The sequence below is a fragment of the Drosophila serrata genome, unplaced genomic scaffold, assembly GCF_035046125.1.
Source record: "Drosophila serrata isolate PLE 108 unplaced genomic scaffold, ASM3504612v1 contig_334, whole genome shotgun sequence".
NCBI lineage: Eukaryota > Metazoa > Arthropoda > Insecta > Diptera > Drosophilidae > Drosophila > Drosophila serrata.
This window is the reverse complement of record NW_028257232.1, coordinates 1282700-1340608: the sequence shown is the minus strand read 5'-3', so window position 1 is coordinate 1340608 and position 57909 is coordinate 1282700. Positions and strand designations below refer to the sequence as shown.

Here is a 57909-nt window from a genome sequence, read left to right as displayed (position 1 = left end):
TGTAGATACTTTATGGCATCCGCTTTTCTTTCAATCCCTTTAGTGACTCACCTGTGTGGAAAAGCGTGGGCCATAATGATGGGTTTTTCCACCATTAGTGTTTCCTATCGATCCGGGATCGTACATAAATTCAGTTTGTGAGATGCTGTTTGGTCTGATGTTTAGCATATTTCTTCTGGGGGGACTTCAGAACAAACAAACATGGACCCAAACAACAAGTGGCTATCCCCACACACAGCTTTGTGTGTGGCACCCAAAAAACTCTTTCCATATTTTCCTCTATATATTCAGGGTTCTTTATTGTTGATTCACTTCATTTGTTTATGCAGACGGAGTGAGAGTTTCGTGGGAAATATCGCGCCAGGGCGCAGGCAATGAACTAATTAAAAAATATATAACAGAGAGAAGTTATAGAGGGATCTAAGGGGGTTCTTTCTCTGCTGAGCCACTTGAAGAGTGGATATTTTTGGCCTAGTCATTTCCTATCCGAAATTCAATTACACTGAAGCCGGAAAAGCAGAGTAGAAAATCTGAAAAACGGAAGAGCAGCATTTCAACAAATTGGCAAAGAGAACTACTCCCAACTCCGACTTCAACTCCAACTCCAACTTCGATCCCGAAGCCCGGTAGCTGGAATTACTGTGCGGTCTTTGTGGCATTGTGTCGGTTTTCGGATTGGATTGGACTATCCGTCGTCCGGCTTCCGTTTGCTGTGTCCACTTCCGTCCGTTTTTATTGTTTTCGCACCTCGCCTTCCGTTCGCTCGTCCGCCTTTGCGCCAAGCGGATATTCTACTTTACATAAGCGGCATTTCCTCAATTTTCCCGGTCTTTGTAGCGATTTATTATTAGTTGTATTTTTGTTTTGATCAGTGCATTCGCAACGCTTGGATATAGTAAAGCTGATCGAATGGAAACTCTACCTATCAGAGTAAATATACTACAGGTTAATGGGAATTTCTAACTATATTATAATGGTATATCAAAAGGATATCAAAGACTATAAAAAGCACCATCTTTTGGTAGAAAACTCCAAGCATTTACTACAGAGTTTAAAGGTTATTTTATAATATATCTCAAATTCAAGGAATTCCCCTCAGTTCAAGACTCCCTTTTAGTTTTTTGAAAACTGCAGAGGCGTCAGCTGTTGGACACGAACATGGAATGTGGATGTGCATCTTCTCTGGACTGCCGTGTGCCCCTTGTCGTGGCATGTGTCAGGTTGCGACATCTGTTTTGTGCCCGATCTGGTTCTGTTTGGGTTTTGAGTTCGGCTTTTCGAGTGTTTTACAAGGTAAGCGGGTCTCTCTGGCTCATTTGTCTCGCTTCCTTTGTGCCACAGTCACAGTCACATCCGTGGGCACATCCCCCGGATGCTTCCCTGGAAAGTGAACTGAACTGAAAACTGAACCCAAAATGCAAACTTACAGATACGCAGCGAAATGCAGAGCGAAGCATCAAGCGCCAATGTATCGCAGTATCTGTATCTGTATCTGTATCCGTGTATCTAGGCAGCTGCTCTGGCTCTGTTCATTCATAGAAGATACAAATAAAGAGAGAGAATAAAACTACAAACCCAAAACCCAGACCCATACCCATTCCGAAAACTGAAATGAAATGAGCGGATGCACGGGCGGATGGAGCGCTTTGAATTTGTATATTTTCCATCGCCATCCCACTCACGGATGTATCTTTGTATCTTTGTATCTATCCGGGTTCTATTTGACTACCGATGCTGATTATCGTTATCCGTTATTGTTATTGCTATTGTTATTGCCATTGTCATAATTGTTCCGTTTTTTGCAATGCAATGGGGAACTTTTTTCGGATCCAACACGAATAGATTGGAGGTACTCCCCCGAATTTGGTTGTTCTTTTTTATATAATAAAAAATTAAGGAAATAGGAAAACATAACTTCCTGCACAGTAGTTGGAATTTTCTTTTATTTCTTTAACTTGGTTTGCTCTTATTTATTTTCCTCATAACACATATGGAAATTATAGAAACTCTTCCCTAATTACCAAGAAGTAACTCTCGGCTTCCCCCCAAAAAACGAATGTTTACAAATATTTAATTTAATTTGTTTACTAGTAAGTGTATTCAGTTTTGGTCCCCCCAAAAATGTAAACTGGGTTAGGAATTTCTCTCCCCTTTTACCCTAAATTTACTATAAAGTAACTCCAGTTTAACCAAAAATTGTTCAAGGTTTTCTTCTATGATTTCTCCCCCAATTTTTAGATATATTTACTGTAAACTTCAGTTTTCCCCCATTAATCACACAGACGAGAAAAGTCTTTGGAAAATAAACACTTTTGGGCTGATCTATGTATGGCCAGGGCCTAAACAAATGTTAGCATTAACTTCTGGCCAAGAATAACAAAGAGTTTATTGCACTTGTCTAGGTGTGTGTGTGTGTCGGGTACATATATATTTATATATATCTAGTTTTTTTCAGAGTTGGAGGCATTTGTTGGGACTTAATGATGTGCTAATTGGGCAAGCGTATTTCACTTGTCAATGCCAGAGTTTGTTGGGGAGAATTGTGAAAGACATAAACAGAACATTAAGTCCAAAAAAAAGAGAGCGGAATTGCTCAAGACCCGTGCGGTGCCTTCTTATGGGATTACCTTAAAAGTTGTTTCACAAATCGGAGGAAAAATGGTTGAGTAATGAGAGTGTAGAGTTTGGAGTGTGTTAAGCCGTATTACTGTAGATATAAGAGCCTATTTTCTATTTATTTTAAATCACAAATATTCCTAAAGTAAGAAAGGAATATATATACCGCTTCAATTTTCAATTGAATTATCGAATTGAATATAAAATCGAACTTAACTAGGCTTACAATGTTCGCATTCTTTGAATCGATATTTAACATTTTTATATGGAAAATCACATTTTTAAAAACTCATAACTAAGCCAAAAATCCATTAATTTTAATTCGGATATTTTTTCTGTGCTAGTTCTTATAGGATTAACAAATCTGCATATTCAGTTTTAACATTTTTTAAATTTCAATTTTTGTCAAATTTTAAAAATTTTATTTAAGTAAAATTTTGCCTAAAAAAATTTTAAAATTTTGAAAAAATTAAATTTCTTCCGGACATAGCTAGATCGATTCGGCTGTTCATTATGATCAAGAATATATATGACATATAGGTTCGGAAATGGTCCCTTCACTGTTTTTGAAGCTGCTGACTTAAATTACAATACCATTTTTTAGCCTATATTTGCCAATATTTTTATATGACAATTTTTTCAACAAATCAAAGTTAAAAAAAACTCAAAACTAAGTCAAAAATGCATTAATTTTAATTCGGAAAGTTGTTCTGTTCTAGTTTTTATAGGGCTAACAAATCTGCATATTCAGTTTAAACATTTTTTGAATTTCAATTTTTGTCAAATTTTAAAAAGCTGATTAATGAAAAATTTTGCCTAAAAAAATGATAGAAATATGGAAAAAAATAAATTTCTTTCGGATATAGCTAGATCGAATCTCCTGTTCATGCTGATCAAGAATATATATGATTTATAGGGTCGGAAACGACTCCTTCACAGTGTAACAAGCTTCTGACTAAAGTGATAATACCTCTAAAAGGGTTTAATTACTGTAACATTTCCCATTAAAAAAACACACTTTCATTCAGTTATAAAATTTCATTTTATATATTTTCCATCAGATGCATACTTAAACAACTAATAGGACAGCATTTTAACTTCACTCTTGGTTATTCTCATTATATAATATGCCAGTTTCTCCTTTGTTCCAAAATTCATATTCAAAGGGAGAAAATATTCTTGAGAGCTAATCTTTGACAACATTAGAAATGCAGGATACTATGGCTAGGACTTAACCGACGAGAGCTCTAAGGACTAGGCTTTACAACTACACAGAACTAAGCTAATATTAACCTACAATCCTAGAGATATGTACAACCAGTGAGGGATGAATCAGGATCCATTATCCCTGCGAGAGCAGGGCCATAGCCCGGGCCAATCGCACACGAAAGTCCCGGTAGAGCATCTTGCCGCCGACGGGGACGCGGCACAGGTACATGTCCAGGCTCATCAGGCACAGAGCCTTGCCGTTCATGGGGAACTTCTGGGGCAGCTCGGCGGTGACCTCCAGTCCCTCGGAGACAGCCATGTTTATCAGCCACTTCCACACATCCGCTCGCGTCCAATCTCGGGGATCCAAGGGCAGGCCATCGGATCCCATGGGATGATGCAGCAAGGTGCTGCCATCCTCCAGGAGTCGGTTGTTGTTGTCATCGGAGGAGGAGGAGGCGGAGGTGGCAGAGGTGACAGCGGAGGCGGAATTGGCACTTATCAAGGTCATGCCGCCACGACACTTGTCCAGCATTTGATAGGGATGATGGAGGTGTCGCTTGGACGAAGGAGTGTTCCCGCCACTCCACAGATCCTGGCCAGCATTCACCTGGGACAAATCCAGGGGCGGCACACGTCCGGCGTATTTCGGGTAGCTCGATTCCACTTGCATTGCGATACTGAAAAGCACTGATAGAGAGAGGGAATCGCTGATTAATAAACAAGTACTATATACGTGACTCATGGCGGAGAGGTTAGTGCAACGGAAGTGCTTTCACAAGCCAGCAATTGTTTTAATCGCAAAAACAGCAACGCGAAACAAAAGCAACTGTATAAATACAAATAATAATAATAATACGCATACGCCGCGTTGTACGGCATCATAAGTGTGTTGACCTGATCTCTATAATGGGTATAGAGTATCTACGATTAGTAACAAGGTGTGCCTAGACTTTGGTTGTGGAAAATAATAAATATTTAAGCCTTGTCCGTTCGTGTCCGTTAATGAGAATATGCCTCTACTGCTCAGAGACCATAAGAGCTAAGCCCACCAAATTTGACATCAGCATTGTCTTAAGTTTCCCGAATAATAAATAATAATCATTCCAATTAATGCTGAATTATTTTTCCCTTCGTTTAAAACATAAATTTGCCTTAAAAAGAGCATCAAAAATTCTTGAAATATTTCCAGAAAACATATATATTTTGAATTGATATTTTGTTATTAAATCTGACCTTGTTTGCCGGCGGAATGGGCGGTATCGTTAGCGGATCGAGGCGGGGCACACGCGAAAGGAAGCGCTGAATAATCATTACTCGCGGCTGTCATATCGATCGCCGGTCACATTCCGGTGCAGATTGGAGGGAGGGGAAGCGGCAGATCGGGGTGGAGGGGAGATCGGTGGAAATCGGCATGTGGCTGACATAGAAACACTGGCCAGGCTGCCGCGATTACGATTACAAACAAAGCGGGGAACAGGTCAAAAGCAGAGCGGAGCGGAAATAATTACCAGCCCAATTGGCAGCTGCGAATGTGCCGAGCAAAACAAAGAGCCCACCAAATGGGAACCGGGGTTAAAAAATAAAAAACACAACAAGCGAAACATCCGCCGACGGATCATAAAAGGTGTCAATGCGAAATGTGGGTAAGAATGGAAATGGGAATGGAAATGGGAATGGGAATGGGAATGACAGCGGAAGCCCCGGGCTGCGATTTCAAGCCTCGCCAAAAGGGAACCTTTAATAGTTTTCCGGAATGAAACTTCACCGGGGAACCCCATCGGAGCTTCCGCTCAAGGAAATGCGTAAGGAGTCAGCGTCTCCGTCTTGGGTATAATTTTAATTACACAGTTCGTTGGCATTAAATAGCTTTCAAACAAGTTCCCACGAAATATGCTCAAGTTCAGAAAATATAAACAACAAATCGGGGGTAGTCTTTCCTACATTGTATCAAGGAAACGAGATCTTTATATCAAAGATATTACAAATTTAAGGATCGTTGCCTGGGGAAGTGAGCCTTGGACAGATTGCCTCTTCTGAAGTGATTCTTCTTGAAGGAAATAATGTTTTTTAAATCAATTTATACTTTTGAGATCTTAAAACTACATTTTTTTGTAATAAGTTTTTTTCTTTAATAAGTTTCTTAAGAAGATATAGAATATCTTAAGGTTTTACTATGGTTTCTGCTCTTAAGTGCTTTGATTAAACCCTCTTAGAACTCTCTTATATCTCTATTTATATCCAAAATAGAGTGCAGTTGCATATAAAAACTATTTCCATATCATATCTTTGACTAAACCCACTCCTTTGTAGTCTTAAAACCAAAGGGTGAGAGTGACTCATGCCAGCGGATGCCATAAACTTAAACGAAGACCCAGTAAAGCGACATTTTAGACACCATTAGAAGGGAAATAACAAAGCCCTCGAAATCGGAAAAGTCTCCCCCCTGATGGGAGAATGACCCATTAAGAATCTCCACTAAGTTCTAAGCAATCTTCAGGCGGTCCTCAGCAGGCGAACTACATAATTGTGGCTGTGCCCTGTGAATTCAATTATTTCATTTCAATTTTTAAATGAAAAATAAGGCAAGCCACCCATGGGGGCAAGTACACCGAGAGAAAGTGTATGAAATTCCAAAATGATCAATTATTATTAAACAAAGTAAAATTTGATCAAGTATTAAATCAATAAACTTTCCCTATTAAATGACACTTCATTACTTTATAAAGAAAATCATTTAATAAGATTTAAAATTAAATAAAACCCCTCATTTAAATTTAAAATAAAAGCCACATCTTTTTTGTAGTAATATTTCTCTCTGTGTAGAACAACTTCCGCCTGTCTTAGAAGCCAATGAAAACACTTGAAGTACATTTTGGGTTTCCCACTCCCACGCTCTGAGAGGGAGGAAAAGCGTGTGAAAAGCAAAATGGTTTGCCAAATGGAATTCCATCTGCGGGGTTTCCGTTTTGATCAGTGATCGCTCTGGCTTTAAGTCTGATTAATACAGAATAATGTTCTATTAATATATAAAAATTAATGTATAGAATATAGAATATCCGAGTTGAGGGAAATAGTTAACTCGTGCTCAGCACGCGTCGCTTAAGAAAAAGGAAACGAGCAAAAGGAAAAGGGAAATGGAAATGGAAGTGGGAAAATGCGCTTCATGGTTTTCAGTTACTATTCGGTGGACAAAAGTCAATGGCAGGAAGTGCAACGTCCGCCTGCGCACAAACACACACTCACACTCACTCACACACACAGAAACAGGATGCGCATCCCCCGTTCGTAATTCCTTCTTTTTTTTGTGCGTTTCAAGGAAATGCCCCTGTAGAAAATAAATGAGGAAATGCGCCACAGCCACAGTTTTAATTACATTCACGAAAAATATATACATATGCGACTTCTTCGTGCTACTTAGTAGCTGCCACTAAGCCAAAAGAGAACTTTAAGTGTGCAAAAGACAAGGCAATGCGAACGTAAAAAATCGTAATTTGAAGTTCGTAAAAATGACGCGTTTCCTGTCATTTGGCGAGCACTTTAAGTGCGTAATTTGCTATCCGCCAAATATATGTGTGATTCTCCAGTCTTGAGTCTTGAGTGTCGAGTGTGGTGTGTGGTGTGTGGTGTGCGGGGTGTAGTGTGTGTATCTTGTCTGTTTTTGTCGGCCGTCATTCGTCCGTCCGTTTGCCGGGTGTTTATGCCCCACAATTTCCTCTTTCTCCAGGCGACGACCCACCGCGTTTCATCTTTCTGAGCGGCTTCCGTTTTTGCCGAAACGGATTCGTTTTGGGTTTTGGTTTCGGTTCGGAATTGGAATTGGGATTCTTCTGCGAGATCTGTGGCCAAGGTTGACATGATGACAGCTCCCCATAAATAGGGATTTATTAAACAAACAACAAATTATATATAATTTTCGAGATATTTCTGGAAGATGAGCTGAGCAAAAGGTCTGGACAATTATTGGTCAACAGATATAGAGGAAGTATAGGTATCTCTATTATAAATTTACTACAATACTTTAAATTATTTTGAATATTATGTATACAAAATATTATTATAAAGTATCAAGAATTTATAAAGAATTCTTATACCTTTTTAAACCTATTATGACCAGTAAATATGAATAAGTTTTGTCTCTTGTATCCCCAAGGTATTTCTTTAAAGAAATTGAAGTTGAATATTAAAGAAATTACTTTTATGTATGTAAATATAAATATATTTAACAAAATTAACCTAGTTTCTCCTATTAACAAATTGAAATATATCGATATATTACCCCTTACAATCAGAGCATAGAAAACTAAGGCCTTAAGCAATTTAAGCCCATATCTAGTGTAATTTTTTCTTGACTTTAATTATCATTGTTTGTTAATTTGTATGTGTCTTTTGATTTTTATTTTCTTGGCCATCTTTCAAGGCAATAAACTCGTTCGTTCGTTCGTTCATTCATTGGAGGCTGCATCAGGCGACAGATGATAATCTGCTGAATATTGTTAAAAATAAACATAGACGGGCAGCAACCGAACCGGATTCCATTTATGCACATGCTGCTCTTGTAGTTGATTTTTATTTCTCTTTTTTTAGTGATTTTGCTGTTGTTGTTGTGACGTATGTTTGCTGATATTACAAATCATGTAACGCCATCGAGGCAGCAAAATGCGAAAATGCATCGTCTGCCTGACGTCTGCTATCGCTGTCTCTGTTACGCTGTCGCGCCATCTCTGTCTGTCCATTGAAGAGAAAAAAAAAACATCAGTCCCATTCATCATTTCCCCCCAGTGGCACTGAGAGAAATAACTAGGTGAGTTGTAATAATAAAGAAATTGATTGGAATGTTAAACACATGGATATCCTGCTTTATACATTTATATTTTAATTTATACGTTAATTTAGACATCAACTTTAATAAAATATAGTTAATAAAATAAATTTCAAATACATTTATTAATGTGCAAGTAAATACCAAATAATTCTTTTTTAGAAAACTTTGTGAGTTCAGGTCTTTAAAAATTCAAATATTTATTATAAAAATTTGTTAAAAATTGTTCTTAAAATTTTTAAAAATTATTTGAGTATTTCTTTTGAATTTATTGTACTTGCTCTACCCTGATATTTTCTCTCAGCGCCCCTCAGTGGCCCCCAATGTGTGATGGACGGATGTGTGACGACTTTCGGTCTTGTTGTCGCTGATGCGTTTAAAAATATAAGTACGGCGTCGGCCAAATGGCGCCAAATGCATTTCGAATCGGTCTTTTGGGTCTTGTTCTTGTCAAATGTAAATTAAAATGAAAGCAACTACAAATGGAGGAAATATATACTGCATTTGCCTCTCGCACGTGTCTATCAGAAGCTCCCCGCTCCCCACCCTTGGGTCAGCAGCAGGAAGTGCCTTCTTTCTTCGGAACTCCAAAGTGCTTATCAAAGTTTTGCCACAGTCAGAGGTTTGTCATTTCCTTCCTCCGCCAGAGAGCTGCAAAGCTGAGTCAGCTGGGAAAATTAATTAAGCGGGCGAGGCCAGGTGCAGCTGCTGTTCGATCCTGCAGCTGCAAAGATTGCACAGAGAAAAGAACCCCCCGACCACATCCTTTGCGCATGCGCGCGCATTTACTCAGGAGCAATAAGGAGCACAGGCAGAACGCCAGAATAACCGAGAAACAGGGCAATAACAACCACATAACACACATTGCCAGGGAAGCCACCATGAAATCCAACAGAATGCATCTTTATCGAACTTGGCCACAAAATTTCAGTTCGGTTTCCATTTGCAGCTGCCGTCTTGGCATTTTAAGTGTGGCTTTTGTAAGGACACACAGAGAAAGGAGAGGGTTCTAAGGAAGGATCTTCGAAGTGAACAATACAATAATATATTCTCAAATCTTTGGGATATATAATATAACTTACTTTTCATTATGTAAATATCCTAGATCCTATCCTACATTTGATCATATTTCAGATATTTCACATATAAGATAAACGTTCAATTATGAGTTCAATCTCTCAACAAACTAGAATTTATTTCAGTGCTTAAACCTTTGTGGTTGCCTTTGTTTTATATTTTGTAACAAAAGAGGTACATTTAACCAGTTTCCTTGACTACTACATTTTCCCTGGGCTAAGACAAGCTTAACAACCAACTCAGTTGGAAAAACTCTTCATTAACTTTCAATTTGCTGCCCATTTTCGTTTCAAGAATGGGATTTAAAAAAGGAAAAACTAAAGTTTTGGAGGTCAATTAGCCAGAGTCACATCAAAACAGACAGACTATAAAAGCCAAGTTAACTCGAAAAACCTTCGGCATGTTTTCGACTCTGCGAGTGTTAATGAGGGCCATAATGAAAATATATGTATATACAGTATGTAAACCGACTTACCTTGATCGAAAATATGGTAATCCAACACTTGTATTTGTGTCTTGCGAATCTTCCGTCGAGGCTTTCCAAATTTTATATTCGTTCGCGATTTGTTTGGATTTTTGTGGTTTGGTTTTATTTATAGGTTTGAATTTGCTTTTGCAAATGCACTTTTCTCGGTAGTTTTTATTCTCTCTAGCTCTCTCTATAGGGGGGGCTTGTATCTGTATCTCTCGGATACGTTTCACAATGTTTCGCAGCAAGTAACGTATTTTTCACGCTCTGAACTACTTTTCTACTATTTCGCTGCGGCGTTCGAGTTTTGAAAGTTTCGCTGCAATTGGCTACGTTTTTCACTTAACGCGGGAATTGTTTGGGTTTCTGTTTTATTTATTTGTATTTTTCTTTTGGGTGGCAAATCCAGTTTGCCAGTTGCACTGCGAAATGTATCTTCGTGGCCTGGCGGATGAGTGAGTAATGCGGCGACGACGACGCACACTGCAAGAGTATCTGTATCTGTATCTGACGGCGGACTGGAAGTATCTGTATCTGTTCGCGCGCTCTGTTCAACTGATTTCGATCGTGCTCGTGCAGCGGGTTTTGTTGAAACGCTCTCTCTCTCTCTCTATCTATCCCTCTCTCTGCGCGCATGCTCTTTGCAGTTGTTTCTCTCGGGTCTCTCTCTACCATATCTCTCAGCTGTTTTCTGTCGACAGCTGTGGACATGTTCGTAGAGATCGTAAATATATATGTTATATGTACTGAAAAAAAATTAAAGAAATTTTAACCAGTTGAAATATTAAATATAAATATTTAAGGTATTAAAATTTATAAAAAAAATTTATTAATATAGAATTAGAGGGAAACCATTTTTAAACAATTGTTTCAGGCCTAATTTGCCAAGTAATAATCCCTACAATTTGTGCAGCTATAAAGTGGCTTCTCACTAAATTCCCACTTGATAATTTTATACATTATATTATTTTAATTTAAATTATAAATACAATTATAAACATTATTACTACAGTGTACCTTCCGACCCGCATCTTTGTCCCCTTTTAAGCTGATTGAGTCAACATCTGAGGTCAATGGAAGTAAAGTTCCCCGGGGTTCAAAATACAGGAGAAAACAATGAAGGTCCCTTGGCCTATAGAAAAATATGTGGGTTAACTTTAGCTCTCAATGTGTGTACGTTTTTTGTTAAAGGATTAAGAGATTTTAAAAGCGGACTTTAAAGTATTTTCCTGTATTAAAAGAGGATTTAAAACAGAAGGTAGAATGGAGAGAAAGGCCGTTCACAGGGTTAATCTATGACCCAGAATAATGCTCCTAAATCCCTACAGAAAGTGTCTTCAAGTTTTCATTTTTAAAATACAATTCATTCTGTGAATTTATTATAAGAAATATAAGATTTCCCCTCACTCAGTTCACAACTCTTCGCCTTGACTTTGTCACTCAATTTATCACAATTTCCAATTACCATTTTTCAGAGATTTATCATTCACTCACTCATTCATTCAGTTATTCAGTTCTGTGAGTAGATGAATGATTAATTTTTTTTTGGAACCTACCTAATTATTCGGCGAGTAATTACAGGAAATCCTTTTCCTGTCGCGCACTGAAAAGCATTTTAATGTAAAAGGCATTCGGTGGCTGCCTCACACGCATGCCAAGGGGAGATCCTTTTCTTTGTTGTTTTCCCTTTTGGGGAGATCGCAGCATATGGCCAAGGATTTTGTGGTATGAGTCCCGACATGTGTCTGGAGCTGTCAAGTGCCGAATCCTTTTGCCCCACGCGTGAACGGAGAGATCATGCCGATGATCGAGTTACGCCAACTTACTGGGAATCCTTATCCTTCAATCCATCCATCGATCGATCGAGTTGCAGCACGCGTACGCCCAAAAAAAGAGATCAGGATTCGGGACTCAGGACTCGCTACTCGAATGCCAGGGCAGATGTTACACCTCCTGCCTTTTGAAGCGGTGTCCTGTTGCGATCTCAAGTGCATCTAATGGCTTGTTTATCAGCATCCCTCATCCCCGATCGCTGGCCAAATAAATTGAGAGTAGGTACCATTGGTAAAAAAAAATCGTTAATTGATTGTGGCGACCGTCTAATCATTTCTAATTGCAAGGCGAAGGACCCATAGAGATCCTCTCAGATAAGCTACACTTACAAAAAACTAACAGGACTTTAACATTTAATACATTTAAACAAAATTTAGAATATGCAATAATATAAATAAGTAAGTCAGTTAAACGTTTTCCATAAATTGATTGGTCTCCTTGTTGGCATTTTCCTTTCTGTAGTTTACCAGATGAGGCTTAACCAACCTCGTTTTGCGGTCTAAAGAATAAAACAATTTTAAAATACAAGTTTTAAATAAATAATATAACAAAGAGTATTATTTACCTTTAACATTTCCTGGCAATTTTTGCTGTTGTGCCCGTCGAATTCTTTCTTTGGCATTTTCCTGAACCTTGGACTCCTTAATCGGTTCCAGGACCTTCTCTACTTTAGCTTCGATAACTGGTTGTAGTTCCAAACTCTGAAAGTTGAGGGGCACCTCCACTTTATTCTTCTCAAGATCTTCTTGATCAATTACCTTCTCCGGCTGGACCTCCTTCTCAGGAACTGTCTGGTCTTGGTTAACTGGCTCATTGGGCCAGGAAAGGAATTCCCTTACAGCGGCTACAAATTTATATAAATTTATTTATCACAAATATTATTTCTACATAAAAACTCACCGTTCAGTTCAACTGGACAATGAGACTTGGCCACTGACTCATGATGGCCAAAAATCCCTTCCAAAGCCTCTATATTGAGCATCACTAGGAATAGAGCATTATTAATGCCTTCCAGGGAAGGATATCTTTGTGCTTACAAGGCATACCCCACACACTAGACAGGATCATCAGGGAAAATAGAAAAATAGGTGTCCAAACGGGCAGCATCTTGAATCTCAGGAATTATATTCTCTAATAACTTATGAATAGTGAGAGTTGGAAACTGTATAGAGTTATATTGATAGACTTGACCAGGCCTGCCCTATATTTAGAATATTTTATTCCTATTTAGGTTTCTATATATGTTTTGCTCAGTGTCCTTACAGTTAATCCCCACACATGTGTGTATGATGAACCCAATCCTGAACAGCTGCCTCTTGCAAAGGATCTGACATATCTTCCCTTCTATTGTCTGGTCTGGCCATGAATCGGCATTTGAATCTCCAAGAGAAGGCGATAAGAATCACCTACCTCCGGGACAGGATGTGTGCAATGAGAGTTGCCAAAAAAGAATAATAAAACCCAACTTCTCTCCGTTCGAAAAAGGATGTTTACTTAGGCTCACGTACGTGACTCTGTGAGGTAATTTCAGTGAGTCCGGCTGATAATTACGATTGCCTTGGATATATTTGCTTAGCCTTGTTGATTTTCAATTACGTGCCTGAGTCCAGAAACCAGATTCTGTGTTTGTGCATAAATTGCCAGCCCAAAAGGAAGTTAATCCCTCTCCCCGCGTTCGATAGTTATAATTTACACATCTGGCAGATGGCTGAGCATGGGCATGAGCTGGGGAGCATCGCGTGCCTTGGATATATCCCAAAAATATCCAACCCGATGTCTGGCTATATATAGAGCTAAAACCACCCCCGAAAACTAAACGATTTACGAGTCTTGGAGTCATTAAAGATCTACGAGAAGGAAGAGATATATACAGAAAGTTGAGGTTGGGCTGTGCCGGGCGTGAGCAAGTTAGTTATAGTTATTTTTACGATCGCACAGAGAGGGATTTCCCCCTACATAATCCCAAAACAGGCAGCAGCCTCCCTGCGTTTTATTAGCACTTTCCCCGGGGCTATAAATCAATAAACAGATTGTGTGGCATATCTTCAGCTAGTCATAAAGTTTTCAGCGTTTTCTTTTCCTTCGGAGAATTTCTCGCCGGGCAGCTGTCCCCTAGTCTCTACTACCAGGGGTTTTCCGACTTTCCACAACTGAAATCTTATTAAAAAAACAGAAAAGAAACATCAGAATCAATCAGAAAAAGAATCAAGTAACCGTAAATAAAAAGTAAGGAAAAAAGCTGAAAAAATAAGACGCGCTCGTAAAGAAACTGGCGCAACACAAACATTTCCAAAAACGAAAATGCCACACAGCCTGCGAAATGAAGAAAATGCACTGGAAAAATTTATAATTACCTAAATTTTGTAATATATTTTAGGTTGGTTTTCTTAAATTATAAAGTTGCTATGAGAGCTATCAAATAAATCAAAAGAAAAGTATATTTAGATATCAGTTTTCCTCTCTTAAAAGGTAGCTTCAAAAGAAAGTATTATCAGTATCTCTGGGACGGTAAAAATGGGATATTTTTTTTAACTTTATTGCTTTTAAAATTTTAATAAAAGCTAATTTAAATGAGGCAAAAAAAACCCCTTTGTGGTAAGAAGTACGAATCCGGCTAGCTTATAATTGCTCAAGAAATGTATTAAAAATATTGTTAGACAAATGCAAGTCTCGGAATTGTTTTATATTAATTTTTCCTATATATTTTCCCAGAGTGCCTCTCACAGATTCCAAGACAAGATCTTTGCCATGGAAGAGCTGGTAAACTGAGAGAGAGATTCGAATACCAAAGACTGTAAACCGTACACTGAATACCACCGAATACCTCTGGAGACCGGAGACCGGAGACAATAGGGCAACAAGCCACAGATACAGTCGACTTCCGCTTTCGTTTCATAAATTCGGATTAAGGCATTTTCAAATGATAACAATGAACGTAAATAAAGAGAGAACGACGGTGAAGAAATGCTCCGTGAATCTGATTAACGGGCGCTCACAATGGCAACTTTACGTACTTACTTACTTACTTACAAAACGTGTCACGTAAATGCCCATCGCCGGTGGTGGTCGGGCAGTAAAACCAAATTAAACCCACAACGACATGACCAAGAACAATCCGCAGCAGCCAAGCCGAGGAAAGCTCAGCACACACAGATTGTCTTGGAAATATGGGAAAATTCCTAATGGGAGCGATGCTTCTTTGTCAGTTAAACCACTTACAGAGATCTTTCAGCTTCAAGATCACTTTTTTTGTGGGCGGATCGAGAGGGAATAGGAGGCAGGAAGGTAGAATTTATGTGCAGGTAGGGGAAGTACCTCAAGGGGGTAGATACAAAATAAAGTAAACCATTTAATAAATAATAAATAATACAAGGGAAAAAACTATTTAACAGAGAAATCAGTATGAAAAAGTACAATGGCTGTTGCCATATCATAAATATCATAAGATCTTCCCTAATGAATTATTTATAAATTGTTATCATTCCTAACTAATTTACATTTTGTAAATATTAAGATCTAAGGCTTCTTTTAAATTCTATATAATTATTTATTTTTGTATTTTTATACCCTTGCAAGGGTATTATAATTTAAGTCAGAAGCTTAAAACGCAGTGAAGGAGCCACTTCCGACCCTATAAATCATATATATTCTTGATCAGCATCGAAAGTTGAATCGATCTAACTATATCCGGAAGTAATCTATTTTTTTCAAAATTTTTATAATTTTTTTCGACCAAATTTTACTTTAATCAAATTTTTAAAATTTGACAAAATTTGAAATTTATAAACTTTAAAAACTGACTATACAGATTTGTTAACACTATGAAAACTAACACAGAACAGCATTCCGAATTAAAATTAATGCATTTTTGGCTTAGTTATGAGTTTTTTAAACTTTGATTTGTTGAAAATATTGTCACATACAAATATCGATTTAAAGAATTCGAATTTTTTAAACTTAGTTATGATTAATTTCTGATTCTACCCTATAATTCAATAGCAAAATACTAGCATATTTAAACATCGGCCTCTCAAGTTAGTTTCTTTTCTTGGTTTGTTAAAAAATATGAAAAATTCCCAAGGAAAACCATTTCCCCAGTCTAAATCCAAAAGTAAAGCAGAAAATTAAAAAGTAACTTGGCAAATACCTTTCGGACAACCAAACACAAAGCAAGGACAATGGATTGATGCCAATCGACATCCCGCAGATGCCTGGAAACTCTGAATGAATGGCTCGACGAATTTGGCAAATATTTGAGCCTAGACAATTGCATTTCCTGCCCAAGTGTGCATCCCGTTCGCCAAACAACAACAGCACATGGGATTAGGTCCTGTCACAGGAGCAGGAGCACGAATCATCTGTTGCTTCAACGTCGAAGGCTTCTTGTGAGCCCCGGAAACGGGAATGGGATCAGGATTAGTAATGGGAAATGGTATGGGGGAATCCCGAGGAGAAGGCGCGTACTCTGTACACAAACAGGAGCAGGAGCAGGGGAAAGGACGAGGCAGATGAGGAAGCGAGAAGGAGCGAGGAGCTGGGAATTGTAAAAACAAATGTTGTCAAACAACAATAACAAGGAAAAGGATGTCCTGCTGAGCGGCACAAAAAGTGCGTAGAACGCTGTGCGTTTGCAATTAAAATTTCCAAACTGAGAGAAATTCTTATTAAATTGAAAAGAAATATCAGCATCACCAGCAAGGCGATCTAGACATGTCGGTATAGTGTGTTTCTTTAATATTAATTGCTATTTTTTATAGAGATTCATTTACGCTTCCTTTCTGATTTTTAGTCTAGTTCTTTGCTTTATATTTTTTATTTATTTGACCCAACTTTTAATAATATTGAAACGTATTTTATGCACATTATGATGGTTAATATTTTATAGTTTCAGAAATATCCAATAATTAATTTCCTTTGTAGTTTCTCCAAGTGCACCAATCATCCCGTCATCCCCTCCGCAGGACATGTGGCAAGGCAAACGCAGCGGGGGCAACCAAATTAGTTTCTCATTTCCAGGCAGTGTGAAATGCAGCGCAGGAAGCGCAAGGACCTGCAGCCGGCTGGCTCAATTCGATTTTAGGCTCGTCCGACATTCGGGGATTTTTGTTAAATTCTGGCGGCGCATTGTCCGCTCACGTCCAAAAGGGACAGGTACACAGGTCCCAAAATATTGCCAGTGATTAGTGACTTGTTATGGACCGGTGGCGATGGCGAGGAAACGCCTGTGGCGTTAATTGTTTGTCTCCGGCTCTTGGCTGTCCACGTCCTTTTGATTTGCACCGCCCTAAGAGGTTAATCTGGGCCACAGCGGAAGCGGAAACGGTGCCAGCAGTAGGCGGATATAGGAAGTCGGAAAGCGGAAGGCGGAAGCCGGACGGTCAGGAAATTAGTCGGAAAATTGTGTTTGGATTGTTTGCCATTGGAAGGATAATGCAGATAAATAGATGGATTAAGATGCAAGGATTTGAAGGCAGGGAACACTGAGATATATAGTTCAGTTGTGGATACAAAGATATAAGTTACAACTAGAAAGTGATTTACCTTATTATACCTCTAGTAGGGTCAATAAAAAGTACTCAATCACTTTTTGGGTTCTCCGATTTATTGCTTGATGGATAAATACTGATTAATTTGGATTACTTGGAAATTTTGAAGAACTAAAACTATAGACCACCACGCGGCTGGACGGACTTATGCACTAAGTCGCGGATCGAAGCAGAGCTTCGGTCCCCGACAATGCATAATTTCCGGTCTCCTCCGCGCTCTCTTTCAAGGAGCTCACAGCCATTTCTTGGCTGGCGGCATTCGGCAGTCCAGATGGCTCGACTCTTTGTGACGGGGAAAGCTGGGCAGATCCTTGACCTCGTCCTTGTCCATGTAGGGTTTCTGGTGGAGAGTAACACCGGCGGCGGTGCGCACCAGACTGCGTCTGTAATTGGTGCCCGCGAGGAGATAGTTCACCGGAAACTTCATCATTCCCGGCCTGTAATGGGCAATGGGACTGAGGCCCAACAGGACAGCGGTGTTCTTACCGCCGCCGGATGATCTGTAGGGACTAGCACCGGAACAGCGATTGCATCCTATGTCCTGGTATCGGCGATCCACACCACCATTCCGCTGGCCCTCATTGGACTCTGTGTGATGATGATGTCGGTTTTGATGTCTGCCCCTTCGACGGGCTCTCCTGCGCCTGCGGCTGTCGCCACCGCCGCACTTGGAGCAGGAACGGGGCCAGGAGGCACTTCCCGGAAGGAAGAAGACCGGGGGATTGGAGTTCCTCTGGGAACTATCCGCATTTGAGGGCTCGTTCGGCAACGATGAGTCCTTGGATGCCTGCTGCTTGCAGCAGAAACGATTGAGATTTACCTGGCTGTTCTTCTTGTCATTCACATTGGAGTTGGTCATCTTGTTAGCCGGTTTGGGAGCATTCTGCTTTTCAGCAGGGGATTGAAATGATTCCAGGGTTTGGGAGAGAACATGCATCTGAGGAGGAGTGCATTTCCTGGGGTAGTAAGAACGATCGAGAGATTTCCCTGGAACCCTTATCCTGGGTCTGGGTTGCTTGAACTCCCTGGGCGGAAGGTCCTCTGGCTTGACATCAGTCGATCCTGCCGTCCTTCGCTTTTCGTTTTGGGCTTTCTTCTTCTTCTTCTTCTTGGGCTTATTCTTCTTTGCCTGATGTCCTTGAATGAAAATCTCAAGAGCCTGAGCTATCAGCATGGCAAGCTGTTCCTTGGTCTCGAATCCCTTGCGACAGAACTCGCAGTTGCAGGTGCAGGCGCAGTCGCAGCTCTGTCCATGATCCATATCCTCATCCGGGAAGTCATCATCATACGGTTCCTCTTCCCTCAAGTACGGAGCTTCCCTCATGCTGCAGTCGAAGCTGGTGCAAGGCGTACGACACGAGTATCTATAGTCATCATAGTCTGAAAGGGAAGAGTATTTTGTAGTTAAGTGCATCCTTTTCCCTTTTGAAACTTACGTTCTGAGCAGCAACAAGGATGGGGACGTGGACACGAAGAGTGACCCTGACCAGGACCCATATTGTAGCGGCAATCATTCGAGTGCTCATATCCTCTATTATAGTCCATGTACTCGTAGTTAGTGTGGCCGGAAATGGGATTATTCTGGTAGTTATTCGTATTATTCTGGCACTTGCTTGCATTTTGCTGATAGTAGCCGCTGTTTTGGGTGTTTTGGCTGTTTTGGTAACAAGTTGGCTGTGGATTCTCCACTTGACCTGCATTGCGATTCATGGCCATGGATAGTTGATCAAACATTTCCTGCTTATTCTGACAGTCCTGCAGGACAATGACATTGAGGTTCGGATTCGCATCGGCCTGTTGCCATTGTCCATTCTGGTTCGGGGTAGAAGTTCCTGGCTGTTCCTTCCCCTCACACTGACACTGGAGATAGTTGTTGACCGCCGTGTGGATCCTCTCATTGCAGAGGGGACACATGTTCTGGCCAGGCTGAATGATCTCCACCTGACCACAGAGTGGACAAATCGCATTGGTTCCGCCGGAGCGACGCTTGGTGTGATGCTTCTTCTGGTCTGGTGCAGCCTTAGGTGGCTTGGGCGACTTCCTTGGCTTCACTTGTTCGCCACAAAGAATCTCCTGGGAGCAGTTAGTGGAACGACTGGGAGACCCTCTTGAGCAGTTGGAGGAACACATGGGACACTGCATGTTCTCCTGGCAGGGTGAGATCGTGTAATCCGGACACCTATCGCAGTTCCTCAGCACATAAATCCTCTCGGGATTAGCCGGCTGACTGCCAGGACACGGATCGCTGGTTCGCAGGCGGGGATCGTGAGCTGTCTGGTGGGAGACATCGGAGACGCATGATTCGTGAGAGGAGTAGGTCTGGTTAAACGCCTCAGAGCTCGTCCTGTGGTCCATAATTTTGATGTTACCGAAAAGAGATTCATAAAATAAAATATGCCAATTCCAAGCTCCGACACGTGCCTCGAGGCCTATTGGTTGGCATCCCGAGACCTGGCCTGATTCCGCTTCTTGGACCGCCCGAAGAGCTGGCGCCAGCTCCACGGACTGCTGCGCGAGGTGGTGGGCACGTAGGGCTCACCAAAGACCCAGGACTGCAGTTGACCCAATCCCGTCCACTTTGGTGGCATCAGCATCATCGCAGAGAGTCTCTCCCTTCTGGGTTCCATGAACTCCTGCGGCCTCGGTTGAACGGGAACCGCGGGGTGAGTGCGAGGCTCCGCCGAGGAACGTGTATTGAGAAAGGCCCCTCGGTAATAGGGATTTATCTCCGTGCCCAGATAATTGGCTGCCCTCTGTCCTTGGTGATCTGCTGGCGGCGTAGGATTAGCAATGTGACCAGGGGCTAGTTTTGGGAATCTGGGTTCTGGTTGGGATGGCTGATGAGGTTCCACCTGATGGAAATGTTCCTGCTGCGGCTGCTGTTGTTCCTGTTCCCTTTCCTTGCGGTGGGATCGCTCTCTGTGGGACCGATGGCGATGCTTTGAAGGACTGGGGACTTCACCTCCCACCGGCATGCTCCTATGTTGCTGCTGGGGTGCTGCCGGGACAGCAAATTGAGGTTCTAACTGAGGCGCCATTTGTGGTGCCATTTGTTGCGTCATTTGTTGCGTCATTTGCTGTGGCATTTGCTGTGGTATTTGCTGTTGCATTTGCTGTGGCATTTGCTGTGGCATTTGCTGTGGCATTTGCTGTGGCATTTGCTGTTGCATTTGTGGTAAATTCGCAGGTGTCCTCGGAGCTGTGGAAGAATCTCTTCCCGACGTTGGAGCATTATCCCTTCCCGCCATTAAACCCAGACGAGGATCTCTGCCCGGCATCGAAGTTATGCGAGGATCTCTTTTCGACGTTGAAGCTATGGTAGGATCTCTTCCTGACGTTGAAGCCGAGAGAGGAACTCTTCCCGACATTGAAGACAAACGAGGATCTCTTCCCGGCATCGAAACCATGTGCTCAGGTTGACTCCGTCTCTGGGCAGGCGGCGGAGCAGCTGCTCGACTTGTGTGGTGATCGGAATGTGTCCTGGCTCGACTTTGGTAGGCGTTAGCGGGTGCTGGCACAGCCAATGATGGTCTCGGAGTGGAATATCGTACGGAACCATGTCCATTGGAGTAGTCTGCAAATAAGAAGAAACTAAAATTTGAACGAGAAAATGGAAAGGTGAGGGGAAACTTACTCGATCTCTGCGAGGATGTCCTGGTAGGCGACACAGAGAGACCCTCTGCGTATTTCTGCGTCCTCTTTAAGTTTGCAGCTATGGTACCCGTCTTATAGTGGTGATGATGGTGGTGATCGTTAGCTCCGCCCTGGCAACGCCGATCCTTGCAGCACAGGATCAGCTCGTACTTGGTTTTGAAAGCTGACGACTTGGGACGCGTCAAGTTCCGGCTGAGGGTCCTGTAGATGCACCGATTGCTCTGGAAACACAGAAAGAAAATGAATAGTCTCAGATGTTAAGGATTAGTACGCCATCTTACTGAAACCTCTGGCATCTTGGTCCTTGGTCTGCACTTGCAACAGCATCTTTGAGACGCTCCAGAGGCACATCTCTTGTTCGGCGACAAACACCTCTGCCTCATCGTCTTCTGGCAATGGGGACACAGCGTCATGGTCCGGTTTTCAGGACAACTGAAACGATAGCTCTTCACGGGCATCTCCATCAGGGTTTCGTTGGAGCAGGGCGGTGGCTTGCGACAACTCCGCTTGGTGCTTCCCGACTGGTGCCTCTGGCAGCTCGGCGACCGTGAGCTGGTTCGGAAGCATACCATGGGCTCCTCCATGGGGCAGGAAGGCTGCTTGCGACAACACCGTTGGGGCCTCTGGCAGCTTGGAGATCGCGAACTCGGCCGGCTGCAGTTATAGTTTCCGCAGCAATGCCCACTGTAGCAGGAGGTGGTCCGCACTATGGGGCTCTTGAGGCACGAAGCCCCTTGCCGATTCTTCTCCATATAATCGCTGGGCGTACTGCAGACACTGCTTGCCCTAGACTTTCCTCTCCGCGAGCAGCTTCTAGATCGGTTTCTGGACCTGGATCTCCCGCAGGGAGGCGGAGGAGGACACGGCCGCTTGGGAGCCGAATGACAATTTCCATGGACGTGGGAGAGAGCATGCTGACGAACCTCGCAGGACCGAGCCGCCGTTGTGGGTTTCCTTAGGTAATAACACTTGTCAGGGGGATTTATTCTGCGGCTGTGGGGACAACACCTCTCAACCGATTCCATCCTGGCTTCACAACAGCATTGCGATTGCTTCTGCTTCCGACGACGCATCCTCTCAAAGGACCCCTTTATACCAGCAAATCCTCTGGAATTCGATCGCTTGGGCGAGCAGGTCGTGGCAGCCGGTGTCATGGATGTGCAACTGCCCCTGGATAAGAGTCCCCGCCGAGATCCCTGGGAATATAAACTGCAATCCGTTGTCACATACACCGGATTCGGCTTGGGACTGTGCTGGAATCCCCTGTACTCCATGTAGTGGGTCGAGGGTGTACAGCATCCATAATCCATGACTGGCTGGACACATGTCTGGCATTGGCATTGGTGGGAAATCGGCATTATCATTGGGCTACAATCCTGGAATTCCTGATTCTGCCATCCCGAATTCTGCCATTGATTATCCTGGCAAGTACAGCAGTTTTCAACCTGATAGGTGGGCTGGCAATCACTCTGCGGAGTGTAATCACACCCGAGAACGGGAAGACAGTTTGGTTGCTGCAAATGGCAATCACAATCACCGCCACACATTCTCAGGCTCTCTGGGATTGGGCTCTCCTCTGGATTCTTCACTGGGCTCTCCTCTGGATGCTCCTCGGGACTCTCCTCTTCTCCCTTGGGTTCCATGGCTTCCGTGGACGTGCTGCTCTCGTTGCCACCATGCTCGATAGTCAGAGACAAGGGATTGACTATGTCAGCCATGGAAATAATGGAAAGGATTTGGGTTCTTAAGTAATTCCGGACAACATAAAGTGGTTACATTACAGATTTGGACAAACTTCTGAACGAGAAAGGTGTGTAGTTTTTTTACAGGAAAAAAAAGCCTAAACACCAAACAAATGGTGTTGACTGATAACTCAAAGAGCAAAGGATCAGGCATGAAAGTAGCAGTCATAGCTGTATTTTATTTCAATGGAAAATCCTCTCGCCAAAGGGAAAGTCTTGGGTCTAGCTTTATTCCACCAACTTTTGCTGGAATATAGCTTTACTTCAGGCTTCACCCATGGTCCAAGGTCAATTATTAATTACAAACAAAATGAATTAGTTCTGGCTAAAATTTAGTACAGCTCTGACCCCCCGATACACTCCAGAGGCGACTGTAGGCCTTGTTCAGGGTCTTGGCGGTCATGGGCAGATCCTCCCACAGCTTCCAGCTGCTTTTCGGATCTAGAACTGAGCACACGGATCTTGGACTACGCATTTGGATAATCTGTTTGGATGAGGTGCGGGATCGAATCCTTGAAGGAGTGCGGCTAAGATTCGATCGTCCTTGGCTTAGCTTCGAGTAATCCGGCTTGGGCCAGTGCAGGGGCCTTCTCATGGGCAGAAATGGCAGTGGACCAGAAGAGTGACATTCCAGGTCATCCAGGCGGCTGCTCAAACGCTTTCGCATCCTTTTCCGACGACCAAATCTGGGATTAAACCAGGTCTTCGTCAGTTTAGGCTATACTGTGCTTTTTTCAAGGACTTACCTGGGATACTCCTCCTGATAGGCATTGGCGCAGCGTTGCGAGAACTCCTCTTCTTCCCGCCGAATCCTTTCATCCCCTGTGGGGTTTCTTCTGTTCATCTCAGACTTGGTCAGCAGTTCACCTTCGTCCTCGTCCTCATCTGAGGCCACCATCAGATACACAGAGTACCGTTTCCGGAGACCACCATCATCCCCGCCGGATCCTGCCCTCAGCCGACTCTGCGTCCCCTGTGCGTCAGCTGGTTTCTCCTTGGATTCACACATAAGTGTCACCAGTTGCATCAGCGACTGACACATGGGATCCGCATTCAATCCCTTGACCTGTTCACTCCTCAAAAGTTCGTTGATATTGAGCTTCCTGGATCCCTTACCCGCTGTATCCAAGGTGGCTTTCAGAGGCACCTGTTTGAGGAGTTCACCCAAAGGATTAATCTGGGTATTGGTGGCCTTGTCCACCAGAGAAGTTCTGCTTCGATGTGGAGTCTTTGCGGGCTCCCAATCGGCTTGACTTTGTTCTGTGGTCAGGGTTATGGTGCTGCTTTCGTTTTCCAAATCCAGAGGATCCTTGGAGCGTATCTCGTCTCTGCTATACTTTACTCTCTTCCTGGGAACTCCAGGCTTTTCTTGCGGCTTGGTTGTGTCAGGACTCTTCTTGGTTTCCTGATAGGAAAAGTTTTGATTTCTATTCGGGATTTGGGGCACACAAATATCCGAGTCTGGATTTTCTATGAAGCTGCTGGCGAACTTCCCGAAATTAAAGTAATTACTTTGCTCCAGAAACTTCTGCTGCTGCTGCTGCTGCTTCTGGCGATGTTGCTGCAGTTGCTGTTGCACCTTTTCCAGCTCCAGGCGATGCTGCTGCTTCTGAAGCGCCGCCTTTTGGTGCTCCTGCCTTCTCTGGAGCCTCCTTCGTAGCTTCTGCTGCTTGTGGAGCTCCTTCTGCTCCTGCTGCTGCTTCTGGAGATGCTTTTGGTACAGAATCTGATGCTGCAGCATCCTCTGCTGCTCCCTCCTCAGCAAGTGCTGTCGCATCCTCTTGCTTGGCCTGCGTGGAGCCTCGGGCATGGGCTTTACCGGCTCCACCAAGGGCGCCTGAAACTGAACTGGTGCCTTGATGGTCACTCTTTTGGCATTGTGAACTCCAGCACTCTCCAGTTGCGACGTTTTCTTCAAAATACCCACAGGAACGGGCCGATGGGGCTGCTGATGCCAGGACATTTGATGCATTGGAACGGGCGCAGGATAACTGAGAAGGTTTCCCTGCTGATACTGAAAGGATCTTTGGGGTTGCAGGGTAGCCACAGGTCTGGTGGGTACTTGGCGGTAGCCAAGATGCGGAAATCCGGGCATAAGAGCACCCGGCTTGAGCAGAGTTCCCTGATTGCCACAGCATCTGCCCCACATGGTCTGGTACTCCCTCTGAAGTGGCAAGTGCTGCTGCTGCTGGGTTTCCCTGGGCTGCTTCACCAGTTGACGACGCGATGGACTCAATGGCGCTGCTCCGCCCAGCTTGTGGCACATCGAGTGCCAGTACTGGGGCATGGAGGCAACCAGGTGACCTTGAGGCCGCTGCTGCTGCTGCTGCCAGAAATTCTGGTAGGCGCTCATCGAAGCCTGCTTGGCCGAACTACTCAGAAGTCTTCTTCGAACCATTTTGGTTCCTTTAATTTAATTTAATTCAGGTAAAGTCTATGTTTGAAAGTTTCCACTGGCTCGCTCAACTCTTTCTCAATTTTGTCTTGCTTTTTCTCGAGCTTTTGTGGGTTCATTAAAAATTTTGATTGCATTCTATGGTCCATAATTATTATGGAAAGAAAGCCTTGACGGGGAAATCAAGGCTAGCCTGGAGTAAATTAAAAGATTTACACCTCTGTGAAGATTTTCCCATACCTTATTATGTTACGTCCTTATTAAATGTCAAATTAAGATTTTGTCCTTTAGAAAATATAATCTTAATTATAATTAATACTAAAATTCCCAACAAGTTTAGAAAATAGTCAAAAAAAAATCTTGTAAAAAAATGTTGAATTAAAGCAATTGTAATTTATTTATTCCTACATAAAGTATATTATTATTATAACTAATAATTACTAATTCTTATAATCATTTGATTTACTTATATTGTAAAGCTTCATTGAAGTTTTAACTTTTTTTCTCCAACTGTTTGAGAAACTTCCAGCTGACGTCACGCGACTTCTGATGCGTAACTCCTGCTCTCTTTACTTTTCCCTCTCTCATTTACCCAGAAGCTCCATCTCTTTCTCCCAACGCCCACGCACTTTACCGTAATAGTGGAATTCCCGGCTCCAGTTTCATTCAGCTGCCTGGCTGGCTGCTGGCAGAGAGCTTGAATCAATGGCCAGTTGGAAGTTTCATTCATGGCCGGGCCGTGGCGCCTTCCAGCCTTCCTTCCCTCCCTGCTCTCTTCCTGTCATCCTTCCGTGTTCATCCAGTGCGTATTCCAAGCTGCGCAGGCCATACAAACCAAAAACCGTTACAAAAGCAGGCGGGTGAAACTACGTAAGTTTGAAAATATCGTTAGGAACTCACTTCACACTTCACTGTTCACTAGTACTGAACGAATTTTTTGGTTTCCATTCAGTCTAAAATTTTTTTTTCAACTTTTCTAAGCGAGAAAAAGATGGTGTCCTTCGGTTGTATCGCCAAGGTGCTAAGAGGCCTCGAGTGCAAAACGAACGTCTGGATCAAGACTGTAAATCCAGGTTGGTACGAGGCCCGCGAATTCCCCAAGGCCATATTCACCGAGAAGGTGTTCCAGAAGACCAGCACCAAGAGCCACGAAAAGCATGATGAGCCCAATACCGCCGAGTCGGCCCAGAAAGCAGGCACTCCAATGCGGCAGCCATACTTCTGAGCTGAGAATCATTTCGAAAAATCGTGTTTTATATCCTGGCAAGTATATTTTTATTTTTAAATTAACATTTTAACTTGTAAGTCTTGTAATTACATTTACATTTAGATATAACCTCAATAGAATCACTGGGATTTAATGATAACTTACACATTTAAGTATATTTCTTCCCGAATAATATACTATTTTCCTCTTTCTCTTACAGATTTTAATTTACATTTCAAAATTCACATAAGCGGTGTGGAATAACGAATAAGAATTTCAAATCGCCCTGCTTAGTGTTGTCAACCGTCGAAATTTACCCTGGTGCGGCCCTGGAAGCATTTATCGATTGCTGTCTATCGCACTCGCCCACCGCTTGGTCACACTCTTTCGAATTTTTGGCATTTTCAAGATGATTTTAGAAACCAGTTTAATGTTGCTCGAGTAGTTGGTCACACCGTGTCGTGTCCAATCAGAATCGCAGTCGACGGCATGATGAAAAAATTCCAATAGAATTAGCCGAGGGCGATTATTAATGCCAAATTTGCCGAAAACCCAGCAATGTGAATATCTGTGTGTCATTCGTTAAATGTTAAATGCAGCGCGCTTCGCCCACGCGTTCGAGATTGCCACCGCGGTTCAAGTGCAAAATACGAGTGTGTGAGTGCCTATATATTATGTACAACGGCAGTAAGCAGTAAGCAGCAGCAGCAGCAGCAGCAGCAACAACAAGCCGTTTTGTTGTTGTCCAGTGATAAGCGAATATAATATAACGCAAATATAATACAAATTCAACGTGAAAAGAAATCTCGCAGAAGCAGTAATAACAACAACTTGGCGACAAATGGAAATAATAAAGTAAAGTGATGGAAAGCCTGAGAAGTGGAGAGGCAAGATAGAGAGATCGAAATCGTAATGTGTAAGCGGACAAACCAACGGAAGAGAGAGGGAGAGAGGAAAACAAGAAACAGCGTCACAGCGAAGATTAAATAAATTTACAAGTGTGTTTTGTGTTTGACCAGCTTTCGTATTGTTTTTGTTCTTGTTGTTGCGATGGCAGAATAACAACAACAGTACGCATTTTACATGCTCCCGCTGCGTTGGTGTTAGCTCGTGTGTGTGTGTGCGTGCGTGCGTGTATGTTTCCAACTATTTCCAGAGGTGGGCGCGTGACACACTTGCTGGCCTAATGCCATTACAAGCAGGTTGTTTCCGAAAGACATTGCGTGAGTCACGTAGCCACCACCTCCGGCAAGTCGTGAGATGCGGAAGCTAAAAACATATTCATGAATGGCAATTATGTGCTCTGCGCTGCGGCAAGTTTTACCTTCGATACCGAGAGCCTGTGTGAAAAACAAAACTGCGCGTACGATTTTCCACTTTGTGGAAGTCGTGACGTTTTTCCACGCATAGCCAGTGTGCCAGTGTATGGGGGCTCTCTTTTCGTGCGAGTTCGCTAGTGTGTGTGTGCGCGCGCTCGTACGTCATGGCAACTCCGGTAAAACGCAAATAAGGCAGCAAAAAAGCCAATTGCCGTTGAGTGGTCTAATTGGACACCTTGCGCTTTACTTGTTTATACTATTTACCATTTGGCGACCCGTTATCAATTGCACGGGCTTTCTCTTGTAAAAGCGGCTGTGTTTGTGTGTGAGTGCGACCTCGACGGGTTTTTTCTTTGCTTTTGTTTTGCGTTGTCCTCACACATATGCAATACACGGAGAAATAGCAGATATTCTTTGATAGTAAATGGCAAAATTAATTAAAAATCAAAAAGAAATTATTGCTTATCCCTTTTTATTGCTAATTATAAAATAATCTTTCAAATATTTATAAAAGCCAAAATTTCTCCCCGTGTATTTAAGTTTAATTGTAATTTTTTCTGCCGTTTACTTCACTTTTCCTGTGAAATTCCTTGACTCCCCGAAACCTTAAAACACACACACGCACACACACTTGTTCGCACACCCACAAACTGTTGCTGCGCCCCCTTCTTGCTCACCCACACACACAGCCATGCAAATACTGGCGCTGATAGCCCGTTCTCCCTCTAGCCTTCAGCAATCGATGGGGGCGACTGGCGGCGACGACTGTCTCTCGCATGTTTGCTTTGGCTCTATCTCTCCTCCCGCCCTCCCGCTCTGCGGGACCCCCTTCTTGGCCGTCTGCTTTGCTGTCTGGCTTTGGCTGCTGTATAAGTCCAAGTTCTCTAGCCTTTGTTGTTGTTTCTGTTTTCGCCCTCCTTCCTCCCTATTTCGTTTCGGTTTGTTGCCTCATTTATTTTACTTGTCGTTTCTTTTCGGCATTTCGTTGCCTGTTGTTTTTATGTTTTTTTAATCATTTTTGCTTCTCTGATTTGGTACAAAAAAAAAAATTAAAGCGCGCTACTGCTGTTAGTTATCAGCAAAAGTACGGTCCCGATACGTGGAAGAACCATTTACACACTATATCCATAACACAAGTCCCCAAAAGGTTCCCTAATTCCAAATGGAATTTTCCTTAATTTGATCAAAATTAAGGTATTTAAGATATTTCAAATCCATAGCTTTTTTTTACGCCTCTTAAAGATTTTACAGTTTTCCCATTTTCCTCAAACAGCTTCTTATTTACCTAATTTTGGGTGCATGAGGAACACCCACAGGATTTTGAGCGGAAGGCGGTACCTTTAACCCGGTGACGTCTTTTGCATCCCACTTTTTACTCTCCTCTCGTTTTGGCTCTCTCTCTCTCCCTCTCTTGTGTGTCACTCCCTCTCTCTCTCTCCAGCATGTGCGCTGGAAGCGTGCTGGCTGGCTGGCTGGAAGTGACGTAGCAGCCTCTCGCGAGGCGGCTGCTCCAGTTGACTTCCAAATTGGAAGTTCATTCAGCTTTGACTTTTGACTCCGTGCACTTCGTTCTCTGGCAGGTTCTCTGTCTTTCCTCCGGTTTTTGCGGTATGTCTTATCATCCGGTTATCCGGTAGTTTGCCCGCCGCCCACTTCTATTGCCTGACTGGACTGGATTAACAACTGTTTTGTGTCTGTGGATGATTAATGCAAATAAACAAAGGAAAAGCTATCGAAAGAAACCTTTTAGAAATGTGAAAATGTGCGAGGGAGAATGGAAATGGAAAGGGAGAGGGAGCGGTACCGTTTGCATTGTTGTCCAGCTGCCGCTGCTCTTTTCGCACCCACGAAATATCACGCGAAACTGGAGGGGAGAGGGGAAAACAATTTGGTTGTTGAGTTAATGTTTGATCATCATCATCGTCGCCGCCTGCTTCCTCTTCTTCGCACAAAACGCACACAGCCTCTGCTCTAAATTGATTTCAATGAGCTTTTTTGACGATTGCCCCTCCCCCGCCCCCCTTTTCTTTTATGGTGTGAGTGAGTGAGCGATCGAGTCTCCCTTCATATTCCCCTCTCATTTCTTTCGTTTGGCAATTATGTGCGAATGTGTGGTTGTATGTATGTATGTGTATGTGCAAGTGCCCGGTTTTCATACGACCTTGATGCTGTACATTAACCCATTGAGAGCCCCCTATGTCTCTATCTCCCTATCTCTCTCTCTCTGTGTACTCTCTTGCTCTTTGCCGATCAGCTTACAAAGCATAAAAAACCCTGTTTTCTTCTTCTTGGCCTTCTTCTTCGTTTTCTTAAACTTTAGTTTACTGTTTACACTGCCCGCAAAAAGTTTGTTATTAGTACTGGAACATGAAACGGAATGCAATGTTTATAATGGGTTTTTTAGATCCTTTTAAGGTATAAAGAAATATGTTCTTTATTTTGACATCCATAGGATAATAACTACCAACCGTGATTAATGTTGGAAAAATATTTCATGTGTTTGCCTTTTGTTTTCTCTGAGTTCTCTGCTCGAATAGATAACACGTTCCCAGTGGTTTTTATTGTTTTTACTTTTGTTGTTTTTGTTGCTATCTTTGGTGTTTGCTTTGCTCTTTAACCCACACACACACACACACATGCCACGCCCTCCCTTGATAAAGACAAGGAAAAAAAAAAGCCCAAGGTCAATGAATAGGAAAATACGTGCCTTCATATAATAATTTTCCTCTTTTTTTGCTTCAAAAAGGTGACCGAAGCTGATAAAAGCGCAAAAATCGAAATGTAAAAAGCATTTTGCGGCCAAACAAAGAACAATTAAAAATCAGACTTGAAAGTGTCGTAAAATCAAGAAAAAACAAATATATAAAGTTCCCCGGAAGTGCCGTTTTCTCTCCCCAAAAAAATAAAAGAGTGAAATAAAGTGCGAATCGGAGTTACCAGGTGGGCATGGCCCACTGCCCGCCACCAAGAATCCGCCGGAGCATCCGAACGAGAAGCTGCCATTGACCTCTTAATCGAATTAAGTGCAAAATTATTTAGTGGAAATCATAAGGAGGAGTTATCATCGCCTCTCAGTGTTGCTGGCGGCGGCTCTCCGTACACCAACCTCCCATATCCCGCATCCCGAAGACCCCGGACCAGTCTCCCTTTGCCGTACCCGTGTCCGTCTCCGTCTCCGTCGTCCGTCTCCGGGTTTCAGTCTCGCCGCCAGCAATTGAAATCGCGCACGAACTCCGCGACAAAAGAAGATGCATTTTAAGTGAATTTCCTGTGCGCCGAAGCCAATTAAGCCGCTGAAAATCCAATCCCATTTGTGAATTCCCCTCCCCCCAAAAATAAAAAGAAAATCCATCTGCGATGGCCACCACACCAACGGCTGGACCAGCAGCATCAGCAGCTCCACCGACCTCAACGCCCCAAAACTACAAGGTGCCATCGACCAGCAAGATATCCGTGGATAAGCTCCTCCGCGTGGGATACTATGAGTTGGAGAAGACCATCGGCAAGGGTAACTTTGCCGTGGTCAAGCTGGCCACGAATATTGTGACCAAGACAAAGGTGAGTCCTTGCCCCATAATATCATAAATATACAAAAATAACGTAAACTCTAAGCTCAAATCCCGATTCCCTCAATTAACAATTTGTTAACTAGTTAGTCATAACTGACTAAGCGCGTATTTGTCTTAACAATTGACATCAGTCGGTTAAAAGATCGATTATATATGCATTATTTCAATATATGTAGAAAAACAGTGGAAAAGGGGGAATGACTATATACTATACTGTAGAAAATTAAAATATTACCATGCATCATTCAAATATTGATCAACAAGGTAACAAAGAAAGTGAAGTAAAATATTGATAAAGCTTGAAGCAGTTGAGAATTATAAAGCACAAGTTTGGAGAGATATGTACATAGATTATATATAATATATATATATATATAGAAAATAAGCATGGATGGATTTTAAGGGACTTGAGCAAAGCTGAGGAATTAATTAACTTTACAGTTTGAATATTACCATATGTTATTCAAAAATGATCATCAAATAATTTGTTTGGGAATTATAGAGCATAAGTAAGGGAAATTTAAAAAGAATCAAAGTAGAAAATCGGTTTTAAGTGTCAAACTAGTATTATAGATACTGCTATATCTTTCAGATACTCACAAAAATATATCATCGATCAAGTGAGCAATCACTTCATGCTCTGTGATGATTTTTCTTTTTTTGCGCATTTGAGTCGATCAAATTGATTTTAGTTGTTGTTCTTTGATGATTCTGCTTATTGCCGCGTAAATATGTGTACAATAATTATTTACACAACTTATTGACAATCGGGAGTTTCGTTTCGATTTCGGCATCGCGGCATCTTGGCATCTTTCGGTTTCGAATTCGTCGGATTCGGTTGCCTGGCTTTTGTGTTTTTTTTGCCTTCAATTGACAATGTCTGAGAGGGGGGAAAGGGGGAAAGGGTAGTGTGTGTGTATATTCTGAGGTGGCAATCGACAGATGCTAATTGAATCGCATTTGTAAAGCGTTCCGAGAGTATATATGTTAGGTATGTGCTTTAGGCATCTTCCCCTTGTGTATCTGTGTGAACCTTTTGAGGAAGTAATTGAGTTTTGCCTCTTGTTTTTGTTTTTTTCGATGTCATTTGCATTTACAAATCGGTTTTTATATGTTCCTTTTCCCTTTGAGAATTTCCTGCTATAAAGTCCCAACTCTCTGAAGTTGATGAGCTGAGTAATTCACAATTAGGGAAAGGTATTACCTGGGTGCATGTAAAAGATTGAGTCACCTTTGTATCTCTTTTTGTAACAGTGTCTCTGTGAGTAAGAACAACAAATGGATGGATGATGTGCAAACAGCACAGCTGTGACACTTGATAATTGGGCTTGTCAAGAGAAATACTCGCCCCAACACATGGCAGCTACAATAAAAGCAATAAAAATGAGGGAACTTTAATCACTTGACAAATAAAGAACACTTTGAGGCAGTCGGGGCTCTAAGATACGGGAGAGAAGAATGCAAATTCGTAGAGTAAACCGATCGGAATGAATTTTTGCATAATTGACAACGTTGAGGAATCTGCGCTGAGCACGTGCCTCTGATGGTGGATATCGATCTAAGTAATTATCGCCGGATATGACATGATTGGAATTATCAACACTGTCACACACGATTAACGAGGAGGCCTCCAAGATGTTTTTGTTCATTGGGGTCAATGTTCAAATTGAATAAAAATCCTCAGCTTCTTCAAAGTTCAAAGAAATCTTCAATGGAAAGTTAATCTCTCGGATAGATTAATGGCCATAAATAAGGAGTTTAAATACTTTAATGAATCGAATTAGGTAGAGGGTTTCGTTCGGTAGCACTTGATAATGATAAGCCGATCGAATCAGCTTCCCTGATCGATTGTTTGCTGGCTGTAATGGAATAAAGTTTCCCGCCGTCGATAAGGACACAGCTGTTTGACAACTTCAAGGTCCAAACGGTGCTTACTTATCTTATTATTATTTGCCAATCTATATAGTATTTATGTTTGTGTGTTTTTAGAATTATATTATTGCCTTAGAGACCAGCAGCTTATCTCTTTCTCTCTCTCTCTCTCTCTTAAGCGCATTTGCCAATAATTTACTATTATCAATGGAAAATGGCAAAAGTTCACTTGTTCCATAGGTACATAACACATACAGAGTAAATAAATTGAATTATGATTATTTGTATAAACCGAAGCAACCGCGAATAAACACAAACGATAAGAAACCATGGCGATATGTGAGAACTTCCAGCTAAAGGGAGTGTGTTGTATATCGTAAAAGAAAAAACCTAACCAACCATAACCTAGTTTAAATGAAAAATCTATAAAACAATGGGTCATTTATCATTTATAATAATAAAACGTATATAAAACATCTGATCAATTGTGTCGTTTTCCCTCCTTAAATATTGCCAGCATGTGTGCCGAGCATGTCAAAATATTAATTGTTTACTTTCTTTGTTTGGAGTTCTACGCTCTCTTGATCGCTTTCACGTGCCGTTTCAAATTCAATTTTAGTTTACTTTAATTTTTTTGTAGGTTTTTTTCCCCCGTTTTGTTTGGTGTGCGGAATGTGTTTGCACTCAATTGGCAAGTTTTAGTTTAATTGAATTTTTCGCTGTTGCCTTGGCAACTATTTTAATGCTCCAATTGATGCAATTAAGCAGCAGCAGCAGTCGCAACCATGCAGCGTGGCTACTTGATATCCCCACTCTTGTATTTAACACGCAGAGAAATCCCTTAAATTGAACTTGCTTTTTGTAATAGAAAGAACTTATCCATATAAATTTATGACCCTTATTTCTCCCTTAAGACACACACGGCGTATACTTAATTTAAGGGTTTCCACGTTAAGTATACGCCATGTTGGCCCGGAAGCTGACTAGTTGAATAGAAAAGCCTGAGTCTGAAGCTCCAAATGCTTTGAATTTGAAACTAAAATGAATATCCAGACCTATAATAAGACTAAACAGATTTTTATACGATTTTTACAGGGTATATAATTTAGTCAGAAGCTTGTTACGCAGTGAAGGAGTCATTTCCGACCCTATAAATCATATATATTCTTGATCAGCATTAAAAGAGGAATCGAAATGAAAAATTATCATATAAAAGCATTGATCTATTTAAGGAACATATTTTAGGTGCTATTTGTTATAATTTGTTAAGAAGGCATTTCCGACCCTATAAATCATATATATTCTTGATCAGCATCAACAGCCGAGTCGATCTAGACATGTTTTAAAGAAAGAAAAATTTGATAATTGTTTTCAACATTTTTAAAGGTTGTAAAATTATTAAAAATTAGGAAAAAATGACAATTTTTTAAATTTCAAATTGAGTATGCATATTTATTATTCTAACAGAAACTAGCATAGGACAGCTTTCCGAATTGAAATTAATGATTTTTTGGCTTAGTTATGAGTTTCTAAAGTTTTGATTTGTCTAACAAATTTTCATATAAAAATATCTATAAATATCGGTTCAATTAATGAGAATATTTTAAGTTATTTGAATCGAACTGCAAGGGTATATAAGCCTTGATTCCCGAACTTAATTTACTTTCTTGTTAATAGTAAAAATTATAATATATTAAACCGGAAAAGGTAGCTAATGCTGATAGTTGCTTCTTCCTGAGATTTCTTCGTACCTTTTCTTCTCTCTCTTCTCTCTTTCTTCATGTCTCTTAACTACCAATTCTTTATAGCAAATTGTACATTTTTTTTCCCCGTGTAGCCCTGCTTTCCCTCTCTCTTTTTGGCGCGTATCTGGCACCTCTCGCTCTCGCTCTCTCTATCCCGCACTCGTTGATTGATCTTTCGCTATGAGCAAATATTTAAGCTGCCGTCTGAGCGGTGAGCGTTGGCTTTTGGCCAGCAGACCGAAAACATGTTTGAACATCTAACACGCGTCAGACCGAGTCGTGGGGCTGAAAGGGACGCCCAGCAAGTGGGAGTGCGAGCGAGATGGATGGATGAAATCGTTTAACAATTTTTTATTTACCTTTTCATTAACAATTTCGCGGCTTTTTGCTGCTCGTTTTTTTTGTGTAGTCTGCGTTTTTTTTCTTGTATGTATAATATTCGAGTGTGTGTGCGTGTGTGTGTTTACAAAACCCAAAAAATCATGCGCACTAAATCTTCCATCTCTTTTTGTGTTAACTATTTACTATTTTCTCATTTGTTGTTTTTATGTCTGGCAGCGATAGTAATAAAAGTATGTTGACTCTCTTCCTCTTGCGGCAGCCTCGAAATAATTTCGGTTTGATAAGAGTAAATTTGTGTTATCAAGCGGTATTCTTCTGCCTTTGCTGCTTCTCCAGCGGTTCTTCTTGTTGGGCAAAATAAATTCGCAAATCAGTCACGTGCGCCGCCTGCCCCCTCCCTCCCACACGACCCGTAGAAGGGGTGGGGAGGGAGAGGTGGGGAGAAGACCGACAGCACGCGCCAACTTTATGCTCACTCTCCACTCTCCACTTTCCAATCTCTCCACTCGCGGGGAGAGCTTTTGTTTTTGATTTCAGTTTGCAGGCGATAGCAAAATAAATAATAAAACAACATAAATTCAAGTGTTTCCTCCACCATAAACAGTAGAACTTCTTTAGGGTGAACATTTAAACCTTGGGGTCCTTGAAATATCTATAAACCTTAAACCTCTGCCTTTAATTGTTTATAATTAAAACTGTCTCTTGCCTTTGCTTAAGTTACTTTAAGTTCTTATAGCTTAGCTTTCACTTAAAATTAATACAAGTTAGACTGAAGTATAGATAATTAATTTATTAAAACTCATAATAAAATTCATTCAAACAATGATTACTATTATATTGAAAATGCAAAACAAAATACAAAGTTCAAATTTTTCTTGTGTTTTTAAGTTATTTTCTATCATAAAGATCTTCGATAATTAATATTTATTTCGTTTTTTATTATTTGCAACTTTTAAAAATTAATTAAACACTACATAAACACCCCGAAATACAAGTTTATATCTTAAATAAATCCCCTTTTGCTGTATCATTGCTTCACTGTATTTCCTTAACCAAAAAAATTGATCAACGCTGCAAAACTTGTGATTAGCACTTGAGGTTTCGGTTGTTTTGGACGGATTTTCCCTGTCTGTCAAAAGGGTAGTGATTAGAGGTTTAAGTTGCTGCCACCACAACCACTTTTAGCCCGATTTCATTGGCAATTAAGTAGGCCATGACATGGAAACTGTGTAATTGTAGTAATCGATTTTCCATTTCCACTGGAACTTGCCAGGCGGCAGTCGGCGGCGGTGGCAGTGGGAAAATTTTAAAATCCAGCTAGCGCCAAATAGAGTTTACTGACCCCAAAAACAAAAACAAAAAACAAACAAATAAAAATAAAGAAAAGAAAAGCCAGAGAGAGAGCGCAGAAATTGCAGCAGCCAAAAGGATGCGAGGAGGGTGAAAGCGAAGAAGGAGGTCGCACACATCGATTAAACACGCGGAGAAAGGGGGGCGGCTACCTGAGGGGGGTGCCCGGGTGGTAGTTACCTGTGGGGGTGCGCTGCGCTGGCAACACGTTTGATTACCGCGTGTAAATAACAACAACTGCACGAATACTGCAAAACTTGCAAGGACTCGCCATCGCCATCGTCCTCGTCGTCGTTGTGCAACAATCACATGCCACAGAAGCCCCAATGGAAAGTCCCAGCAAGTCGCAGGAACTACTGGAGCCTCAGCCGCCGGCTCCTGCGAAAGCCAAGCCCCCGGAGAAGCCGATTCGAAAGCGAAATGTAGTCAAAGTCACGCCGCATATCCAGACCAGGACCCCGAAACCCACACCCACTGCCATTCTCTGTGAACTGACGCGCCTGAAGGCCCAGCAAAAGTATCTCGAGTGCAATCAAGTCAAGCTAAATCCCAATAATTTCATACTCGACGATGAGGAGGAGGACAACAAGGTCGTGGAACCAAAGTCCGAGGATGAATCCGATCCACAAAGTGGCAAGGGTAAAAGACCCACAAGCTCATCCACCGCTGCTCTGATAAGTCTGATCAATGAAATCGAACAGGAGAAGTTGGATTTGAACAAAAAGTTTCAGGAATATCGGTCGGAAAAAAGGAGAGAACTCCAGGACATGTGGCACTATGTGGCCGCCATCAAGGAGGATGTCTTCCAACCAGAGCGTCTCAGTCAGTATACGGTTAATGCCCTCAGACAACGAATCATTGGCGTTAATGGCCAACTGGAGCGTCTCACTCTGAAGAACTCAAAGGAGCTGGAAACATTGAAGGAGGAGTACGAGAAATTGGAGAAGGAAAATACCTTTATATGGAAGGGTAATATGTAACTAACAGTCTAGAATATCTTCTGTCTTAAATCTATATATGTGAAAATACTATACTCGCAGGTAATGTCCAATAAAACCTAATGTGAAAGTGTGAAACTTAACTTTAAGCTTGCTTTACTTTTCTATATTTAAAATGCAAACTTTATGGGTATTTAAACTTTAGCTTTCTGAAGTCCTGGAACTGTTCGTTGTTAACTCGAAATTCTTGTCTTTATATATTTGTAAACTCTTCTCCATTTTGATACACACTGCGTATACTTAATTTAAAGGTTTTCAGGTTAAGTATACGCCATGTATACCCACTAGCTGACCAGCTGTATGGAATAGAATGAAAAGGTTGCTTTACTGCCCTGAATTTTAAACAAAAATATCCAGTCTTGTGGCAAGAATATACCTTTTCAACCGACAATATTTATAGAAAATTTTAGTACGATTTTTGTATTTTAATTTTACTCAGAAGTTAATAGCTTGTGAAGGAATCATTTCCGACCCTATAAATCATATATATTCTTGATCAGCATCAGCAGGCGAATCGATCTAAGCATGTTTTAAAGAATCAAATTTTTGATAATTTTTTTCAACATTTTTTAAGGTTTTAAAATTGTAAAAAAATTGATAAAAATTTCAATTTTTTTAATTTAAAAGAAAATGTGCTAATTTGTTAGCCTGGTTAAAAACTAGCATAGGACAGCTATCCGAAGTGAAATTAATCAATTTTTGACGTTGCTATGACATTTGAAAAACTGTGATTTTGACGAAAAATGATCATATAAAAGTATTGATCTATTTAGGGGACATATTTTAGGTGTTTTTTGTTATAATTTGTGAATAAGTCATTTCCGACCCTTTAAATCATATATATTCTTGATCAGCATCATCATCCGAGTCGATCTAGACACGTTTTGGAGAAAATAAAAAATTTTAATTTTTTTCCTAAATTTTATACAAGTTTTTACATATTTTAAGTTGTTAAAAATTGGAAAAATTTAGAATTTTTAAAAATCTAAAATGAAGTATGCAGATTTGTTAAGCTAATAAAATCTAACATGGGAAAGCTTTCCGAATGAAAATGAATGATGTTTTGGCTTAGTTATGCGTTTTTTAAACATTGATTTATCGTATAAAAATAGCGATAAATATTGATTCAAATAATTCGAATATTTTAAGCTTAGTAAAGATTGATTTCTGATTCTATCACATTATTCAATTGGAAACAGCAGGGGTTCATAGACTTAAGCTTTCCGAAATTAAATTCCTTTCTTGTTAAAACTAATATAAATTAAATAAAAAACCCTCTATTCAAAAGAAACCTAATGTTTCTAGTGAATTACGATTTACGGACAAATATTGCTGAAAAATTCTTGACATTCTTTCGCCGCCGCTTTCCCTCCGCTCGACACTTTTGTAATCAAGACAAGCCATTTGAGACCTTGCCTTGAGTTTTCCCCTTTAAATCAATAGGACCTTTTGATACGAATTTGTTGCTGTTGCTGCTGCTTTTTTCGCTTCAGCCTTTTGGCTGAAGGATTCCTTGGGCGACATTGGTATTTTTGTTGCTGCGCCTGGTGACTGGTGACTGTTATAGTTGTTGTGTATTTCTGGTTGCGATTATTTTGAAATGTCTCATTTGCGAATGCTCGATGTTCATCGTGACCAGACCGGGGAAAGGTCAAATGGCACGTGGCAATGGCATTTTGTGGCCCCCCCTCTCTCTCTGGGGAAACCCCCTTAATTTATTTCGTATTATTGTTGGTAGTAGGAATAAGCCTGAAGTTCACAGCCCGCGCTCACGTGGCAATGGCGCCTCGTTTCTGGGGCGTAATATCAGTGCAGAATCAGCTTTTGTTTCACATGCAATTATGTAAAAGTGTCAAACTCATCTGGGTAATACTGTACTGGTGTGTGTGTTTCTTCCTATTATAAACAAATAGCGTTGGCACACTTATTTACTTGTTGTCTCAAGTTCAAAGTCTCACAAGCGGTGCGAGATTTTTGATTGAAAGTGTGTGCCTGTCGCCAATCTTTGCGATTTGAAAATATATAGAGAATATTGTTCATGAGAAAGAAATACTAAAGAAAGCACGGAATTCGGGGAATCAAAACCATAGGAATTATAAAAGAAAACCGGGGGCTATGAGGGAGAGCCACTGCGCTTGTACTTGCTTGTGTTGTTAATTATTTAACATTGTGTTAAATATTTTAAATGTTTTTGCGAATACACAAAAGCAAATAAACAGTCTCCGACGACGGCGACCGAAAGTCGTGAGCAAAGAATGCTGCTTTTTTTTGTTTGTCTCGTCTCCCCGAGAGTCTGCTCCGCTCTGCCAGTTCCTGCTCCTCCTTCCACTCTCCGCCGGAACCCTCTGCCGGAGATCCCCAGATCCAAGCACGCGCACCATGTATGGTGCTGTCATCGTGTGTGTGATCTCGTTGTTCTCGTTGTGCTGCTGCCGCTGCAGACTGGGCGCCACCTAGTCACCCACCTGAACCCAGAGACACCCCTGGCAACAGCAGCAGGTACAGTGGGTTACAAGTGTTGAAACAGGGAAAGTATTTATACTTAGGACCTGGCTTTTATGACACAAAGAATATGTTTTACGAAGCAAAGTTAAATGGTATTTTAAAAGGTTCAGTCTGTTTTGAAATATTTTCTGGCATTTCTTAAATATCTATATTCCTTTTAGAAGAATTAGTTAATACGAGTGTCAGTTTGATAATAATAATAATAATAAGTGCCATATTTTAAATACGAAAAACCTTTTAAGGCTACTGAAGATATTTGATTTACTTTTAAACGAAGTTCTTTGCTTATTAAATATTTATTCATATTAAGTTATATGAAATCTAAATCTAGCTTAGAACTTCAATTGTATATTCCAAGTTTTTAATTGAATTTTAAAGCAAGCAAAACCTAATTGTTTCATGTAATAGAGGAACTAATGAAGCCCTCATTGGTTTTCAATTATATCAATCAGATGCGTGTCTGAATTTTGTATTAAATTGCTTTCTTTAAAAGGTTAAACAATTATATTTTCAATTACTGCGAAATGAACTAAGACTTGAAGTAATACATTAGTAAATAGGGCACAGCATTTCTTTAGTAGCTTGCTATTTAATAAAATAAATAACTACATTTTTGGTTGAATATTATTCAAGTATTTATGGCATTTTGCTCCACTGTTCTTTCTTTGGCACAAACCCACACTGACTCTCCCTCTCTTTCCCTCTCTCCCTCTGTTCCTCTGTCTCGGTTTCTCCCAAATCTTTGCTGTTCATTTCTCCCACTCGTATTCCCCTCTCCTCCCCCTCTCTTGACTCATTAACCAAACGTTCGTTCGTTCGTTCACCTGGCAAATACCAAACAAACCCAGACAACAGGCAAATGACATGAGCTTTGGCTTGATTAACCAAATGTTTCCCTGTTTTGCGCTAATCGTTGCAGGTGGCCATCAAGATTATAGACAAGACATGTCTGAACGAGGAGTACCTGAGCAAGACCTTCCGCGAGATCTCGATCCTGAAGTCCCTGCGCCACCCGCACATAACGCGGCTCTACGAGGTGATGGAGTCCCAGTCGATGATCTACCTGGTGACTGAGTATGCACCAAATGGTGAGATCTTTGATCATTTGGTGGCCAACGGAAGGATGAAGGAGCCGGAGGCAGCGAGGGTCTTTACCCAACTCGTTTCCGCCGTTCACTATTGCCACCTGCGCGGAGTGGTGCATCGCGATCTCAAGGCTGAGAATGTTCTGCTCGATAAGGATATGAACATTAAGGTAGAAAGATTGATTCTTATAAATAGAGAAATATATTAACTATATACTTTATTCTTTTAACAGCTCGCTGACTTTGGCTTTAGTAATCACTACGAGGAGGGCGCCACTCTGAGGACTTGGTGCGGCTCACCGCCATATGCTGCTCCAGAGGTGTTTCAGGGCTTGGAATACGATGGTCCCAAGTCGGATATCTGGAGTTTGGGTGTGGTTCTCTATGCCTTGGTCTGTGGGGCTTTGCCCTTTGATGGCAAGACCATTCTGGAACTAAAAAGTCGTGTGGTTTTGGGGAAATTCCGGATTCCCTTCTTCATGTCGCAGGGTGAGTTGGAAAGAGGATACTCAGTTTAAAAGGTCTTGGATATATTACAAAGTTTAAACCTTTTTAGAATGCGAGCAGCTGATCCGCAATATGTTGGTCGTAGAGCCAGATCGTCGGTATACCATCAAGCAGATCATCAAGCATCGATGGCTCAGCGAATGGCAATCGGAGCTGCAGGAGGAGGAACGCTACGAGGCTTTCACCTGCTCGGGAACGCTGTCAAAATCGGCTTCCGCCTCCTCCCTAGGCAGCAGCAGTGCTCCGGACTCACCGCCGCAGCTGGACTCGGTGGTGATGACGCACATGCTTCAGCTACCCGGGCTGACTGCCGACATGATTGCCCAATCGGTGCACGAGCAGCGCTTCGACAACATCTATGCCATATACAACCTGCTGCAGGACAAGCTGCTGCAGCGACGGCGCGACAACCAAAGACTGCAGCACCATGCCAGCCTGGTCTACTCCCGGTCCCGCAAGACGAGCATAACGACGGGCGTGGTGGATCGCTCGGAGCCCGTCAAGCAGGAATCTCTGGACCGACTGAGTCCGCTGAGCAGTGCCACCAATGCCTCCAGCACGGCATTGGGCTTTGGCTGGTCCGATGTGGCCGTGGATCTGGAGAAGTACGGAGATTTCGAGCTCGAATGCCTGGCGCGATCCAATGAGGTAAGTATTATTTGCCTTAATTAATTATTACCAATCTAATGTCCCCTTATTTACAGCCTCCTCACAATCCGCAGCACTTGAGCGCCCAACCGGGAGGTGGAGTCAATGGAGCGAATACGCGACGCCATACAGTGGGACCCGGGGATGTGGCCCACGAACAGGCACTGGCCAATCCCCATGTGCCGCCCATTGACTTCAAGTGCCCGCCACAATGCAGCGATCCTGCGCAGCCCACGACGGTGCCCTATTATCCCATGAATCTGCCCATGCTGCAGAATCAGCCGCTGCACAATCTCACCATCAAGGATCAGCATCTGCTCAAGCCGCCGGTGGTCATGGGAGCCAGTAAGTGTTACCACTTTAAGGGGATTTCCATTTATTAATTATGTCCTTCTTATTTCAGGCTCCTTTGGGCGACGTGCCTCGGATGGCGGCGCCAATCTTCACATCTATTATCCCGCCACGGGCACTGTGGGTGGACCAGCTCAGGGCCAGCAAATGGACACCGCTGGATACTACATCAATCCCAATTGTGGCACTGATCCCTCAGCGGTCCAAGAGCTGTCGCCGCTCAATGAGCAGGCAGCAGCTCAGATGCATTGCTGCCAGGAGAACGATAGTGGGGAATGTAATGAGGAGCTTCAGAGGTTTCTATATTTACTCCTATTTATTGGGTTTACAATATTAAATCCTTATTTCCCCCGTAGTTATATGCAAAAGCGTGGTCTGGGCAAGCGTCATACTGTGGGATGCACGGAAGATCTCTCTGTGACACATGGTCCGGGTCCAGGCTCTCAAACGCAGGCGCCAACTACCTCCAGCAACATGCGACAGAGAAGAACGGGTCTGCTGACGGTCACCGAAAGGCCGCCAGGTGCGTAAATATTATCATTTCACTAAATTTGATAGTTAATAGTTGAAGATATTTATCAAATGTTTAATCAAGATCAAAGCTTTATAGTCAGTTAGAAAGTTAGTATAGAGTAAAGTATAAATATAAGTATATTAAGTTAATCTTATTAGGCTTTCAAATTGTCTTTTTAAACCATAAAATACTCATTTTTATAAAAAGACACCTAAGTTGCCAAGCATTTTATTTAATAATTTCATTTAATTTGTTTTTCCTTACCGTTTTGTTTATTTTCCCAAACAAATTATGAAACTGAAGCAGTAATGCTGTTTAAAAGTTGGATATAAAAATGTATGATATGATATTGAATATTTTTTATATAAATATCATTATATAAATATAATACTGTTTTTTTCAATATATTTGCATTCCTTATTAAAATCAAGCTTATTATTATATTTAAAATGCTTCCTTAAACGATATTTACAGCATGGCTTCATGAAAAACTTTTATTTAGCCATGAAATGCCTTAATTGATTTTAATATTCCTTTATTAATACCTGAATAATTTACTGATTTAATTATATATATATTCATTTTATTGTTTTTATTCAAATTAGTATATTAATTTGATGTGTTTTATTTTGCTTTTTCCCGTTTTCTTTTTATGTAAAACCTTTTTTTGGTTTATTAATTTTGCATCGCCCGCAACTGCACCACAACGACTGACCACCACCTGCTACTGCTACCGCTCCCGAAATTCTCGCTGCTTGAATCCCGCCTCTGCCCTAACCCGTCGTCCAGTGATTCCCCCCGAGCTCATACGCGAGGTTGAGTCTCGCATGAACCGTGACTACTTGCCGCCCACCTTGAAATCTCTTAGCCAATCGCCACCGAATGGCACATATCCTGTGGGTGTGGGCCCCATGGGCATGGGCATGGGGAAGGGCTTGTCACCGCCCCACTCCCTGCCCCTGGTTGCATCTGCGGGCGCGGTCTCCTCCGTCCCACTGGTGGCGGCCAATAATCGGCGCAATTATCGGGCTGTCCACTCCAAGTTGCCCACCGTTCAGGAGGGTGGTAAGTCTCGAGTTCTTGTTGCGGTCATCTCAATTGGGTGGGAGTTGTGACTAACCAAAGTGCTTAAAAAATATATATTTTATATGTAACATTAATAAGATTATGATACATTTAATTAAATAACTTTTTTTCTTAAGAGAAATCTTTATTATCATATCTCATAAACAAGAAATTATATTCTACGTAAACGTTAAACTTTGAAATGGGTAAATTTAAATTCTTGAACTTATCTTCATAAAAATAGAAAATAGAAAAGATATAGTAGTCCGATTTTCATAAAATTTGACACAAAATTCTAAATTAATATATAATGGCTATATACCAAATTTCATGAAAATCTGTTGAAAACTGTAAAAATTATTATTTAATATTATTTTTATTAAAATTTTCCGATCGTTCCTATATCACCTATATATATGTATATATATATAGTCCTCCGATTTGCCATGCTCCGACTTATATACTAGTAAAATTATATAGACGAATAACTCTATAGTTTCATTCAAATAGCTTAAATTTGTTCCAAAACAAATCTCGCACATCTGTGCATATGATTCCCAACTGGTTCTAACATCCCCGGAACGAAGTGCCTCCTACCAGCCACGTCTCAGAAATGTGTTGTGATACAAAAGTTGCAAGTCATTGTTTATTAGTGTTCAAAGTTAATTTCTGGTCATAGATACTTACTGATCATGTTTACTTAATGTGCATTGATACTTACTGAGCATATTTAATTACTGGTCATAGATACTTAGTATTCAGAGTTACTTAGTGCTCATAGTTACTTATTGTTCATTGATACTTGCTGCTCATAGTTAATTACGGATCATAGTAAATTACTAATAATAGTTCTATAAATCGTCCGATTGTTCCTATGGCAGCTATATATATATATATATATAGTCCATATATAATAGTAAAATTATATAGAAGAACAACTCCATAGTTTCATTCAAATAGCTTGATTTAAATTTGTTCCAAAACAAATCTCTCTCTGTGCATATGATTCCCAACTGGTTTTAACATCCCCGGAACGAAGTGACTGCTGCCGGCCCAGTATCAGATATGCATTGTGTTACAAAAGTTGCAAGTCATTGTTTATTAGTGTTGAAAGTTAGTAACTGAACATACATACTTACTGATCATAGATACTTACTCATCATAGATACTTACTGATCAGAGTTACTTACTGGTTATAGATACTTAATGTTAATTGATAGGTGCTGATCATATTTAATTACTGGTCATTGATACTTAGTATTGAGAGTTACTTAGTGCTCATAGTTACTTATTCTTCATTGATACTTGCTGCTTATAGTTAATTACTGGTCATAGATACTTGCAGATTATAGTTCTATAAATCGTCCGATCGTTCCTATATCAGCTATATATATGTATATATATAGATTTGCCATCCTCCGATTTATATCCTATAAAATTATATAGAAGATTAATTCCATAGTTTAATTCAAATAGCTTGCTCTTAAATTTGTTCCAAAACAAATCTCTCTCTGTACATATGATTCCCAACTGGTTCAAACATCCCTGGAACGAAGTGACTGCTGCCAGCCAAGTCTTAGAAAAGTGTTGTGTTACAAAAGTTGCAAGTCATTGTTTATTAGTGTTCATAATTACTTACTGGTCAAAGTTACTTACTAGTCATAGATACTTACTGATCAGAGTTACTTTCTGGTTATAGATACTTAATGTTCATTGATAGGTGCTGATCATATTTACTTACTGGTCATAGATACTTAGTATTCAGAGTTACTTACTGCTCATAGTTAATTACTGATCATAGTTAGTTAATGTTCATTGATACTCACTGATTATAGTTAATAACTGCTCATACTTATTTACTTACTGATCATAGTTATATAGTATTCCAATATTCATAAAACTAAAAACGAAATTCTATATTTATAACCACCTTAATCCCCTGGTTAAGTTAATTGATCAAATTTAGTTAAGTTTCCCCTTTTGACTGTGGGTGTGTGTGTGATTCAATTGGTTAACCATTTCCTACCATTTCCTTTCTATCTACTTTTACTTTGACACCTTGGCTGCTTTCTTACGATTTAGCGACAATAGGACGTTATAGTCCAGTGCGTCGGGCGTCGGAGGGATCCAAGAGCCAGTTCCAGGGTCCGCTGCAGGAATGCCAATCCCTGCAGAAAGGTATTGCACAGAGAAACTTTTTGGTTGCACCCAGTCCGCCGCTTTTAGAAAATTCGATTAGTCTGCCAGGTAAGAAGAACGATAACGAGACCCAAATTAACAGCAGAAGCTTAAGACACCAGCTCCCTTAAAATGCGATTAATTTGATGATTTCCCTTCTCCCAACAGGCTCCCCCATACATGGCAAGCCGGTCATGGGCCTGCAGCTGACTCTGCGACGTGGCCATGACATTGAAGTTCCTCCGGAGGCCATCAAGAATCTAATGCCCGCCTTGGACCGCCTGGTCAAGGAGCAGCGGGTGAGCTTCGAAATAGCCAACAAGATAATCTCAACGCACGTGGTGCCCATGGAGCTGGCCCACCTGCTGGGACTGGCGGCTCATGCCTCCAGCGCGGCGGCGGTGAGTGGTGGGCACCTGGATCAGAGCCACTTGCTGCACCATCAGCAGCAGCAGCAGCAGCACATGCACAGCTTCAGTGTGTCGCCGTTGAGTATGCCACCGCAGGGTGGAGCTGTGAATGCCTCGCTGGCTTTATCCTCCGCCAAGCAGATGTTCGGTCAACCCATCTGCGGCTACCAGCAATATCAACCAATGACGTTAGTCCTGCAGCAGCCGCAGCAGCACCACCAGCAACTCCAGCAGCAGCAGCAGCTGGTGGGTCAGTTCAGCAGCATCAATCTGGGCGCCGCTAGCAACTCCAACTCGAGCAGCGGCTGCCAGTCGCCGGTGTACAATAGCAGCAGCTTCAGCGGCAGCTGCTCACCCAATCCCTATCTGCCCGGCGGTGGTGGGTCCTCGCCGCTCCATCAGATCACCAAAGGCATTTCGGGTTTGAGCACAGGCTGCGCCGGTGGTTCCATCACCCGTGGCACTTCGGCGGCGTGCGAAGGAGCAGCGGCAGCTGCTGCGGCGGCCAATCAGCCCTTGGACTTATCCATGGATGTGTGCGGGGGAGTGATGGATCAGCAGCAGCCAACGGATTATGCAGCCACCAATTGGTTTATGCCCGCGGCAGCCTCATTTTACGATCTGAAACCACTGAATCTGTCGCCAGCACAGCCTGTAAGAGTGGTGCCCACACCCCCGGCCTCGCCGAACTTGTGCATCATCCAGGAGGAGAACGGAAATGGGCAGATGTGCCATACCATAAGTACGGGAACACCATATGCGGGGTGTACCGGCGGCATAACGCCACAGATCTGTCTCACCGATGTCCAGGGCAGTGAGATCACCCTGGTGGCTTTATCCTCGGATAATAGTCGGGATAGCGAGGATTCACTGGAGCCGCACACGCCGGTTATGTCGCTGCAGGTGAGTCTTAACTACACTGAACAATTGCCTCATGATCTAAACCACTTTATGTTCCCTCTAGGGTCTTATTATCACCGAACCCAGCAGCGATATGCCTTCGATAACCCGCGGCATTGGACGCAAGGCCAGCCTGGACTGTGAACCAACCGGTGGTGGTGGAGGAGGAGGAGGAGGTGGAGTCAGCCATTGCCCAGTGAATCCGGCACAATCACAGGCTCAAACCGAGGCGCAGTGCCGGCGGGGCAGCGACAAATCGCTGGGCTTCTCGGATGACTCTCTCAGCAACGACTCGAATAACCTGTCGCCCTGCCAGGAGCCCTCGGCCAGCTCCGGCTTCAAGTCGGACTCCCACTCGGAGATGGGTGATCACACGGAATGTGGCCATCTGACTCCCGATTCCATGTGCGACTCCCGTCGCATGTCCGATGAGATGTGCTATGAGGTTCCCCTGCCGCACGAATGCTCCAATCTGGACTCCACTCGAATCCTGGAGATGGTCAAGCAAACCATAGACTCGACCATGCCGCCAAAGGGGTTTGTGTTGCACAAGGGCAGCATCAGCTCAGAGGACAGCGGGGCAGAGTCGCGTCACAGCAGTGCCTCCAATGCCTCCACTTCGAATCCCTTGGCCTGCGAAGCAGCTTCATCTCTACTGGCCTATGGCGGCGAGCCCACGACCAATCTTAGTTTGGAGTATTCGGGCGGCCTGCAGATCGAACTGCAGGTGTGCGAGGGACGCAGCCGCGATCATCACGGAGCGGCCAAGGGCATCAAGCTGCGACGCATCTCCGGAGATCAGTTCGAGTATGGAAAGATATGCCAGCAGCTGATTAGCACCATAACCATGCAGCAGGTGGCCGGCTAGGGAGTGCTAATCCCTGCCAACCGAACTACTACTAGCCGATGACTACACTCGCCTTGCCTAAACTCTGCGTAGCTGTGATTAAAGCCGATATGTACGATATATATAGAGCCATCCTAGGAGTAGGAGTAGGAGGAATTGAAAGGATAACCCCAACCCCGCGTTCCCCAATTTCTCCCCCCGTTTGAGTAGGATAATCAAAATTTGTTCAATATCAATTATAGACACTGTTTTTTGACCGATTTCTTAGCTAGCTTAATTGAAAAACGGAACGATACGGAACGGAAATTGTATATAGAAATTGTGTAGAAATTGTTTACATAATCGCTAAAACTATATTATATATATTAACTAACGATTTACGCACAGGCCAACATATATATAGTTTAGGCAAAAGTAATATACGGTTTAAGATGGCTCTATTCAAGAGTTGATTAAAAGCCAGGGAGAGGACCCATCTTAAAGCTTATATTACCTTTGGTTTAGGGAATTTGGCTGGCGAAAATGGGTAAGAGCAACTCGTAAAGAATACATTCCAGTAGCAGAAATTTTCATACAACGTTCGTTCTAGCCGTAATTATCCATATTTAGGAGCTAGACTATATTAAATATTATATTACATAATATAACTAATGTTATTTTCGACCTTTTGTGCAATTTGTCAAGTGTTTATTATTAGTTTTTGTCAAAAACTCAGTTCAAATGACTATACGTACATACGTTCTATATCTGGCATGTGGGATATAGATAGGCGCCTAGAAATTATTATATTAAATATTGTGTAGTTAGCATGCTCCGATTTAGTGTTAAGCTCTTTCCGATTCCGTTTTTTTAATGAGTGTAGTGCAAGTCTGTTCAGTTTTATACACACAAAAGATCTACGGATAGAGGTTTATTCTACGGATAAACACACACACAACAAACATTGATAAATCTATTTTTTAATGAAAGACTGCTGTGATTTTAAATGTAATTAATTAATTTAAACAAAGGCAAGACAAAGGAGGAAAAGGAGTTAAGAAAACAAACAAAACAACCTTGAAACCAATTAGTTATATCATTATATTAATAAATAATTCAACTTTATCTTAAATAAATTACCAATTCTTCAAAAATATTACGATAAATGAATTTTTATTTATTTGTTCATGGGCAATTTAAGTTTAAATTAATTTTATTTAAAACAAATAATTAAAAAGTAATTTTTCTGGGAATTTTTATGGATATTAAATTTATTTTAAAATGTTAATTTTTTTAAGAAAGTTATAGATTTTATTCAAGAACATAACTAAGTCAAACACTGATAAATTTTTATGTGGATTGTTTTTGTAATTTTTTGTGAAAAATCACAGTGTTCAAAATTTTATAAAAAGGCCAATAATGCATTAATTTTTATTCGGAAAACTGTGCTACGCTAGTTTTTACCAGGTCAATAAATCTGCATACTCAATAATATTAAAAAAAATTGAATTTAAATTAATTGTTCCAAATTCAAACTAAGTAACCCCAAATAAAAATTTCAAAAATTTAAAAAAAAAAATATTTTTCCAAAGATAGCCAGATCAAATCAGTTTTTGATGCTGATCAGGAAAATATAAGATTTATATCGGAAATGACTCCTTACAGACTTACAAGCATTTGAAAAAAACTATAATACCATTTTTAGTCGATATTTTTTAAAATGTTATACGAAAATTTGTTTTACAAATCAAGTTTAAACATCGAATAACTAAGCAAAAAATGCATTAACTTAAATTCAAAAAGCTGCCTTATGTTAGTTTTTACCAGGTTAAAAAATCTGCATACTCAATTTAAAATTAAAAAAAAAATTAAAATTTTGCACTTTTTCCAAAATTTGTACAAAGTTAAAAAATTGAACAAAAATGATGTGTCTTTTATAGGAATATAGATTAATATAATTATATGATCATTTTTATTGTGAAAATCGCAGTTTTTCAATTATCATAACTAGGCCAAAAATGCATTAATTTTAATTCGGAAAACTTTTTTATGCTAGTTTTAAACCAGGTTAACAAACAGGGACATTAAGATAAATACAATTTGTTTTTTTTTTTTAATTTTTGACTATTTATATAATTTACAACCCCTTATAAAATTTTTGGAAAACATAGTTAAATTTATTTTTTTTGCCAGATATACCCAAATCGACTCGGCTGTTCATGCTGATCAAGAATATATTCATTATTCATTAATTATTATAGTTTTATTTGAAATTATTTTCTGAAAATCAAAGTTTTACAAATATCATATATGACAAAAAATGCATTTTTTCAGCTCAAAAAGCTGAACTATGGTAATTTTGAAATAGGGTAAACTAATAGCAGATTTTATTTACAATAAAAAATTTAATTTTTTTACAATTTTACTTGAACCCTTATACAATTTTTAAAGACCTGGTAATTTTTAAATAAATAAAATAAAGTTTTAATATTCAATAAGCAACCAGTCCTGCCAACTTGTTCACTGTCAGTCTGTGTTTCTCTTTTGGTATTTGCGTCCAACTGTAAAACGGTCACATTAAACCATCGCAAAAAATCAACAAACTATTTTTTTTTGTTTCTGAAACGTTAAATAAAGAGTTTAATATTTTATGTATTAATCAATCGTCTTGCCAGCATGATTTGCCGCTTGTGCCTGAACAGTGTCAACGATGCGGACACGCTGCAGATCTTCGAGGGCCTGGGACTCTCCCTGAATGTGGCGACGGTGCTTTCCAAACATTTTTGGTTTGAGGTTTGCCTGTTTTCTTTTTACTTCTATTAATATTTGTTTTTTAATTAATATTTGTATACATTGCAGCCCAAAAGCGATGATCCCATATCCAAGGTGATCTGTGTGAGGTGCTGGCAGCAGGTGAGCGATTTCCATGAATTCTATGCGGCGGTGGAGAAGGCTCATCGCTTGCTTACGGAACGCTTTTCGCTTAAAACCAGCCAAGAGCAAGCGAAAGTCGAGGTGGAAGAGCAGCAAGAGGAGGAGGAGGAGGAGGAGCTGCTGGAGTTCCACGAGCAGGCGGAGGATGTAGAGCTAGCGGACAGTGATTGCGAAAGCGGTTCCTTCAGTAACGAGCAGTTCCTCAGCGAGGTCATAGCCCAGCACGAGAATTCCAAAGGCTTTAAGCCCTTGGAAGAGGAGCTCGCCATAGAATCAAAAGATTTAGAACCCAAGGAGGCAGAGGAAGAGGCGCCTGTACCAGCCGTTGCCCGAGAAGAACGGCGGGAAACCCGCTCCACAACCAAGAGTAAATCCCTGACGACAGCTGAACAGCCACAGCCGCAGCCTCCGCCCAAAACAACCAAGCCAAGCGCCAAACCTCGAGCTAAGAGAACCAGCGCCTGCAAGACCACCGCAAGCAAGCGCTATGCCAACTACAAGCAATGCATGCTGGACATCGATGCCAAGATCTCGGCCCACATGCGTCTCACCTGCGACGTGTGTCACGAGGGTCAGGAGACCTTCCTGCTCCTGTGCAAGCACATGATGCAGGCCCATCACCGCAAGGGCTATGCCATTTGCTGCAACAAGAAGTTCTACAAGCGATCCTTTCTCACCGATCACATTGATCGCCATGCCGATCCCGAGAAGTTCAAGTGAGTCCGGTAAAGTGGAGGCCAGCCCATCTCACAGAGAAGTGTTAATGCAGAGGATTTTCTACTAATATGATGATTTGTTGTTCCCTTGACAGATGCACGCAGTGCGATAAACGCTTTGCGGACAAGCAGTGCCTACGGAATCACGAGCTCCTCAAGCATCAGCCGGAGGAGGAAAAGACCTTCATGTGCGAGCAGTGCCCCAAGAGATACACGAAGCAATATCTGCTGGATCAGCATCGAGTTATACACAAGGAAAGGAATGTGGTGTGCGATATTTGCGAAAGAAGGTGAGTTTGGGCAAAGGTTCCAAGTAAATAATAGATCTTATGGCTTAACCTTCCTTCAAACAGATTCCCCAACCAATCCCTGCTCTGTACGCATGTCAAAATGGTCCACGGTAACTATGGGACCATGTGCGACATCTGTGCCCAGGTGATACGCGGCAGGGCGGCCTTCCAGCGCCATCAGTTGGAGCACGCGGGGGTGACAGAGCCCAAAGTGCAGTGCGATATCTGTGGATCGTGGCACAAGAATAAGCACAGTCTGAAAAAGCACGTCCGGCGGCACAATGGTACTGCCGCCACCTGTGATCTTTGCGGCAAGGTCTCACCGAATAGGAGTGCCATGTTGAGCCATCAGCGCTATGTCCATCTCACGGATAGGAAGCACGAGTGTAGTGTGTGTCAAAAAGCCTTCAAGAAGGCCATTACCCTGAAGGAGCACATGACAATGCATACGGGCGAGGTGCTCTACAGGTGTCCCCACTGTCCCAAGACCTTTAATTCGAATGCGAACCAGCATACGCATCGCAGGAAGTGCCATCCTAAGGAGTTTGAGGAGGCCCGGAAGGCACGTAGCGAAAAACGAAAGGCCATTGAGGAGGAGGGCGAGGCCACCACCCATATACTAACCATATCAACGGATGGTGATGAGGGATCTCACAGGATTTTGCTAACCAACAGCGATGAGGATCTCAAGGCAGAGACCATCGAGTTCACTTTGTGTCTTAGTCCCCAAGCAGCAGACTGAAAGTCGAATAACAATCGTATTTAAAGCTCTGTGGTGAGAAAGAAACCGATTTTAAATAATTTAAAGTCGTGCACAGAGCCCTTTTATTTATAAGATCCTTAGGCTAGCAGCGATTAACAGAAATAGACGGAGATTTTTAAGTGGAATGTTATGCTCAGTATGTTTGTTCTGAGAAAATCCTAAATACTAACCCCTTTCGCAGATAATTTCCACAGCATTTGGTTCCATTAAGACAGACTCCAGGCAGCGTTGGACCGCTGATCCCAGAATTTCGTCCAGGAGGAAGTTTACCAAGCTGTAAAAGGGTTCGTTTTATGGGTGATCTTTGTAAATTATCTCCAGAAAACTCACTTTTCATCACTCACAAAGCGCCACAGATTCATCTGAAGATAATGGGCATCCACCTGGATCTGCTGCAAGCCATATTTGCTAAAAGTTCGCAGTCTCACGCACTCCAGCAAAGTCTGCAAAAGAAATACCTTAGTTATATTTCAATTGTTTATAACAAACCTCACCTTAAGACCAATTTTGATGATGCCCATTACGATGGAGGACTTTGTGAACTCCACCGATGTAAAGATCTCCACTCGCTCCGAGAACAAACGATGTATGTTGGACACATAGCTGGACTCCAGCTGCGAAGGCGTATAGTTGGACCAGTTGGAACGATACTGCGGCTTGGAGGTGGATGCAAAGTTGCTGAAGTAGGTCTTTCGACTGGAATCGCTGCTGGCTGTGGTGCGGAAACCCGAAGCTGTATTTGCTGTGGCTTCGTACAGACTGGCCACCACAGTTTCTATGCTTCCCAGCTCCTCCACGACACGCTTCATGACGGCACGCACGGATCTGGGCTCGAGGCAGTTGAGCCAATCTCTGGTCTCCACGCTCTTTCTCAGCATTTGGGAGATATTGGTGCCCTGCAGCCGGACATAGGCGTCCAGGAGCGCCTGGGCTGTCTCTCGCATCTCAGCACAGATCTCCGTTTCGTGTGTTAGGGTGGCACTGTTTTCCGAATCGATTTCATAGAGATCATCCACGAGGGCAATCTGTGAATCAGAGTTCCTTAGTAGTATTTTCTCTCAACTATTTTCTGATACTCACCAGTATGTGCACGCCTTGCTGCTCCAACTCCAGACAAGTCTTGGAAAGTACTAGCAACAGGTTGGGGGGACTGGAGCTGGAGGCATCCCCGAAGCCGCACATCACCTTGGCTATGTGTCGGAGAAAACCAATATGCAGATTCTCTCGTATTCCCTCTACGCATAGTGCTCCCTTGTGCTCCGCTTTGATATTAAAAGACCAATCGGTACGCAGGAAAATAAGGAGATCCTGCAGCACGCCCTTGATCTTCTCCACCATGGCCACATATAAATTGCTGATCAAATCGCTCAGGTTTAGTCCCGTGGCTGCATCACTCTTGGCGGAGACCAGGGAAAGACGCACTGCACTCAAGCTATCAGCAAAGTGATCCTTGAGGTTCTTGGCATGGGCATCACACAGCTGATGGGCAGCCCCAATAATGATGGACACAGTGTTGCGTTGTACCTCTAATCCACGACAGATATTCCTCATGGCCTGCAGGCGACGATGAAGGCGATCCAGGGCACGCAGCATCACCTGAGTGTCTCCATAGCCAATGTCTGACTCGACACGATCCTGGACGAGAGTGAGGTACTTGTCAATGTTGGCGTTAAGGAAGATGTTAAGCTCTTGAAGGGCATTCTCCTGGAAATCGTCACTAGGAGGATACGGTCTATAAGTAAAGAATTGGTTGATTCTCAAAAGTCATCTACTCACCGTTCCTGCTCGTAGTGCTTGGCCACGAACATGTCAAAGTAGGAGGTCACCACCAGGGCCAGATCGTTGAGGAACCCATCGATGCCCATGTCCACAAACTCCAGCATGTCCCGCTCTGTCTGATCCTGCAGCATCACAATCTGCTCGTGAAGTCGCTTGCCCGCACAGGTCAGCATCTCGCTGGCCAGATCCGAGGTCTTCTCGTCCAGCTGTAAGAGCAGTTCCCCGATCTCTGTTAGAGATTGTGCAGTGTTTCCTGCCCGCTGGAAATCCTTTCTCAAGCGCTCCTTCAAATCCGCCATGATGGCATCGCAGTCTCGCTGAATGCCATCAAAAGAAGGCTGTCGTCCATATTGGGCAAATACCCTCTGGGCATGGAGGTAATCCTGCACAGCCTGGGCATAGTTCTGCTCCTCAATCAGCGACTTGAGCTTGGCTGGCAGTGTGGAAAGGAACTGGAGGCGCTTCAGCAGCGAGTGCTTCTCGGAGAGGCGACACAGTTGGGAGCGCGTGCCCTGCAGGGTGCCCGTGATCTGCTCACTGAACGTGGTGATGGACTGCATCTTGGTCATCAGGAGATTTACATCCGTTTCCATCTGCTTGAAGTCGTCCTTCATGCGGCGTATGGTGTCCGTGGCGGAGATGAACTTGTTGTAGTTCTCGTAGACCAGAGTCTGCATGTCCGAGTGTAGGGTCTGCGTATCCTTGACCACCGCCGCTTCCGTGTCCATGATTTGTTTCAGGGAACAGTCCTGGCATCATCAAAAACAATCAAAACATATGGAATATGGTATATTATGGAATATTTAGCCCACCTTCAGCAGCCTTTCCAGGTACTTTTCTGCATCGAAACTAGAGCTGTCCATGTCGAAGGGATGTTGGGCATTCGTCTCAGCCATTTTTCAGACCTTACTTCCTTAAAACTAATTTAATAAATTAAAAACAAAATTTGTGAAAAATTTGTTGTCGTTTGCAGTAAAAAAGATTGTTCGGTGTTGACAAACGCGTTACTTTTGGCTAAGCTCAACAGCTGATTTAATGAGTTGCCTATCGAGTTATCGTCATCGATGACACAAGTGCGCGTTTTATTTGAAGTTTGTACTTTTAGTGCAGCATATAAACGTGCATGAAATGCTAAAATATGTTTTTATTACAAAAAAAAGGAACAAATTAATGTGAAGCTTGTGAGATAATTCTAAAACAGCTCTATAAAAATTCTTAAGTGCCTAAAGTTTGACTTAAAATAAATAACATAAAGGAGGTGTTTAAGTGAAATAAAAAATAGTTACAGCTTAAGTTTGAGCCAGAAATAATCAATTTTAAAAATAATTACTTAAAATTATTAGACAGAAATGAATGGAATGTCTGCTGTGTGAGTAATTCGAATAGCATTTCTTTATAAAATACTCCTACTTAAAGAAAACAATTTTATGTAAACAATACTCAGTTTAATATGCGTTACTTTAATCTTGACTAGTTTTATATATTTTTAAGCTATGCTGTTTAAATCATTTTTCTTATTTTCTCTATTTGGTACCGTAATCTTTAATATTTAAGTACAATTTTTATGTACTATTATTTGTATATTTGTTTTTATTTTGTTTCTGAGAGAGAATTTCAAGTCCGACAATTATATAGTATAGCTTTCTTATCTCTTGTGACTGCAATAGCTTATAGGTCAGATAAGAGCTCTGTTTTAAAACGAGATGATAATGGGAAGATCCCTCGGAATATGTTTCTACTGATAAGAATACTCCACTTGTTGCTCAATTCCCCTCTATAGAATTCTGTAAAATCATTTCCAAAGGGTTTGTTGAGGCGTTCACATCATCATGCAAATCTTTCTCCTGCTCCTGGTATTAATCCTAACACTCTGGAACTCTGTTGTCACAGGTGGTGGGTATCTAAAACACACTCTTACCTAGTAAGTGAGTCTAATTAGTTAATCATTTTCCAGATTGCCTGACAGATCCTGTGACAATGCTCTGCATTCTGGACCCAAATCAGGGCAAATAGCCGTGTGTATGTTTATATCCTTTTGTCCCAATAAAGTACGAAAGTGGAGCACGATGTGGGCTTCTAAGTAATTCGGCAGCAGTCTCCTTAGTCTGAGTTACGTGTGGCAAATCGCATTAAACATTCTACGCCCCCGACCCCCCTGCCCGCAAAGGAGGCGCTCCACGCACACTTCAGACATCTTTTTTATTGGGGATTTGATACCCTGGAAATGGGGGAGTGATGATTTTGGTTAAAAGGTGGAATGAGAATTTAATTTTTATACCCTTCCAGGGTATTCTAATTTTAGTTAGAAGCTTAAAACACTGTGAAAGAATCATTTCCGACCCTATAAACCTTGATCAGCATTAACAGCTGAATCTTTCTGGACATGAAGGAAAGAAAATAGTTTTTGGACAATTTTTTCATAATTTTTTTAGGGGTTAAATTAAAAAGAAAATTGGGAAAAATGTAATATTTTTACATTTTAAATTGAGTAGGCAGATTTATTAACCTAATAAAAACTAGCATAGGAAAGCTTTCCGAATCAAAATTGTTTAATTTTTGGCTTAGTTATGATCTATTTAAAATTCCAATTTCCGATTTATTTTCAAAGTCCAAGGGTATACAACCTTCGGCTTCCCGAAGTGAAGATTTCTTTTTTGTCACAAATAATTTCAA

General features: G+C 41.7%; 8 protein-coding genes and 1 long non-coding RNA gene across 17 annotated transcripts; 5 read left to right on the top strand and 4 right to left on the bottom strand.

The window, feature by feature from the left end:
- Window positions 1-3639: 3639 nt before the first annotated feature.
- edl (ETS-domain lacking) lies at window positions 3640-11894 on the bottom strand. The gene is made up of 3 exons (XM_020945632.2): window positions 11750-11894; window positions 10200-10939; window positions 3640-4505 (listed from the first exon to the last, which is right to left on the bottom strand). Exon 3 carries the CDS (start codon window positions 4496-4498, stop codon window positions 3959-3961), a length of 540 nt encoding a protein of 179 aa, XP_020801291.2. The 5' UTR covers window positions 4499-4505; window positions 10200-10939; window positions 11750-11894; the 3' UTR covers window positions 3640-3958.
- A 457-nt stretch (window positions 11895-12351) lies between these two features.
- On the bottom strand, window positions 12352-13260 carry LOC110178504 (uncharacterized). 3 transcript variants are annotated; one of them, XM_086837786.1, is made up of 5 exons: window positions 13064-13260; window positions 12927-13010; window positions 12785-12870; window positions 12592-12727; window positions 12352-12525 (listed from the first exon to the last, which is right to left on the bottom strand). In XM_086837786.1, exons 1-5 carry the CDS (start codon window positions 13131-13133, stop codon window positions 12434-12436), a joined length of 468 nt encoding a protein of 155 aa, XP_086693912.1. In that variant the 5' UTR covers window positions 13134-13260; the 3' UTR covers window positions 12352-12433. The 3 variants fall into 3 exon arrangements, with proteins under 3 accessions (XP_086693912.1, XP_020801314.2, XP_020801313.2); XM_020945655.2 differs by having other exon boundaries at window positions 12592-12870; window positions 13073-13247; XM_020945654.2 differs by having other exon boundaries at window positions 12592-12870; window positions 13064-13245.
- A 4361-nt stretch (window positions 13261-17621) lies between these two features.
- LOC110178466 (uncharacterized) lies at window positions 17622-25514 on the bottom strand. Its single transcript, XM_086837936.1, has 7 exons — window positions 23715-25514; window positions 23296-23654; window positions 21508-22931; window positions 21207-21447; window positions 20079-21146; window positions 19009-20001; window positions 17622-18952 (listed from the first exon to the last, which is right to left on the bottom strand). Exons 1-7 carry the CDS (start codon window positions 25364-25366, stop codon window positions 17805-17807), a joined length of 6885 nt encoding a protein of 2294 aa, XP_086694062.1. The 5' UTR covers window positions 25367-25514; the 3' UTR covers window positions 17622-17804.
- A 730-nt stretch (window positions 25515-26244) lies between these two features.
- On the top strand, window positions 26245-26623 carry LOC110178537 (uncharacterized). Its single transcript, XM_020945697.2, has one exon. The coding sequence runs from the start codon at window positions 26355-26357 to the stop codon at window positions 26586-26588; it is 234 nt and encodes a 77-aa protein (XP_020801356.2). The 5' UTR covers window positions 26245-26354; the 3' UTR covers window positions 26589-26623.
- A 371-nt stretch (window positions 26624-26994) lies between these two features.
- On the top strand, window positions 26995-49910 carry Sik3 (Salt-inducible kinase 3). 6 transcript variants are annotated; one of them, XM_086837784.1, is made up of 12 exons: window positions 26995-27568; window positions 30636-31447; window positions 41190-41525; window positions 41589-41844; window positions 41912-42510; window positions 42567-42855; window positions 42914-43157; window positions 43218-43384; window positions 44165-44440; window positions 46532-46687; window positions 46787-47931; window positions 47993-49910. In XM_086837784.1, the coding sequence occupies exons 2-12, from the start codon at window positions 31247-31249 to the stop codon at window positions 48794-48796; spliced, it is 4473 nt and encodes a 1490-aa protein (XP_086693910.1). In that variant the 5' UTR covers window positions 26995-27568; window positions 30636-31246; the 3' UTR covers window positions 48797-49910. The 6 variants fall into 6 exon arrangements, with proteins under 6 accessions (XP_086693910.1, XP_020801351.2, XP_020801353.2 ...); XM_020945692.2 differs by having other exon boundaries at window positions 46523-46687; XM_086837783.1 differs by lacking the exon at window positions 26995-27568 and adding an exon at window positions 29423-29497 and having other exon boundaries at window positions 46523-46687.
- LOC110178536 (uncharacterized) lies at window positions 35477-37846 on the top strand. The gene has a single exon (XM_020945696.2). The coding sequence runs from the start codon at window positions 37094-37096 to the stop codon at window positions 37745-37747; it is 654 nt and encodes a 217-aa protein (XP_020801355.2). The 5' UTR covers window positions 35477-37093; the 3' UTR covers window positions 37748-37846.
- A 1372-nt stretch (window positions 49911-51282) lies between the features above and the next one.
- Window positions 51283-53582, top strand: LOC110178501 (transcription factor grauzone). Its single transcript, XM_020945651.2, has 4 exons — window positions 51283-51547; window positions 51614-52404; window positions 52500-52694; window positions 52758-53582. The coding sequence occupies exons 1-4, from the start codon at window positions 51431-51433 to the stop codon at window positions 53434-53436; spliced, it is 1782 nt and encodes a 593-aa protein (XP_020801310.2). The 5' UTR covers window positions 51283-51430; the 3' UTR covers window positions 53437-53582.
- On the bottom strand, window positions 53493-56261 carry Vps51 (vacuolar protein sorting 51). The gene is made up of 6 exons (XM_020945650.2): window positions 56049-56261; window positions 55234-55985; window positions 54538-55174; window positions 53952-54482; window positions 53788-53900; window positions 53493-53731 (listed from the first exon to the last, which is right to left on the bottom strand). Exons 1-6 carry the CDS (start codon window positions 56130-56132, stop codon window positions 53623-53625), a joined length of 2226 nt encoding a protein of 741 aa, XP_020801309.2. The 5' UTR covers window positions 56133-56261; the 3' UTR covers window positions 53493-53622.
- Window positions 56262-56321: 60 nt separating this feature from the next.
- LOC110178506 (uncharacterized) lies at window positions 56322-57420 on the top strand. 2 transcript variants are annotated; one of them, XR_002319342.2, is made up of 3 exons: window positions 56322-56605; window positions 56904-57129; window positions 57191-57420. It is a non-coding gene; the product is annotated as an uncharacterized LOC110178506 (long non-coding RNA). The 2 variants fall into 2 exon arrangements; XR_015272810.1 differs by having other exon boundaries at window positions 56327-56605; window positions 57017-57129.
- The last annotated feature ends 489 nt before the right edge of the window (window positions 57421-57909 follow it).

Bases quoted from the DNA above. Each gene is read 5' to 3' on its own strand.
- edl (XM_020945632.2), bottom strand. From the start codon at position 4,498: ATGCAAGTGGAATCGAGCTACCCGAAATACGCCGGACGTGTGCCGCCC.
- LOC110178504 (XM_020945654.2), bottom strand. From the start codon at position 13,133: ATGCTGCCCGTTTGGACACCTATTTTTCTATTTTCCCTGATGATCCTG. The intron at 12,871-12,926 runs GTGAGTTTTTAT...ATAAATTTGTAG, and splicing joins TTGTCCAGTTGAACTGAACG to CCGCTGTAAGGGAATTCCTT. The intron at 12,526-12,591 runs GTAAATAATACT...TTTATTCTTTAG, and splicing joins ATTGCCAGGAAATGTTAAAG to ACCGCAAAACGAGGTTGGTT.
- LOC110178466 (XM_086837936.1), bottom strand. From the start codon at position 25,366: ATGGTTCGAAGAAGACTTCTGAGTAGTTCGGCCAAGCAGGCTTCGATG. The intron at 21,147-21,206 runs GTAAGTTTCCCC...TCTTATTTGCAG, and splicing joins GACATCCTCGCAGAGATCGA to ACTACTCCAATGGACATGGT. The intron at 18,953-19,008 runs GTAAGTTTCAAA...CTTCCCTTTCAG, and splicing joins TCCTTGTTGCTGCTCAGAAC to ACTATGATGACTATAGATAC.
- LOC110178537 (XM_020945697.2), top strand. From the start codon at position 26,355: ATGGTGTCCTTCGGTTGTATCGCCAAGGTGCTAAGAGGCCTCGAGTGC.
- Sik3 (XM_020945692.2), top strand. From the start codon at position 31,247: ATGGCCACCACACCAACGGCTGGACCAGCAGCATCAGCAGCTCCACCG. The intron at 41,845-41,911 runs GTGAGTTGGAAA...AAACCTTTTTAG, and splicing joins TCCCTTCTTCATGTCGCAGG to AATGCGAGCAGCTGATCCGC. The intron at 46,688-46,786 runs GTAAGAAGAACG...TTCTCCCAACAG, and splicing joins AAATTCGATTAGTCTGCCAG to GCTCCCCCATACATGGCAAG.
- LOC110178536 (XM_020945696.2), top strand. From the start codon at position 37,094: ATGGAAAGTCCCAGCAAGTCGCAGGAACTACTGGAGCCTCAGCCGCCG.
- LOC110178501 (XM_020945651.2), top strand. From the start codon at position 51,431: ATGATTTGCCGCTTGTGCCTGAACAGTGTCAACGATGCGGACACGCTG. The intron at 52,405-52,499 runs GTGAGTCCGGTA...TTCCCTTGACAG, and splicing joins GCCGATCCCGAGAAGTTCAA to ATGCACGCAGTGCGATAAAC. The intron at 52,695-52,757 runs GTGAGTTTGGGC...TCCTTCAAACAG, and splicing joins TGCGATATTTGCGAAAGAAG to ATTCCCCAACCAATCCCTGC.
- Vps51 (XM_020945650.2), bottom strand. From the start codon at position 56,132: ATGGCTGAGACGAATGCCCAACATCCCTTCGACATGGACAGCTCTAGT. The intron at 54,483-54,537 runs GTGAGTATCAGA...TCTGATTCACAG, and splicing joins AGCAAGGCGTGCACATACTG to ATTGCCCTCGTGGATGATCT. The intron at 53,901-53,951 runs GTGAGGTTTGTT...TTTCTTTTGCAG, and splicing joins TCATCAAAATTGGTCTTAAG to ACTTTGCTGGAGTGCGTGAG.